We start from the raw sequence: 72,089 nt of genomic DNA, 5'->3' as shown, positions 1-72,089 counted from the left end.
GTCATCACGTACGTCATTGTAGAATCATGAAAAGGCATGTATCCAATATGCATGCGCGGGTTGATGTTTTAAGCATCAGCAATGTTATATATAGTCGTGAAATTATAAACGCCGTATAATTATTTTAAAAATAAATAAAATTTATTATTAAAAAATTAATTTTTTTTTTCATGTGGATCTCATATTAATTTATTTTTTTTAAAATGATTGCACGTCGCTTGTACAACCACAATTACAAATATCATTTTCTTTAAGCAAAAGAAGAAAAAGAAGTGATGATGTGAAATGCTGTATATATCTATCTATTATTTTATCTTATTATTAATAAGTGCCAATAGCTTAAGCTACAGTTTTTTCGTCTAATATTTTCATTTCCAATTTTACCCTTACTTTTATTCCAAAATTTCGATCGGTTTGCTTATATTTTTCTTTTGCTGACAAATGTTTTGGTCTTTTTATTTCCACCTCCGTGTTCCAATGTCTTCGTCACATCTATGAACTTATCACTTCTTCTTTGTTCTTGTTGCCTATCTGACATTCACACCCATTTCTCACAAACCTCTCTCTCTCTCTCTCTCTCTCTCTCTCTCTCTCTCTCTCTCTCTCTCTCTCTCTCTCTCTCTCTCTCTCTCTCTCTCTCTCTCTCTCTCTCTCTCTCTCTCTTATTCCTCTTCACCGCCACACCCTCGCCTCTAGCAAAGCAAAACAGAGACACCACCGCCTCCGTCAGTGAAGCACGGTCTCTCGCGTCGGATCTTTGACCCGTGGTTTGATCATCCATCCTCCTTTCCAACCTCAACCCCGCATGCCTCAGGTCTCAGCCCGACGAAGACGAAGATGGAGACAAAGGCAGAGAAATACCATCCTCCATCTGAATGAGAAATAGAGGTCGGTGAAGAAGAATACCGATGGATCTTCCCAAAGCTAAGTTTTTTTTCAAAATTTTTTTTCCAAACGACGAATGTTTGAATGATTACTTTACTGAACCATCAAAATTGGAAGATTTTGTTCAATGTTTTTGGGTTTTTTTTTTTTTTTGGTGTGATAGACATCCGTATGATTTTGATTCCTTCTGTTGGGGTTATTTTCTGTGAGAAAATGATCTATCGGGTCATATGCATATAAGCATATGTGGCTTTTATTCTGTTGATCTCTCTCTGCACTTTTTTAATTTATGTATTATTTTCTTTATGGATTTGATGATATGTTCTGTGATTTTTGTTTGCAGGGGAAGGAGAATATTACTCCGATTGGCTCAAAGATCACAATAATTTCAACTTCGTGCCTTGTTTTTTATGTATTTGTTTATCATAACCAATGTTTCATTTGTTTGCTTAGGAAAGCCTAATGGGTTTTTTATTACTCTGCTTGATTGAAGTGTTTGGTAGAGTTAAAAATTTCCTGAAATGTTTAATTTTAAATTGCTCTCACTGCCTTGTATCAGGATCACATGGGACAAGCTGGCGATGATTATAGTCATAGAAGTGCACCATGACGATAGCCTCGGATCGCTTTTATATATATGTGAATTTCTTCATCTCTATGAAATTTTTAATAACTCTTTAAAACTTTTTTCCAATGAAGAAAGATATATATGATAGTATTTGGTTTGGACGGAAAGTGGGCAAGTTGAGTGGAGTAGGTCGATCCATGATTAGAGCAGAGTCACGATCAAGTCGACATCTAACCTAACATTGGTGGAGCCCCATACAGAAACAATTCATCTGAACTTGGTGCAAAAATCAATGTTTGTGTATTTCCGTAGGACAAGACCTTCATAAAATTATTAAAAGAATTTTAAGCGGTGGACTTCAGACGGTAAAATAGTATTTCTCTTATATATGCATGCTTCTTTTGATTTTGTTTGTTTGGCATCTAGCCAACTGCCAACACCATTGATCTATATAATATTCTAATATAATATTTCTTGTCATCATGGTGCAAATATATCCTCATCTTTTTGAAGAATAAAATGGAGGAGGAGTTATATTATCTTGGACCCAAAACATTTTTTTTTTCTTTTTTAGTTTTGAGAGAAGCCAAATTAAAGCATGCAACCAAGACCTTACAAAATGGATACATAGAATTAATTACAAAATATTCAACTTGATCTATCTTTGATTTCCTCTATCTATAGATATATATACATGATACATATAATTATATTTTGGGGGACAGAGGAATTGCTACATACGGACCCTCAAAACCAATAATTGGAAGATACAAGAGAGCTCTTGTACGGTTATACCAATCATCAAACTTTAAGGTGATCTCAGGTGCCCAATATTAAGGCTATTTAATTTTGAAAACAATTAATACTATTTACTTGGAAGATAAGGCAGAACTATTTATAGAGAGAGAGAGGCTTTGCCAGCTGGTTCAAAGGACAGAGACATTAGGAAACATATATGTTAAGTTATTGATCACTAGATTGTGACCTTTAACAGCTTGTACAGTCGAAGATTTTAAAAAACTTCAAATGCATGGGGTCATGCATCCATATCTATATGATCTACTTCAATTAATGTGATTATTGTACTTTCACCCTTTGATTTAATTAGTTGGCATTTCTCTTCTACTTTTACTTTATTCAATATTTTGCTTGTTTTGAAAACACACATAATATCTGACCTCTTTTCTGAATGTGCACACCAAACTCGAAAAAGTAGGGTTTGTTTAGATATCAAGATTGAAAAAGACAAATGAAATAGTCGTGCCTTTATTACTTAGTTTAATAAATAACTCAAAATGATCATTTTGGATATATAGTATGTCAACTTTCTTTTCTATATACACATATTAAAATAGCTTGAATATCAAACTCCCAACAAATAATATTAAATTATTCAGGAAACTAATATTTATTGACTGTCTTGTAACAACTCCCAGAAACGGGTCACACTAAAACAAAAGAAATAGAATTTTAAAACATTTTAATTTTTTTTTTTTACATTTTAGATTCTCAACAAAATTTTATTTATAACTCATATATTAAGCAAAAACATTTAAATGAACTGTGTATTAATATCTAGATAACAAAAAACTTTTATAAACATTATTATTAAATTTTAAGTCATTATTAATGTATAAATTAAAAAAAAAAATTACAACATTCTAAATTTTATTTATTTATGTTTTTAATTCTTAATATAATTTTATACAAAATTCATATATGAATTGAAACAATTTAAATGAAGTATATGCTAATAGTTAAATAATGAAATTTTTTTATAAACATTATCATTAAATTTACAGAAAGGATGTGCATTGATGAACTTAAGCCGATCACCCTCAATCCACTTCTAAATGTTTATCCACACCTCCATGTAAAAATTATCATTTTAGAAAAAGTGTGTAGGAAAACAAAAAGGGATGGGGCCTGGGGATTATATTAATATTTAATTATAACGATTTGAAAATGCATTATTAATATAATGGTTTAGATGGTTCACTTTGACGTAATGGCGATTTAGGTGATTTGAATTTTAGAGCCTTGGAATCAATGACTTTTAATATTCAAATATTATTCTAAAAGGAGGCCAGGCCAGCAACCTTTGGCGGTACTGGCCTGTGGTAATGGACAATTGACAACGATGTGTCAAAAAAACCTACATATATAATATGCTGCTTGATGAAAATTATTCTAATGATAAACAAAAAAAATGATATAAATAATTTTACTATTTATAAGTAAGAAGTAATAAAGAATGAAAAGAACTAATTTGGTAATCTAATATAATTAAGGGCATATAGTTTAGAGATGTACTTTTGAATGACCCCTAACCCACCTAATCACAATTCACACAGGTCAGTAGAAGAGGGACATGGGGCTCCACTCTCCTTTGACAAAGTAAAAAGACTGTTCAATAGGCTTTGATAAATCCCTTTCTTAACAGAAATGCTTAGGTTCTTTTTTTCCAAAACGTGAGTATTGGTTTGGTCCTCAACCACTCCCCTCGCTCTCATAAAATAGAGACAACTAAAATAGTGGTCTACTGTTGGACAAAAAAGTGACCCATTTGGGTGTCTGTATTGTGACATTATGCATAACTACTATCTGGATTGCTTTCTATATATATATATAACTATAACTATTACAACTACCATTGTAAAAAACTAAACAAAATATCCATTTCGTTGTTGACTTGTTGTGGCATAAGCCATCTATTTCCCACCAGCGGTTGTCATGGGGAGGAAAATCGTGGCTAAATAACATATTTCTTGTAGTGTTTGTGCTAATCTACATTCGATAATTTTGGGCGTTTGTAACGATGGAGCCCATAAATAATTGAATTATATAATGATCGACAGCTTTGAATTCAAATTTACAAATTCTCAACACGAAATTAACACAATTCAAAACGAAAATTAGCGGATAAACGTCAAGGATCCTTATTAATGGTGAATAAAACTATTCTATTTCTTGGCGGTACAGGTGGAATCAGATAAGAACAATGGAGAAATCATCGTTTGAATAGTTGAAAACCCATTACGTGAATTTTTTAAAACTTTCATGATGCTCATCTAATCTCTATCGAATAAAAAAGTTTACAGGGAAAGTTGGTGCTAAGTCCCTTTCTCGAAAGCTCCCTCCTACCGACACATCTAAGAGCTCTCGCTCGGATTTGGTTTTGAGGAGACAAAGACCTATGTTCATTCAAAGAACAAAACAACAGTTAGTTCTTGATTATCAACTTACTATGGTTCAAATCTTTTTCTTCTAATATAATCAGATCCTAATAAAAACCATGAAAAATTAGTACCTGATTTGATCTTTGGAACCGAATCGTTTGTTGCAGGATTGCTTTTGGATTCAATGCACGACACCCCACCTGCACCATAAATTAAAAAGAATTAAATACGTAAGCAGTCGAAATAAAGAGATAAAATGATCGACATACTAACTTTATTCAATAATTAAATAAACTCTTCCATTTTATGTACACGTGTTATTGATTCCGGTACATGATTTGGCATATTCTCCCTCTCTTACATCTTCCCTGCCAACGTGCATGTATCATTCGACACATAGAGGTGCTGATAATTATTAGATGTGTCAACAACTTGAAGGAGCTTTCAAAGCATTTTCACGTGCTGGCTTAATTGACGAACCAAATTCAAAACGGTAGCTGGATTATCTTCTAAGTTCTCAAAGCATTCGCATTAGATTGACTATTTTAATTTTTAAAATTTGAAAAATATGTAATTTTTTATTTTTTAGCTAATCACTTAACTCTTAAAATTTATATTAAATTAACCATCACATTCTCTATAATAATAAAATATTATTATTTTTTAATTTTTAATTTTTTTTCTAATGTTCGATAACTTGCGATAATCATATTTATTTTCATATTCATAATCTAATAATCTATAATATAATAATTTTATATGTATATAGATGACAAAATCTCATATATAAATAAAAATTCCATATGTATAATCTATAATAATCACATATCTATAATATAATAATCTCAAAATACAACAAAATAATTTATTATTTTGTCTTACTAAATATCTTGTTGAACTTAAACAGTAGGGTTTTAACTTTTTTTTCACAACAAAAATACACATGCATGCCGGACCCTACCGAAATACTATTGAGAGCGATATGAGAGACTTCATTAGAAAAGAAAGGCTCCCTCATAATATTATTTATTGTTAATTACACAGTGCAAAGTGGGGCTAATCGACATCACCTCTATCCATGAGCAAATATTTTCTTAGATGCCTCACCATGCCAAAAAGTCAACAGAAAGACTCAAAAGTCTCCACAATATTTCACAGGGACGTGGATATGCGTGTGCAATTGTGCATAGAATATGTTGCGTGGGTTGGAATAATAATACGCTATTCTCGCACGTTTTTGGAGCCTATGAAAAAAAAAGGGGGCCGGCGACCAGGCAATAATTTAGAGAATAATTATTTATTAATATCGGTGGGTCTCGCTTGTTTGCACTGAATTCCAATTTTACATTTTGTGATTCCGAAATTAATTAATTAACTAATAAAAAAAACCCAATTAAAATATAAAATACTGAAGTAGTATTTTTGGCTTTGTCTGTGTCAAACGTATTGAATTTATCAAATCTAAGGCTTAATTATTATTATTTTAAAAAAAAGTAAATAACTAAAAAAAAAAATACTGAACCAACGCCACAAAAAACCATAAGACTTTTCATATGCCCCAGGCCATCTTATTTAAGTGATCACATGTTTTGCTCCGACCACGAGCTTTGTTTTTTTTTTTTTTTCTGAGGGAAATATACTACTATTAAAAAACTAAAAAAAATACAGTTAAGTACTATTACATTTGTTAGTTTTAAAAAATAAAGATAGACAATTTCAGAAAATATAATAAACGGGTAGCATAATGTATTAAATATGATCTTATATCATGTTCATAGTGTTGCAAGTAGAGCAGTTAATCTAACAATGTAACGGGTCGAAGACAGACTTAGTTGAGCATCCAAACAAGTCGTAATTCACAAAAAAAAAAAAAAAAAAAACCGAAAACCGTTTTAAGGACGGCTGGTTTTCATTTGGTGGGACAGAATCCACTTCTCAGCACAAAAATATTGCATGTGGGTTTCTCTTGTGTGTATTGTCACGTACACAAACCTCCCACATTCCTCTAACGAAATAAAAGTAGGAAAAATATAGTTGTAAGCACAATTGTGTACTGATCTGTACACCAATGTGATGTGATTGATCAAAAAGTAGATTTTATTGAAAACAATGTTAATTTAAATTTGAAGTATGAATGAATCAGTATTGGTACACAGATTAGTATGCGACTGTGCTTTCATATAACAAAACTCATAAAAGTATTCCCCATTGAGCCACCCCGACTTCTATCATTTCGCTCCTCACCTTCTCTTTCCTCTCACTTCTTTTCTCTACTTTTTTTTGCCCTATCTCATAGGGTTTTCATGTCCTGGTAGTTTTGTTACTCTCATGAACTCCTGGCCTAAAGCTCTGTACAAAGAGATTTTGGCCGTTGTCTTCTTTGGGTTTCTCTTTTTTGTTTTCTTTGAAGGGTTTTTTTGGTGGAAAACGGTGCGGATTCGACCTCCTGGGTTTTTTCAGCCGTACCCATGTCTGAGATCTTCGATTTCAGTGGTAAGCTCTCGATTGCCTTAGAAAAACATAAGCGATATACTTTAAATATTCTTCTAAATGACATAGTTAGTAGAGAATTCATCAAAATTAAGCCGTTAACCTCTGTCTCTCTCTGTTTTTTTCAACAAAAACGGTGGCCCTTTGTTTTAGACCAGACAACTCTGATCCGTAGAATTTTTACAGGTCTTCTATAGCTGTCAGGCGCCGCAGCTATGATACTACGTTGCTCTTCTGTAGTTGTCAGGCGCCGCAGCTATGATACTACGTTGCTCTTCTGTAGTTGTCAGGCGCCGCATAACTATGACACTACTTTGCTCTTCTGTAGATGTCAGGCACCGCAGCTATGATACTACATTGCTCTTGTCTGTTGTAGAGAAATAATTCACAAGAGATGAGTCGTCATAATTTTCTCTATAAAAGAATTATTCAGTTCATCTTCTTTCGCATCTCATCTTCTTCACTTTTCTGAAATTAGTCTGCATTCTTACTCTGCAATCTCTTTTTGCTTTCTCACTTTGCAATGACTCAGCAATCTTCTCATTACCACTACATGAGGTATTCTGCACCTCGTTCACCAGTTGTTTCTGCTTCTTCCGTAGGTGCTATTATGCAATCTAATAATGATCTGACTAATAAGTCAGATAATGAACTTATCTACGAGCTTGTGAGTCTCGGTACCCGATACTCATCAGCCATTGTCGCATATTCTCAGCGACTACAATCCAGGACTGGTGGGGTTGACAAACTCCACGAGAATATTGCTATCCTTCAGCGGCTTCTTATGGAGTCCAACATGAAGATGGAAGCACTAAAGCGAGATAACAGAGATTTAAAATCTTTGCTTAAATCTTCTTTTCGAGTGGCTACTCCTTTAGATAGGAAAGACATACAGATTTTTGAAGAGCAAGAGCGTTTAAAGATTGAGGCGAAAAGCCTCAAATTTCTGTAATTTTGCTTCGACATAATAAAATAATACTTCACAAATATTCATATTTGTATTTCTATCTTTTGTTAGATTTTCTATGTGTTCCATTTTATTTTTCCTTTAATAATGCACAATTTCTTACAAAACCGTGATATGAATCTGAAATACTAAATGTATTTAAGAGATGGTATTTTAGATCTAATAATTTTATTCATCTCCTCCATGAATGTTCTCTAAATCCCAATTGAAACTTGTCATTTTACAAATTTTTTAGTTACAATTCACTTGTAAAATTTTTGCTTGTTATTTGGAAAAATTCCAGTGGATCAAGATATCAACAATCATGATAGTGTTGCTGCTCTCCTGTTAAACATGTTGATTTACATGAATAACCTCAGTTGCTTCAGTATACTGAATAAGATGTACTTATTTCTTTTGTTCTTTATTTTAGGACATTTTGAACTTTTGCCATTTATTGTAGTAATAACATAATTAAAGATGAACTGATGACTACTGCATAATATGCATGGAATTCTACCTGCAGTGTACTAAAATGAAGTAATTTGCTATGTTATATGTAATCAATACATTTCCTAATCAATTTGTGCTATTATCTGCTTCTACAAATTATTGATATGCTTTAGTGTTCCCAGAAGAGCAAAAGCACATAGTGAAACAGCTTCTGAATTTCAGGTCAGTGATGGAGAATCCCTCATTTCTCATTAACTTCTAACCGACACTTACTTATCAAATGACACCTAGACAGAAAAATAAATCCATAACTCATTTTGTTGTTTATATCTGTGTAGTGTAATATTTTGTTGTTTATATGTTTATTATGAAGAGGAAGAAAATTGTTAAAATATAGATGAAATTCTGTCTATTTATAACTAAATTGAAAAATTTTTAAATTGTTACACTTAAGAAAAATATCGACTGGGCACACGTGCATCGCACGTGCTGCTTTACTAGTATATATATAAACGTGAATGCGCGTGTAACAGTATTTTTGTTTAATAGTTTTTCTTTTTTATTTTATCCCTATTTTGCGTCCGTTTCTACCGAGTTTTATAAACGCGAATGTGCGTGTAACAGTATTTTTATCTAATATTTTTTCTTTTATTTTATCCCTATTTTGTGTACGTTTCTACCGAGTTTAATGAAAATCTCTCCCCTTGATATTTCTCTCATCTTTCACCTAGAATCTTGTATACAGTAAAGAGCAATCTCAGTTGAGAAATGAAAGTAGTTTCAGTGGAGGATTCTTGAGGGAGGGAGCAAATCAACGGGGGAAGTTTCGGTAGAGGGCTGCAGACCACTCGTGGTGGCACTCACAGTGGCTATGGGCGGCGGCGCATGGTATGTATACAGATTTGGTGAGATTTGGGAGAGAGGAATTCTGAAAGGAAGAGAGAGAATGACTTGGAGTGGGAAAATCACTAATGGCGGCGTGTTCGTGGTAGTATCGACATGCGATGGCATCTGACTGAGGAAATGGGGCATGAGGGAGAAATCAGAGAGAGATAGAGATGCACGGGATGAGAAATCAGTCAAAAAATGAAAAATGGATGCACGTATAGATGCTTGTTATTTCGGTGAGTTATTTGAAAGCAGTCGGCAAAGGATAAAAGTGTCTTAATAAATATATTATAAATACTTGGACGATGCATAATGGATACCTTCATCGTGATATGTTTACAAATAAAATAATCAAATCAATAGTTTTAATGGCTTTTTTTCTTATTTTTTAAAATACATTATTAAAATTTATTTTTTTTATTTTCTATATTCATTTTTACAATATACTATATATTAATTTTTTTTGTATTATTTAAATATTATATTTTTTAAAATTTTTTTAATAAAAAATCAACAACGAAAGAGAAAATTTAATTTAAAATATTTATAATAATGAATACTTTCTGTACCTAAATACAAAATATGAATCAAATATAACAAAAAAGTTATATTTAAAAAAAATTCTTTATATTTTTTAAGAAATTATATTATAGAAGAGTGCTAAACTACACCCCATCTATTACTTTATTGGATTCATTTTTTTATTTCTCATTTTATCGAGTGGTAGGTCCAAGGCCTAGAGCCATTGGAATCATCTTCGTTTTTTGTTTTTTATTTTTTTAAAAAGAAAAAAATATTTACTCCAAATCTTATGTTCTTGACTTTGATTTTAATTCAACCTAAACGATGCATGCACACATTAATTATTTCTTGCACTTAATTCATTTCAACGTATATTATAAACTATGTGATTTTTTTTTTAAATAAAAAAAAATAAAATATTGATATCTTGTAATTGTATTCAAAGATTCATAAAGCAACCGGATATGACTACAAAAAAAAATTATGTACTATAATTGTAAAAACATGAGCATCTTATAGCCACGGTAAATCATTTTATCTCATCATTTTAAACGATCATTTCTTACATGATAAATATAACATAGCAATTGTTAAAATTACACAATTGCTAATATTCTTATTAATTTTAGCTGTCGAGTCTATCTAAAAGTAGAAGAAGATACTAGATGTATAGTGATTGTCATATTTGGACTGATAGCAAAAGAAATATTGAATTGTACAACTGTTGATCTCTTCGAACACACAAGCAAGGTAGAATCTTTAATGTATTATGCCTTTATATTTTTTCATTATTATAAGAGCACCTACTATATTTAGCAAAGATTGCAACTACAATTTCAAAAAATGAATAGATTATGTACTTGTGCGTAACAATGAATCAACATAGATAACTGCGTTAGAATAAATTCAATATACTCTCTACCCATCCTATAAATCAAATTACATAATAAGCACTCAAAATCTTTTATTCTTATACCTCTCACTGTTGTAATTATATACTTAAATAATTAAGATATTAAATTTTAGTTTAAATTTCTTTTTTTATCCTATCATTTATTATTTTATACTATTTTTTATTTTTTCTTTATATTTATTAACTGGGCATACGTGCAATACACGTTGCCCTTATTAGTATATTGAATTGTGCCAAACCAACTAATTGGGGGGGGGGGGGGGGGGGGGGGGGGGGGCGGCGCCGGGGACTGGACTTTGGAACTAGCACATGTGAGATCAGGATCAATAAGATTAGATGATCAGATGGATGGAGACCGAGATCTGAAGACTTGACCAAAAAAGTAGTAGTGTCAGAGTTGGATGCTTCCTGGAAACTGGTATCATCAGACCTTTTAAGGTTACTTTTGTAATTGTGGCAAGAATGCTCTTATATTTACAAATAAATTATAAAAATTAATTTTATAAATTAATGTGATTTTATTTAATAGATTATATTTTTTATAATAAAAATAAATTTATAATATGATAAATTATATTAAATTATATCAATTTATAAAATTATTTTTATATAACCTCTTATATTAATAATACATATAGTCTTTATTTAAGAACTACAATACAAGTTTAAATAATTTTATTTATAAAATTTTTTAAAATTATAAAAATATTTCTTCTAAAATAATATTTTTTTCTATTTAATAAAGAGACTATATATATAATCTCTAAATAAAAACTGTTAAATAAAATTTTTCATCTCTTTATAGTCAGAGTATTTACCTTTGCGGTAAATGTAAAGAGAGTTTGCAGAGGATTTGAAACGGACCGGGTCTTTTTAACATTTTGGAAAGTAAAAGAAAGTGTGCGCATTCCTTTAGCTTGCACCCACAACTCACAAGGTTTTTGGCCGCGTGTACGTTCCTCGAAACACAAGACGTGTGGTCCTACCCATACATCAGCTGCCTCTTGACTTCGCTGACTCGACTCAATATAAAAGGCCTCCATGGTTCTTCCGGAGTCTCCCAGTCCATCAGATTTTCTCTTATATTCTGTAATATTCTTCTTTTCTTTGCTTCGAAATTCATCTGCAACTTTGTCCGATACTTCTTGCATCCATCATGAAGGTATGAATCTCACACAAAACCCTTTTTGGCTCTCTTTAAATTAACTTTTATATGCATCCATGACTGATGACTAAAATTTATTGGGTTCCCGTTGATCGTGTGATGGGTGTGGTTTTTTTTTAATTTTTTTTTTCCCTTTTTGATGTATAATTCTCCGATATATTTCTATAGATTCTGTTTTAATAGATTTCTATCACGTTTTATTACAGAAAGTGATCTTGTCAGTGCAAGTGTTTGATGAAAAAGCTAAGCAAAAGGCCTTGATGGCAGTTTCTGGTCTTCAAGGTATAGAATTTTTTAAACTTTCTTGTAATTCTACTATGAATTCTTTGATTGGAAAGTCTCGATTCCTTGGCAATAACACCCAGATCGTAAAATTAAGGATGTCAAACTGACAAACAAGGAACTTAACTGGTCAATTCTATGTACTGTACTGTAGGTGTTGATTCAATCTCCATGGACATGAAGGACAAGAAATTGACGGTGATCGGGGATATCGATCCGGTTTGTATAGTAAGCAAGCTGAGGAAGCACTACCCCACAGAGATACTTTCTGTTGGGCCAGCAAAAGAGCCCGAGAAGAAGAAGGAAGAACCGAAGAAAGAAGAGCCTAAGAAAGATGAGAAAAAGAAGGACGATGTGGCAGAGCTTGTGAAGCTCTACCAAACCTATAATCCTTACATGACCCAACAATATTATGTGAGAAGCGTAGAGGAGGATCCTAACGGTTGTGTAATTTGTTAATTCTCGGATCTCATAAGAATTATATTAAACATTTAGAAAACGAAAAAAATAAAGAAGAAGAAGAAGAAGTCGGTCTCAGTGAATTTATGTCCGAAAGGAGGTTGATGTTCAAGAAATAGGGAGGGGTCTAATGTACAGTAGACCATGGTGAGTTGTTTGAAGTTTTGTTGGTGTTGCTTGGAAACTTTACATATTTTAGTACTCTCGAGTTTGTACATGTTTTGCATCAATGGAAGATTATTGAAGTACTATTGTAGTCGAGAGCTCTGTTTTACATCAATGGTGGGTCGACAGCTTTTGATTGAAGTAATTAATTAGTATTCAAATACTTATAATTCGCCAAGAAAAGAAAGAATTCTATCAAGTTCAACAACCACTAAATTAACTAGTTTTGTATCATTCCCCTTACCATTTTGTGCAAACGTGGTGAAGTTTCAGAGTCATAAGATTTCCCAAAGTTATGTGGCAGAGCAGCATAAAAGAAAATCCCTGTAGGGAGTAGACCACAGTAATTTTCTGAGAGCTCCCTGGTTTCCAGTTACATTCATCATGTCTTAATTCGGTGGAGACATGATGTTAAATAAATATAAACTTCATGTGCACATCACTTCCACCCACTGTCGTGCTAGGAATCACTGATGTCTCTTTCAACCAATTTTAAAAAACTCAGGTGTTTTAAGATAGTGATTCAGCCATACCATGCAAGAATTATATATATATATATATAATTGGATTAAATGAAATTTTAATTTACCATATCTGGCCCGTAGTACCAACTCGATCCAAATTAATTAAAGCAGAAAAGGAAAGCAGTCTAAAATGTCTCTTTTTGGGCATGTATATACGTTTTTTTCTTCTAATTAATTGATTTGTACATCTGTATACATGGTAAGTATATATAAAATAAGTGATAAATATATATATTTTAGAATTTTAATTTAAAAATTATCATATTAAAACTATCTATATCTTTTAAAGGTGTTTAAGAGATACATATTAATTTTTTGAATGAATTGAAATAAACTAATGATCTACTTTAGAAGAAAAGTATGTAGAAAACTTGTGCATCAGCGTAGAAGAAAAAATGAAATTGGTCTCCCTTTCAGGTGAGTTGATGGATCATTTGCAACGCATCATCCCTAATAAAATATGATTCAGTTTGTCTCGGGTGACTCTTGAGTCATATCTATGTGACCACGAAACATATAACGAGAAAGATAATGTATGTGACTGGTTGATTCCATCTTATCTATATCTATACATATACATATGCTTACGGTTTAGGAAAAATTTAGTTGCAAGCACAATTATGCACTAATATGTGCACCAATTTATTGTGATTGGTTAAAAAGTAGATTTTATTGAAAACAGTGCTAATTTTAAATATGAAAAAATCAGTATTGATATGCAGATTAGTACACGACTTTATTTGTATGTAGCAAAACTTTATGGCTTATAATCCAACTCGACTGACTTTATTCATTATCAAGTAGGAAAAGAAGGCTAAAAAACGAGGCCCGGGGGGGCAAATTGGCAAGGAAATCTAGAAAAGAAAGTATAACAACATCATTCTAACAATTCAGAAGGCATATCAATAAAGTGGAGACACAATATTAATTAATTCTAACAACTCCATCCTAAATCTGGAGAACTCAAGAGGCAAAATCAGCGTGTACAAACAGTTTTGCTAGCTAGTTGTAAGTTTGATGTGCAAACAAATTACTTGTTATAAAATTATTAACTTTGGATGGGCTAATTTTAGGTAGGGTAGGAGCTGGATGGTCTAGTTGTGAGAAGCTTTAGTCACAAATAGATCTTACAGAGGTAAATACATAAACTAACATAACTTGATCCAATATATTAGATTGTAAGAGAAGTTAAGATATGTACGATGACAAGCTGTGAGTCTTGGAGGTCTTGAGACGCAGTCCATGAGCTAGAAGTGATGGCGTGCTGTAGTTGTACTTGTAAATTGCGTCTACTTTGGATGGAATTTGACTACCACTATCCGCTGTTTTCGGTCAATGTACGCAAACACTTCGGTGTGGTTGATTTCAATAATTGAACATATAATATTATAGGGTAGAATGTATGACATATATGATTCTCATGATCAGTATGTACAACCTCCTTCATTAAATTAAAAGCTAATTTAGAAAGTGGATCAAGTTGAGTGCCAGCTTATACATACAAGTGTCTTGTATATATATATTTATCTCTCTCTCTCTCTCTCTCTCTCTCTCTCTCTCTCTCTATATATATATATATATAATTTACTTCCACCTCACATCAAGTACTCTGTTTACGAATCTTTATCACACTTGAATTATCGTGTGCATGACGAACATGCATATATATATATATATATGTATGTATCTATGAATGTATGTATGTTTGTGTGTGTGAGAAAGAGAGAGAATGTTAATGATGTTGAGAATTCGGAAATTCATATTTTTCACCATAGAAAATTATAAATATGATGCTAATTATTCACACGATAGTTTATTTTAAAGTAGTTTTCCACCTTGCTTTGAAGAATGAAAAGAGTGAAAATGTCTATTAATTATCAGTCTCTTTCATGGATTTGAAGATGGAAAAAGCTTGTATATCCCTTAAGTTTGACCGCTGGTCAAATATATATATTTTTTTATTTAGTGATTAAAAAAATAAGTTAAAATGTATTGGTGTATTTTTTATTTTTTAAAAATATTAAAAAAATAATTGCTGGCGGCATAGTAGCCTTGCCCTTCGAAGATATATATAAACATATACAGGTCATCAGGGCCAAGCAGCACGCGAGGGTACCCCGCCCGCTACAAAGCTCAATCATACCAATTTTGGCTTTTAGGTCCCTTTTGAACGTTGAGGACAGCCACCCATTCCATTGAATTCTTTAGGTATCTTCGATCGTGGTCAATACAATCAACCTGCACGACTCCTTATTAATTTTTTTAACTAGATAGAAATGATATTTTTACCGTGTTTAAATTTGCATATATTTATATATTTAAATAAATAAATCTAAAATCCATATTAAAAATAATTTTTTATGATAAATTATACTTTTTAAAAAAAAAATTAAGTATACAAAATTTAGACGTTTAAAACTATATATAGCATTACTGAATCTAAATAATGTCCCAATTAAATCGTTCCCGTAAGTGTCATGAGTGGGCGTACTACTTTCCAAGAAAATATTTTTAATTAATTAAAGTTAACGCTGTCCTGAAGGTTGTTTGGAAGAGGGGTAGAATAAAGTTATATGTGGATCGTCTTGCGAATATTCCGAGTTGATCATCTTGTGGAAGTGGGACAAAATTAAAATTGTTAGGATGAACATAAAAAATACAGGGAAATATTTTTTTACTTTTCTTTGTGTAAATTAAATTGATAATTTAGTAAAAATAAACTCTCAAATAGTATAAATAAAATCAAACAACCCCCAAGCAAGATACCAAAATCTTTATGTGGAAAATCCTCCAATGTGAAGAGAAAAATAATAGGATCAGGTCTAGTTAAAACTTCCATTATAAATAATAGAGGGGTTATAGATTGCTTTCTCTAGAATAATATCTAGAAGTTACCAGTACATCATATATATTTATATTCTTAGTTCAACACAAGATCGTTATCATACAAGTAGATATCAATGAAGGCGATAGTAAAGATCTAGTAAACAATCAGAAAGAATTCTCAACGATCATAATTAGTCAAAGTGAAGCTCTCACCATTAGGAATAACATATTGAAACTTGCTCAAGTTGGACCACAGATGATCCCTCAAAACTCTTATGGAAGCCAAAGTTGGACCACATATGATCCCTCAAAACTCTTACGGAAGTGTAAGAAATAGACAATTCTCTATCTTTTTCTTTTCTTTTCTCACTCTAGCACATGTGGCACACAGTACTTATAAACACTAACCCTACCTTTAAAATTACCAAATTGCCACTAAGTGACTTGAATGTATTTCTCTCACATAGAAGGACCCACCCAACAATCTCCCCCTCCCGACTAAGTGAGGGGCTCCACCAAGCATGCTTTTCCTCTACATACTTCAAGTTTTGCAGAAGCAATGATTTTGTCATCATATTTGACCCATTTTCATTAGTATGGATTTACTTAGTCTTTAACAAATTCATCTACAATGCATCATAAATCTAGTGATATCTCATGCCATTATGCTTGGATCTTGAATAGGAAGTTGAGTTCTTACTAAGATGGATAACACTAATGTCACAATAGAAAGTATAATTCTCTTCTTTCCAATTCTTCTAAGAACTTCTTTATCCATAGAGACTCCTTGCTAGCTTCAATGATGGCAATATACCAAGCCTATGTGGTAGCAAAGTAATACATTTTTGTAGTCTGGATCGTCGTGACACAACTCTCCCTAAATAAGTAATCAAGTACTCTAAAATAGACTTTTTGGAATTAATGTCACCAGTCATATCTACATTTATAAAACCATCAAGCATAGGCTTACTATTTCCAAATGATAAACGCACCCTAGAAGTACCTCTAAAACCTAGAAATCCATTTCATAGATGCCTAATGTTATTTGTCAGGAGTAGAGAGGAATCGACTAACAACTCTAACAACATGAGCGATATCAAGTCTTGTGCACACCATGACATACATTAAGTTATCCATAGCTTATTCATAAGACACATTTTGCATCTCTTCATTCTCTTTCTCAGTTGTAGGATTATGCTTTGAACTTAGTTTTAAATGACCTGCAAGTGGAGAACTCATTGGATTTGCCTTGCCCATGTTGAACCATCTGGTACCTTTTTTATATAACTCTCTTGAGATAGTCTCAACTTGGCATTCTTTTTGTCACGAGAGATCTTATATAAAAGATCAGTTTTGTGATCTTAAGTCTTTCATAGCAAAAGGCTTACTCAACTCTCTTTTCAATTCGTTGTATTTTTAGGATTACAACCAACTATCAACATGTCATTTGCATATAGCAAAAGAATAATAAAGTCACCATTAGTGAATTTTTTAACAAATACACAATGTTTAGAAGTAGTTTTGTCATACCTATGCTAAACCATAAAGGAATCAAATTTCTTATACCACTATCTAGATGCCTACTTGAGTCCATATAAGCTCTTTTTTAGTCAACACACAAGATTCTCTTTGGCCTTTGCTCTAAACTTCTCTGGTTACTCCATATATATTTCATCCTCCAAGTTATCATGGAGGAAAGTAGTCTTTACATCAAGCTATTCATTTTCTAAATTCACACTGATAGCTAAATCCAAGATAAATCTTATAGAAGACATTTTTATAACGGGTGGAAAAGTTTCTTCAAAATCAATGTCTTTCTTCTAACTAGACCCTTTCATAACCAATCGTGCCTTATACCTTGGTTGTGAGATGTTTGGCTCAATCTTTAATTTGAAAACTCATTTATCTTTCAATGCTCTTTTATATTTTGGTAGTTCTACCAACTTATAGGCATAATTCTTAGGCAAGGATTTTATCTATTCTTGCTTGGCTCTCAACCACTCATTTTTTAATCATGTTGCATAACCTCTTGTTAACATTCTGGCTATCCCTCATCTAAAATTAAAATATACTCAATAGCAGAAAACCCGATGGAAGGCCAACGCTTCCTAGTAGATCTTCTTAATTGATTTTCTACATGTGGTTTCAAAGGAGGTTGCTCTGCTTGTTATTCTGGTCTCATATCATCATTTCCAAGTTCACCACTTTCAATGGTATCGACCTATTCTTCAAATACATCTCTCCCATTTTCATCATTAAGAAGGAAAAACAAGATCCATACCAACAAGTTCTTCATTAAAAGATTCAGGGTTTTTACTCTGACTCACATCATTAATCAAAGAAAACAACATCTATACTTTTTTGAATTTTTTTCTTAACTGGATCCCACAATATGTAACCAAATTCTTCATGTGAATAATATAGGAAAATGCACTATTTGGACTTGCTATCAAGAAGCTTGAATATCCCATCTTTAGGAACATGAACTAAATATCTACAATAGAACACCCTTAAATGCACAAGAGAGATAATTTTACATGTCCAAACTCTATTAGGAATGTGACCATCCAAAGAAACATGAGGGAGAAAGTTTGACCAATACAACTATTGTCCTCATTGCCTCACCCCCAAAAGGAATTAGGTAACTTTGTATGAGAGAGCATACACTTCTTTCTTTTACACATTGTTCTTTCATTCTCTCTGCCACACCATTTTGTTGTAGTGTCTTAGGAACTATTTTCTTAAGATTAATTCCATAACTTCTACAATACTCTTCAAATGGTAATCTGTACTCCCTTCTTTCCTAGAGCAATCATCAATAAAAGTAACATGAAAAAGTTCACCACCAAGAAATTTGGCATTCATAATGCAAACATCTGTGTGAAATAAGTGAAAAAACAAAACCTTTCCATATGGAGAGAATTTATGAAAATAAGATATTCGTTGCTTTCCCATAAGATAATGAGTAAAATGCATTAGTTGTGTATCTTTGATATTGGATAAGAGCTGCTTCTTTGCAAGAATTTGAAATCATTCTTAGTAATCTGACCAAGTCTCTTATGTCATACCTTAGTAGAGATTTCATTCTTAACAACAATAATATCTCTATTGATCAACCTTACATCTGTCTTGTAAATAGTGTTACTCTTCCTTCCCATGGCTAGAAGAAGAGAACCCTTACTAAGTTTTCAATTTCCACCTCCAAGGTGATTATAGTAGCCTTCATTTAGTTTTTCAATTGAAATCAAATTAAAACGTGCATTAGGACATGCTTGACATCTTTGAGAAGCAATTTTCACTCAATGATGGTTTCTAATTGCACATCTCCTATATCTATAATTTTACACTTTACTTCATTTTCCATCTTAACTAGACTAAAGTTATTATTCGTATAGAAAGAGAAGAAATCTCTGCTTGGGGTAGTATAAAAAGATGACATTGTATCAATTGCCCAAGTAGAATCCTAATAAACGAGATTAACATGAGCATCATCGCAAACAAAGAACAAATCAGTATCAAATGCAACTACTGCAGTTTCTTTTTTTTCTTTATGCTCTTCACCTTTTTCTTTCAGATGTTTCTTTTTAATGATTTATTTTTTCAATTTTGGTTATGTTTAAATAAAATTGAAATTGAAAAAAATATTTTTTTAATCCCAACACAAAATCCTAAATCTGACTCTACTTCGACAAGTCAAAGTCAGAATCGGATTGAAGGCTTTGTGAATTGGAGTTAGAGTCGAAGTTGGAGGATGGATTCGACCTCCGACAAAAGTCAAAGTCAAAGTCAGAGGTAGGGCACTCCGATTCCAACATTGTTGATGCACAGCCCTATACCCAAGCTTACCATAGCAAAAATATTTGATTTTTTTTCCTGAAGTGGACCTTCTTCTTGACTTGTCATGATTGTTATCACCAATAAGATTTTTAGTTTTACTCCTCCATTGTTTTTCTGCAACAACTGCCTTTGAATGAGAAGAAAAATCATACTTTTTCCTTATGCCTCTTCAATGAACATGCTATCTTTCACCATACTCATAGTCATCACACCATTGGTGGCTGAATTATTGAAAGACACAATCAAATTTTTCCAACTGTCTGGAAAGGAACTCAACAAAAGTAAAGCTGAAACCTTATCATTCAAGACAAACATCAAGGTAGACAACTCATTCAACAATTCTTGAAAATTATCCAAATTCTTTGCAATGCTTTGTCCATATCTATACTTTAATTCACAAGCCTTCTTATCATAAAGGCTTTTTTGTTTCTGCAGTCTTTCACTTATAAAGACTTTCTAATTTTATCCAGAGATTGTAAGCATCTACTTCTTTGGTTTCATGATGGAAGACACTTTGATTAACCCATTTTCTGATATAATCGACAACTTTCCAATTCAATTTCTTCCATTCCTCGTCAATTTTCTTTTGTGGTTTGACACTAGCCAAATCAATAAGGTTTAAATAACTTTTTGCAATAAAGAACATTCTCTATTCTTGTCTACCAAATTGAGTTTGAATAAGTGAGTTTAATCATGCTACCAGATGAATTATCCATTTAATCCACATAGATAATTAGCAAAAAAATAAATACTTTAACCACAAAAAGATTACATAAAAATAATGTGACTTTTTGGCTGTAGCATTGCTCTTAGCAAAATAATCAACCTAACTTTGGTACCACATTGTTAGGGTGAACACAAAAAACACAACAAAATATTTTCTATACTTCTTTGTGCAAATTAAATTGGGAATATAGCAAAAAAACTTACAAACATAATAAAGAAAATCAAGCAAGACACATAGATTTTTACGTGAAAAACCCTCCAAAGTGAAGGAAAAAATCACAGGACCGATTAAAACTTTCACTATCAATAAAAAAAAGGCGTAACAGATTGTTTTCTTTAGAGCAATGTCTAGAGGCTACTTGTACATCATGAATATCTATATTCTTGATTCAACACAATCATCATCATACAAGTGGGTATCAACCAGGGTGATAAGAAAGATCTTACCAATTGGGCATTTTTCGGTAAACAACCAGAGATGAATCTCAATGATTAGCAATAGTAAAAAAGAAGCTCTCAACATCAGGAATAAAATACTAAAATTTTGTCAAATCAGACCACATATGGTCCTTTAAACTTTGATGGAAATGTGAGAAAAGAAAATTCCTACTCTTTCATACATACAACTGAGTCTCTCTCTTTTCTTTCTTCTTTTTTTTCCGTACTCTAACACACAAGACACAGTTATATACACAAACCCTACCTTTAAAATTATAAAATTGCGACTACGTGGCGTAAATGGGTTTCCCTCACAATATGGAGGGACCCACACATAATAAAATATTTTAGGGCTCATTTGGACACTTGGAGTATTTCAGGATTCTATGAATAGTAGTGAAATAGTTTAAGTTAAGATATTTTATTGAGTTTTAGAAATGATAGAAAAAAATTAAATAAAAATATTATAACGTTAAAAACTTGTTTGAATATAATTTTTTAATATTATTTTTGTTTAAAAATTTGTATAAGTTGTATTAATTTTTTGTATTTTGTCTTGAAGTTTATAGAGTCTTATTGGTTTTTGTATTTGGATAATATTATGTAATCCTTAGATGAAAAAATTGAATATTTGAAATTAAAAAATATTTTGTATTTGAATAATATTTGGGAATGAAATTACGAATTTTTTTAAGAATTATATGTATATTTGTGTCTAAACATCCCCTGAAACATATCATATATGTTTAAAGAAGCTAATCAAGTTGTGGATTGGTTGGCCAAGACTGAAGTGAGTGGTAGTGGTGAACTCAGAAGTTTTATGCTGTGTACGTAGTGGTTACCACGAGATCAGGCTAGAGGTATTACAGTGATGCTACGATCATGGGTCGATAGTCCCTTTTTTTTTTTTTTTTTTGCAATAGTTATAGTTAGCTTTGCAAAAATTTAATTTCATTACTTAGTCAAATGCCAATGCCTAGTTAAATTTTGACTAACTTGAATAAAAGTGATCTGCATTGAACTAGTCAAAATTTAAATACTCCACTTTTAAGTTACAGTAAAGTCATTTCTTTTTCTACATTTTGACAGTTACTATTCATCTCCAAAACAATATTTTATTCTAAAAATATTATGTTAGATAATTAGTTTGAGAAAAAATTATTTGAAAAATAATAATTTTAAGAAAAATTCTAAACATAAGCCCACACATCTCACTTTTTTTTTTCTTTTACCAAATGTTTGGTACATGGATAATGAGTAGATAAATTCAATTAAATTAAGAAGATTAAACCCAAAAAACATTTATACAAAATTAAAAAAAAAATGTGTGGTGTGTGGGCTTGTGTAGCAAAGCTCAATTTTAAATAAAAATTAAATTCTTAATTTATATATTGAGTGTATTTACAAAATATAAATTTTTTTTTATTAAAATATATAATATTATATTATTATTTTGACTTTGAGATAGATAGTCGAATATGGACTAGTTTCTTCAATGGCTTTGGCTTAAGCCAAAATCCCAACTTTTATCTAAATTTTGGACTTGGCAATAGCTAGACCATTACCAATGCTCTAATGCCTCAAATTTATAACGGGTTTAGTCCTACCAGAAATATGGATGTACCACTTATTCACAAATTTCTCAAGACAATTTTATGGCAAGTATTCTTAACAATACTCATCTAGAATTCAAATACATAATGTAAGCTCAATGAAAATCACCACTAGATGTACGAAGACATTTAAAATACTACACAGATTTCATGATACTTTATGCCATATAGATGTCAATATGCCACATAGACATCATGGATACCACAATTGCATCAATATACCACGCAATTATCAACGTCATATGTAGATAGATAAAATATATTACTCGACTTCCAAAAGAATTATATCAGGATTTTTTGTACACAACCAGCAAGTAAGGCTCACAAAATTTATACAATTCCCTATAGGCATATCCAAAATAGCATAAAAAATGTGCATAAACAAATATTTTGAATCCAATATACACAATCTTAAATTAGCAACATTTTTAAAATTTTGTAAAACCTATTAAGAAGTTACTTACTCGTTTGCTCACCAAAAGTTGACACTTTTGACATACCAAATAATCACTCGAAGCCGATATCAAAACCCACAAAGAAATTACAATCCTTCTCAATTTAATAGTATTTCCATAACTTTGTTTTTGTTTGATCTCAAACAGAAACTTCATTGATTATAAACAATTACAAATGAATATCAATCCAAACAATTTGTGAAATAAAAGTTGGGTAAAACTCCCATAAAAAATTAGTATCATCAATATTACATACATATCTAGCAAGTGAATGAGCTGCACTGTTGCCCATCCTCCCCACTTGTTGTATTTGGCATTTTGGGAAAATCCTCATCAACTCATGAATATCTTTGATAATATTACCCAACAATGACTTGGATATTCTCGTACCTTTAATAGCTTGGATCAGTAGAAGAGAGTTACTTTCAATAATAAGATCTTGCAAACCCATATGTATACCCAACTGCAGCCCTCTTAACAGTGCTTAAAGTTCAATGCCTACAAGCTAATAGACGATATTTTCTTCTTTACTTGCTGTCATTAACACTTCCCCTTGACTATTTTGAAGTATAGTACTGACACTTACACACTATTGATTATGGAACGTAGCACCAAAAACATTCATTTTCATCTTATTTATTGGAAGGGGCTTCCACTTGCAGACACTCTAGATATTGCTCACAAGTTCCTTCTTAGAAATTCTAAAGGTCTTCTGCACAGAAAGAGCATGGTTGATCACATAGTCAGTTTGTAGGAGCTTATTTTTAAATATCAACTGATTTCTCCTAAACCAAAAGCCCCAAGCAAAAATAAAGAATGTTTCTAAAGTCTCTCCATTGTCACTTCCTTGGAGTTTGTAGTATCAACAAAATCAAGTTAGTTTTAATGCTTCTTAAAGCTGAGAAATATCTAGTCCAACATTTTCTCATACTTGGATAATGAACTAATGCATGTGATATGTCTTCTACTGCTCTAGAACTGGAATTTGACATCCTCAAATACCTTTCTCTTCTTCAGATTTGAATTAGTAGGCCGCCCATTCACATGCTCTCTAAGCAAACACCTTTACTTTTTTACGAAGGTTCATTCTCCAAATGTCCTTCTATATGTGATTTTGACTTCTAGCATTTGAACACTCCCCTTCCCTTATTTTCTTGTCTAGTTCTTGAAACAATCTATGAGCACTCCTTATACTGAAATTCCCATCCTTCTTATGTGCCCAAATATATGTACCTTCATGCTCTTCAGCCCTAATCATTATTTTTAGGACTTCAGTAGCTACCGTTAGTGGAAAATAATTTCTAACTTTATACACATCCCGCCATTTTGTTTGGTAGTCTATCAATTCTTCCCCCTTTGCTTCCTTATCCACAATCTCATCCTCAGTTGTAGAATATTGTAACTTCTTGAAACTTGGAACTCAGTTGTCATTCTAGATTTGAATTGTTTTCCCTTTCCCCACTCTCCATTTACACCCTTGGTCTAACTTCTCTTTAACTTCCCATATTTCCTTCCATAAATAGGATGGATTTCTCCCCATGCTCAATTGAAAAGATTTTCCATGAGGAAAATATCTTGCTTCGAAAAATCTGTGTAGCAAAGAATCTCTATTTTGCATTAATCTCCATATTTGTTTAGCAAGTAATGTTTCATTGAATATTTTGAGATCCCTAAATCTCATCCCACCAGCTTGTTTAGGAGTGCACATTCTCTTCCAACTCATCCAAATGGATCTTACTTTCCTTTCTTCTTTGTTCCCACCAAAATTTGGTCATCATCTGTTCTAAGTCCTTACAGAAAATATCAGGTAGTTTGAAGCAACTCATTGAATATGTTAGGATTGATAGTGCCATTGCTTTAATAGGGATTTCCCTACCCCCGTGTGATATTAGCTTCTCCTTCCTGCTTTAGAGTTGCTTCCACACCCTATTCTTAATGTCAGAGAAAACTTTATACCTAGATATTCCCATCAAATGTGGTAAACCTAGGTACTTATCATATTGCTATAATTCTTGCACCCGTCCAAAAAGAGAGGATTTCATTCTGCTTATTAAAAGTCACATTTTTGCTAAAAACCATAGCTGTTTTTTCTCTATTCACCTTCTAACCAGACATCTTCTCATATTTCTCTAATATACTTTACATAGATTCATTTTCTTCCAAGTTAGCCTAATAGAACAATACGCTGCCATCTGCAAATAGCAGGTGATTCACCTTTGGAGCCTTTTTACATATCTTTATATCACTAATCTTCTTTTCCCTTGTAGCTTTTTGTAATAGGGTAATAAGACCTTCAATACATAAGAGAAACAAGTAGGGAGATAGAGGGTCTCCCTGTCTCAATTCTCTAGAAGGAATAACAAGTCCCATAGGTCCGCCATTAATTAAAACCGAACAAGAAACTATTTTAACATGCATTACAAGCTGAACCCATCTTGCATGAAGGCCCATCTTTAGCATTTTTTGTTCCAAGTAACTCCATTATATTTTATCATGGGCTTTACTCATATTCAATTTTAAAGACATACAGCCTTTTTTCCCCTCTCTCTTGTGCCTCAAATAATGAATCATCTCATAAACAATCAAAATATTATCAATGATTAATCTACCAGGAACAAAAGTTGATTGTGATGTAGATATGACTTCAGGAAACACTATCTTAAGCCTATTAGTGAATACTTAAGAAATTAATTTGTAAATAATATTGCAAAGACTAATAGGCCCATATTCCGTCACTGTCTCAAGTTTATTTTTTATTTTTTTTGGAATCGTGTGATGAAGGTATAATTTAGTGAACTAGTAAACATACCACTATTCAGAACTTTTAAGACTGCGCAAGTGACTGAGTTCCCAACTATATGCCAGCATCTTTGGAAGAAAACAGGTGCCATGCCATCAAAACTAGGCGCTTTATGAGGGTACATTTATTGTAGAGCTTCATATACCTCTGCCTTAGTGAAATATGCAGTGAGGTGCCTATTCATATCTCCTATAATTCTCCCATTCAATTCATTCAGACATCTCCTATCACCTACTTGTGGGAAGAGGCAGTGAATAAATCCTGATGGTATTGCAAAATGAGCTCATCTCATTCCTCTCCATCCCTCCAACACTCTTCTCCATCCCTAAGACTGCCAATCTTATTCCTCTTCCTTCTATAAGAGGCTTTATTATGACAAGGTTTAGTATTTTGATCCCTTGATTTCAGCCATAAAGCTTTCAACCTATGTCTCTATAAAATCTCATCTCTTTCCAGCCAGCTTTGTAATTCATTCCTTGCTTCTTGATGTTCCTTCCCTTTCAGGTATAAAGGATCACTAATCTGTAAATGTTTCATATGATTTCTAACTTGTTGTATCTTAGTATGTATCCTTCCAAAAGACTGTCTATTCCACCTCATTAACTGTAGATTACATACTAAGATATTTCTTTGCATTTCCTTCATATTTGTATATCTAAAGCTTTTCCTCTAGTAGTTTGTAATGACTTACTCACAATCAGTTGCTTCAGTCTACATTGCTTCAAATCTAAACAGTTTTCTGTCCTTTCTCTTATATCTTATTCCTTCCTAATGCAAAATAATAGGCATACGGTCAAAATAGAGTGTTGTACCATGTTGCACTATGGCCTCTGGGAACATTTCAACCATTTCTTATTAGACCAAAATCTATCCAACCTCTCACAAATAATATTATTCACTTCTCTACTACCACACCAAGTGTATTTTACCCCATCATAACCTATATCAATCAAATTACAATCATCCACAACTCTTCTAAAATCCTCCATGTTTTTCAGGTCTTGCCGTACCATTACATTTCTCATATCTACTCAATACCTTATTAAAATCACCAGATATCACCCAAGCTAGTTTACCCTCACCTTTAAGTGATCTGAATAAACTCTAGGTTTCAACCCTTTTTTATGTTTTAGGGTGTCCAGAAATACCTGTCAGTTGCCACTCTCTTCCTACACCTCCACCCTTGCATCAATATGGCTCTTGAGAAAATTTTTTATAGCTAGAGGCACCTCTTTTTTCAACATTAGGGTTAAACCCACACTACTTCCTTCACTCTCTACAACAAAACAACAATCACAACCTAACTGAAATTTTATTCTTTACATTTTTATTGACTTCAATTTTGTTTCTATAAAAAACAAAATTTTGCGAGCTTCCTTCTTAACTAAGTCTCGAAGGGAACGAATTCTATGTGGGTTCCCAAGCCCGCGGGAATTACAGCCTATTATTTTCATGGCGTTGTGCTCTAGAACATACCAATCCACTCTCCTCTGTTTTGGAGATTTCTACTTGGAGACTGCACTCAGTTCCTTCCAATCAAGGTCCTTCCTCTCTGAGATTGTACTTTATTCCCTTGATCCTCCTGCACCATGTCTTCCTTTTCGTAGCCATTTTCTTCAAGTAGATGAAGTGTTCTGCTTCACTAGATTGATTATTGGGCCTTCATCAGGGGCCCCCATCACCTACTCTTTTTGGGCTTTGAGTGAGTCCAAGCCCAGATCCTCCTGTGGCCTAGTTCCTCCATTATTTGATAACGGTTGATACTAATTGACTCCCCTATAGGCTTACTAACTTCTATCTCAGCATTTTGAACGATCTTATCTCTTGCAGAACGAGATCCATCTTGATTCACACCTGCAATCTTGCATCGCAAACCATTTTGATGAAACCTTTAATAATTAAGGATTCAAGAACTTACTAATTAACAACTTTAGATATAGCCTTTACTATTATTGGTTTTCTTGCCAAATGCCCACTGCTCCATATAGTACCTACACAACTACCAAAGTCTCATTTTTAGCATTTCTCAAAATAACCCATCTAATATTTTCAACCTAAAATATGTCTTTTTGCTGCTATCTACGTATAGAAATACCATGAATCTAGTTTTAAGGTTACATTTTGTCTCCTCATTAATGACTGAAACCAATAACTAAATCCTTAAAATATATATATATATATATACACACTTAGACCACTTCCAGACAATATGTTGTCAACTAATTTCTAAAAAAATGAGTGAGATCATCATTTATCTTGATTTTCTCGCTGCCCAACACGTAGTGAATCTGATGTCTAATTCCTTCAACCTTTTAGAGATAACAATGGTTGACGTAGAAATCATGTGCGAAACATTTTGCCATCGATTAGTTTTTACTAATAATAAAAATGGAGAGAGAGAGAGAGAGAGAGAGAGAGAGAGAGAGAGAGTTCCTAGTACAAAGTTTCAATTTGAGAGTTTTTTTTATAACGGTTCAGAGGAGATAATGAGAGAAAGAATCTGTATGTGTGTGTGTGTGTGTGTGTGTGAAATATGGGTGGAGAGGAGAGAAAATGAGATAGAGGATCCGTGTGTGTGTGGAGTACTGGGCAACATGAGAAGTTACAGAATAGAAGAAAAAGGGAGAGAGGGAGAGAAAAGTGGGGATTTTTTTTAAAACAATGTGCACCTGGGTGTTACCTTCATGTACTTGGTTATTTGATTGAAGACGCTCTAAATTATGAGATTTGCTTGTTGGATTTATGGAGCCTTGGTTTATTCTTACAACGGTCCGATTTGATAACTTGACTCGACAATGATTCATTATAATTATTGATAGATTTTTGGCCCAAATCTTGTGAGATCCATGAAAAGTTTTTGACCTAGTTTGTGACCTGAGAATCGTTAAATAGAAAGTTTACTCAAAATTTGTGAGACAGGTCGCTCAACCGAAGTTTAAATAAAGAGTTTGCTCGATACTCACTTGACATGTTGCTTGAGCAAACATAGACAGAGAGTTTGTTAGAGACTTACTTAACACCTCGCTCGAACGAATAATGCGATAATTGAAGAATTAGAACTTCCATCATGTAATCTTATATATATATAAATATTTATTATGAACAGCATGACCATCTAGAATAGTATATTTCACCCCCAAAGTATATATTGTCATTTCAAAATAATAAAATCATTTGTAGTTTTGTGAACGTAGGGACACTGCTGAAGGTACTGTCAAACCATACAAACCTTCGCGTCATGTGATTGATTTGTTTCTTTTACTTTACTAATTTCTTGCATCGTTGTTCACAGCAATGCCCAAATTACATACGTACCACTCTCTCGTAATTATTGGCATGAATGATTTTAGTAATAATTTATGCAAATTCCAAATAGAGAAATTTTATATAGTTTCTTTGTAAAAAATGGATACTACCATAAAAAGTGTAAAAAAATCAATTATATTTCAGTAAGACCCGGTTTATATTTTATAAAAAATTTATTTATTTAAGAATTTTACCAAAATAACATCACCGGATTTCGTCCCTAATTAAACAAAATAAAACAAGTCATTATCTTGATTGATTTGACTTGTATTATATATAGCATTAATATTTCAATTATTTCGATTATATTTTTTAACGAAAATTATAGAAATTCTTGACTGGTAAAGTTAATAGTACTACAGTAACAGCTAGAATTCTCGAACTATCCCAGCTCACGTACGTACAAGTTGATTTTGGGATATCTTTTTGTGGAGCCTTTAAACCATGTTGCTAGCTAGCTATATATTATTATAAGGACATATATATTTGAATACCTAATTCCTATTTATTTCTTGAAGCTCTTAACACCAGATTACAACTGATCAAATCGTACAAATTCAGTTTGACAGTCACCAACCATGCATAACGCACCACGTACTTAATTATTAATTAAGAAAGTCTAGTACTTGTAATTTCAAATTCATGATTATTCAAAGTGCGCTTTTATCAATTAACAAAGATTAACGTAACAGACATGCATATCGATCGATCGATCGACGCTAACTTTCGATCGAACTCTAATTAAGGAGCATCATCAGGCTGCCTCAGCTTCTCATACAGCTTCCTCGAAACCTTTCGATTGATGATCAAGAGCTAAATGTCAGTCATGTTCACTTGATATATAGCTAGAAACGATTTCGCCCAAAAAAAGAAAAACATATTAATGCTGAATATTTGGACGTACGTACCTTGTGCAAGGATGGTGAGTAGCGAGCACCACCTGCATAAATTGGTTGATAATTTGGCATGCATTTTTCAGGAGAAGGAGATAGAGTTGGTTTTATAGATATTGGAGATTGACGAAGATATGCGGAAATTGGTGAATGCAGTATCGGAGAATGGTTATATGAAGATAACGGAGTATTATAATACGAAGAAAGTACTGGAGAGGCCATGGAAGTTTGCTTTTGAAAATGAGAAGCCGATGCTGCTGCAGGATCAGATAATATTGACCCTGACGAAGGTGTCATATTTTTAAACCTGTTGCAGAGATCATAGATGACACAGCTAGTAGAGTCATGATTAATACATATAAACAACATTAAAGATTATTCGATATAAGTTAAGTGATCATAACTAAGCCAAAATTATATGAATAGTTAATATATGTAGTAAATGAAAGCAGTAGCCATTACTTGTGATCATTAACATACTCATGATCGGTCTCATCCAGAATTTCCTCCTGCATAAGTAGAAACTAAAAAGCATCAAGCATAATTAATGATAGGATGCATGCATACATTAATTAATTGTAATATGCACTTAATTAAAACCATAAAAATTAAGTACTGTTGGACCTGTAACAGCTCCTCCAGGACATCCTCCAGCGTTATGATACCGATGACCTCTTCATCTAAATTAGGAAGAGATTCCCAATCCTCATAATTTAAAATGTTCCCATCTCCTCGTTCCCATATTTTCTTTGGTTGTGGGCTTAGTTTATTCCCGAGCTTGGCATTGGCATCATCTAATGTGGGAATTTGAATTCCAGTACTACTCATGTGATGATCAGTACTCCAGTTTGTGTTTTCAGCGATATTAAGTCGATGCTCATTCTGACCCAATTGGTGATCATCTGTTCTTGAAAACAAGAAGAGTTAAGCTCCAGGCTATTATTTTCTTAAATTCCCACGACATATATATATATATATATGCCTAGCTAGCTAGATCAGAGGAATGATACATGTCTTTCATTTAAGGAGAAAAACATCGATTGATCTCACCTTTTGTCACTGCATGTCTATGCTTTATATTTAAATTGATGATGTTAGGTTTGGCTTCTTTTTCTGAACTCTCCGGCCTATCTGCTTTCTTACCTTTTATGACAAGAGCCATGTGACTGTGACCCTTCTGAAACTCATTAAGTAAATCGTAGAGAGGTAAACACTGATTTATCCTGTCACCATTTCGAAATTTAATCACAAAATAACTTTATGCCAGTATCACTACTCATCATGACATATACAATATTGTCACAAACAAGTCACAGAAGAACTATAAAGCTGATTCATAGCCTGCATTGAAAACAGTACTCATCGCCAATATTCTGAAATGATTAGCTAGCTGAGTTGATGCATGATATAACATTATGAATGTTTTTTGAGTCCAAAAAACTTTTGAAACGGAAAATCAAACAGAAAAGCTACAAACCTAGGTATTTTCCTGATAATAAGATCTCGGATGGGGGTTTCATCTTCGGGACGGAAGTTGATCAGATCTTTTACCTAAAATAGAGCCATGGAGAGGAATAGATTCTAGTTACATAACACATTAAACATATATGGGTAAACGTATATACATCATGCATACATGTGAGTAATATAGATATAGTTGGTGCTCACCAAAATAAGGCCAACGATATTTGTGGGGCTTTTAGAGTAGATGGGCACACGACTATGTCCTTTGCTCAATATTAGTCCCATCGTTTGCCTAGCTAGGTAAATAATAAATCGGCTTAAGTTGGAAATTGATATAATTACTGTATGGATAGGAAAGAAATTAAAAGGGCATACTCATCAAGTTTCGAATCTATGTCAAGCGAAAATATTCCAGAGATGGGCGTCATGGCATCTTTGGCACTTTTCTGTGTCATATCCAAAGCTCCAGTAATTATGGTAGTTTCATCATATGTTAACTCACCACCTTTTCCTGCCTAAAATTAATAAAATAAATGAGCTTTGCATCACTTATTTAGCTTAGCTGTTGAATATTGAACAAATACCTCACGAAATGAAATCTGCAAGTGAAAGGAATTAATTGCATGGATATCATAAACTAACCAGAATTCCATGCATGTCAACCAATATTTTAAGCTCTGCCCGACGTAGAAGTACAAAATGTCCTTTACCAAGTAGCCAATCCAACAGCTGTATGCGACATGATCAGTAAGAAGCCTTTACGTATTCTAGCTAGTTTAATTTCTAAACAAACAATCCCTTTAATTTTGGGAATCTATTCCTTGCATCTGTTTAATTATAATCTTCATTAATTCATTTTCTTTGAATAATATAAAGATGCAAAATTACCTTACTAATGGGGTAAGATAATGGAAAGAAGACCAAGACAAGCAACCGAATGAGGAAAGAGAGTTTTGCACCAACATTTAGTCCATACCTTGAACACACCGATTGTGGAATAATCTGAAAAAAAATAAGATAATGGATCATCGGTCGTCTCAAAAAGTTAAATCGATAAAAGTATATGAATTTAGTGATCATGATCATTTAGTTCATATTCTAGAAGCATAAACAGCCAATCCAAATTCCAAAAGAGATGGCATTAATCTATCAAAAGGATGGGATCGGAGGAACAGATAAATAAATCATCTTCATAACACAATCATATGGATATCCGTCTATATATATGAATTTACCTCGCCGAAAGCAAGTATGAGTGTGACTGATATCAGTATGGCAGCCCAAGCAGGAAGAAGTGAATCGATGAAAATGGGAAGGGCCTTGTTTAACATGTACGTACGTAGTTCAAATTAGTAGGTTTAGATATATAATATGAAATCGATCAAGCAAACTATATGACAAGTGAAAAGTGTATATATATATATCTTAATTAGCTATATACCTCCATTGCCATGGCATTGCTTATGAGTAAGGTACAGAGGACTAAGTGATGGTTCTTGACGATTGGGAGAATTTTCTCTGCTACCAACAAGGTATAGACCATCAAGATATAATTAGATAATAATATTTCAAGCTTATTCGGAAAACGAACCATCATTAATGGAGTAATTAATTAGTGAAAAAGGAAGCTAATTAATGACCTGCATTCTTCCTGTCTTGGGGCTGACCAGCCTTGGCAAGGACCTCAAGATCAACCAGGCTAAGGGACATGAGTCCTAGGGTGAGGCCTGACATGAGTCCGGCAAATGAAACAAGAACCACACATATGATTAGATACACCCAGAACATTGGCTCACAACATGGAACATCGTTTGCTGCCATTTCTCTCTCTCTCTTTTTCTGTTTTAGATAAACAAACACACTAATTTTAACAGAGAAAGCTAGCTCGCTAGTTTCAATGAAGACACGGTTAAAGAGACCAGTCGGGTCTGGATAAAGAGCAGGAGTTTTATGTTTGGATATAAATAGAGGGAAAAAGGGGGAGTTAAACCGACCCTGGCGTCACACCAGATGAACCCCAACAAAATTGCCACGTTTTCTGTGGCCGTAGCGAAAACCAGTAAGCAAGCATGCTTGAGCAAGAGGAGATCAAATTTATGAACTTAATCATGTTACCTGTAAGATGACATTGAAATACATATATAAGTAATCAAAGCTGCAAATAATTCATCGTTTTATTGGCTACAACTTGTTCAGCTTTTTTGTATGGAACCTGGTTCTGTTTGTGTGTAGTTTAGTTTGATGATCCGATAAGAATTCGTCGTGATTTTCTAATGGATGTTCAATATTGAGGCTTATTTTTTACCCTGCATGGATGGAGATAGCTTCATGAAGCGAGGTACAGACCTTCTGTGTTGTGAGACGTGGCTTTGACTTTTCTCCTGAATTGTATGCGAATCGGGATCAGCTCCCACTTGGAAGATCATGTTCGATCTAGGCCATCTATCCACTACGCCCAAAGGACAGGTTTGAAGCTGTTTTAATTATTTATAGCTAATAATTATATATATTGAACCACTTATATAAATTTCCCATTTAATTTAATGATGTTGCATTAAATTAATTACACTTTTGTGCAGTTCAACTCATACATTACACAAAGGGTTCTGGCTAGCTACTAGATCATTTAGCTTTGATAAACACAAATGATCCTTGTACGGATTTTAGGACTTGATCAAGTTAGAAAGAGAGATAGTGTGTTCTCGTTTGTTTAAAGGGTCTCTCTGTAGAATTGAGGGTAATTAGAATTATCAGGAATTTGTGAGTTGCTCAAGTGTTCTCAGAACATTTGAGAACACTCACTCCACTACCCAAAAGGAGTAAGAAGTAATATTGGTGAAAGAAAAGTGGCCTACTTTCTTGAGAAGGGGTAGTAAAGTTCATGTTGAGTTCTCTACTTAGAATTGAGTTTTTAATATGTTATCAACTTGGTAAACATGATCTCATGGTTGAAACAGACTCTATGCAGACCATTGTTAATTAGTTTAAATGATCTAATTCCCGACCACCATGGATATTGGCTATTCGATCTGTGAGATGATATTATGGAATATTTCTCTTCTTTCAAGACTTTTTCTAAACTTCCAAAAAAAAAAAATCAATTTTTTTTTTAAATTCTAAAAAAAAAAATATTTATATTATAACAATATTTTAACATTATAATATTTTTATTCAATTTTTTCTTTCTCTTTTTTCAAATCCTAATAAAATGTTTTAATTCAAACAATTTCACTAATCTTCATAAACCATTTCATGACTACTATTTACATATTTCTCATTTCATATTATTTCTCAAACGAGACCTTAGTCATGGTTTTAATTTAGATAAAATTGGATTGCCCATATTTAGAGAATGGTCTTTTTATATTGTTATTAATAATTTGTACTTTTAGTTTTGGAATTTCTTATAACCCCGTTCGGTTTGGCCACTGAGATAAAATATCAAAATTCTTATCTTATCTCATCTCATTATTATAATTTTTTTAAATTTTCATATAAAATATAATAAACTATTGAACTTTTTCAAATCTTAATTCAATTTTTTTTAATTTTAAAATAATAATAATATTAAAAAATAATATTTTAAACTTTTATTCAAAACCAAATATTCTCAACTCACTTTCTTGTACCTATGCAAAAAGAGGTGGCAAATATATCAAAAAAAAAAAGAAAAAGGAAGAGTGGTCATGATCCGATTAGGAAGCTACATGTTTACATGACTCTATTGGCCGGCCAGATAACCTTTGTATGCTTTTTTTGGAAAATGTCTGAAAAAAGTATATGAAGGATTTGGAGGAAGTCAGCATGGGTAATAGATAGATTGAGCTCAACTGATCTTGGACGGACGCTTCTAATTAGCTTTAATAATTGACTATATAATAATGGACGCAGGTGGAGCAGTAACTATTTTTTTTTTTTATGGTTATATTAATATATGTTAATATCCATGCTTCAGTGGAGCAGTTAAAACGGGAACATGCGCACTTAATTGTAGCTTACAATAAAGCGGTGTCGTTTTCCTGAATGGAATTATGCTTACAGCCATTGAATTAGCTCAAGCTACGTACGTACGCACGTCCTGCTTAAATTAATAATATAATATTGAATCATTGATGAAAGGTGGCGGGGCGGTAGTTTTTAGGGCAGGTTTGGTAAAATGAGATAAGGCTTAAAATTTTTATTTTAAATTTATATATAAAATATAATAAATAATTTTAATTTCTTTAAATTTCAATTTATTTTTTTAAATTTAAAAATAAAAATAATTTAAAAAATAATATTTTAAACTTTATTCTAAAATAAAAAATTCTCATTTCACTACATAAACTTATTCTTAATTATTAATAAAATGGCATGATCATGAAATTTGCATGAGCTTAGCTAGCTTTCCTACTTTAATTAAACCTGCGTATTTGGTAGCATCTGCCATCATCCAGTACCTCAAAATTAAATATATCTTATTTAAATTAATTATACATACGACAAGACCTCAAACCCGCGTATTTGGTAACGACAAATAGTCTGCAATGACGTACCATGGAGCTAGCTGGGGTTGCATCTTCATGAAGCAAAGATCATGATCGATCTAAGAAATATTATTGCCTCCACATCATCATGATCCGATCACGATCAGTGCGTACAACGTACTACATGCAATTTATAATAATAATAATAATATATTGGTATGATTAATGTTATCAGTTTTGGAGTAGTGCATTAATGTGTTGAAGCTGGACTCGATGATTTTATGGGCATTGGTTGGAAGTCTGTACATCCAATTAAATTGTGCAAGTACTGTCACTGTCAAGCGTTGATCTCTAGCTCTCACGTACAGTCCCATGCATGCACATGGATTAATGAGGCTCAGGATCATCCTAATTATTAACTTTGTATAAATGCAAGATATAATTCTTAATTAATTAATTTGTATATATCAGTGGTTGAAGTAATTAAATTAATTTCTTTCCTCTCAGATCATTGTATCATGTGTATATAAGATCTTATTAATGGTGCGCGCATGCTTGGGTGTGTGCATAAATTAACAAGGCTTGGTATTCAGGCAGGAGATCGACGCTAGCTAGCTGAGTGATGCGTGTTGTCAATACGTTACCTGTCATTATACATCATGTTCATGGAGCTAGCTGCTTGTATTAAGTGATCTGCAGTGTGCTCAATTAATTAGGTAAATCATGTAGGTGCTGTAATTTCATACATGCTCCCAAGTTTTAAGGGGATTATGTTTGTATATCCTCAATAATCAAATATTATAGGAGCTGATTGCTCTGTATACCTGGAATTAATATATAATCTTCATTTTGAGCTTCATGGATCAACGGTACCGCCTAATCCATCAAAAGATAAATTAAGAACCTCCGAGTATACTATATTACTATTAAATACTATATAAATTATTAAAGATTAGTGCTATTTAAAGGTTTTTGTACCGCATCATACCTATATAACATAATTTAATTTGTAATATTCAAATTTTAAAAAGAAAGTATTAGATTTCGTAAAAGTAAATCCACAAATTAATATATTTTCATATTATACGTTAGATAAATTTTATAATAAAAATAATTTTATAATCTAATGTATCATATCAAGTTAGATTATTTTAATAAATAAAAATTTTATGTACGGTTACTTTTACGTATTGTTTATACATTCTATTAATATACTTAATTATGATATTTTTTAATATAAAATAATTATTTTAACTAATTATATTAATGATACTTGTATAAAGAAATTACGTAAAAATAATGATATATAATATAACTCTTTTATAAAATTTTTTATGATTAAAACATTTATCTTCTTAAAATTATTACGTACGGAATCACGATGCCATGTCCCTCCCTGAGGATCGGAATGCCAATCGGCCCACAGGACATTGGGCCGTGAATAAATTCTCTTTCATCAGATCGACTCCATTTCTCATTTCAAAAATAAAATTCCCGCCATCACCGAAGAAAATCCCTCTAAAATTCTAAATCCCTCTTTTTGTATATATAAAAAAAAAAAAAAAGGTCGGGACAAAATCAGAACAGCCAACACCATGGAAGAGGTTGATCGATTGTTTGAGTGCTTCAAGTGCGGATTCTCTCCTCCACGTAAGCTCTCAATTCTTGCCCTTCCCCCCTTGTTTCTTGCGTTCTGAGAAAACGTAGGAAAACCGAAGCAAAATCTTGTTTAGTCCTTTGCTTGGTTGGATTTTTTATATTTAAAATCATAATTTCTTCACATTTCACAAAATTGGTGTATATATGATTCTGATAAACTTTTTCTCGTCCATTTTCAGAATCTGCATTTAGAGAAAGAAAAAGAAGAAAAAGTAAATTGAAGCATGGAAGTTCGCCTTCACCTTCTGGAATTCTATCTCCGGGATCGGCTGGAAAAATACACGAAATACCTACACATCTACAGCTCTCCATTGAGAAAGTATACATTCTGCATTGTTTTTATCTCGTTCTTTATTATTCTCAGTATTACTATCTGTTGTTGTTGTTAATATGGGTAATAGTTAAGAAAAAATTACAGTTACCATTCTTAATGCAACAAGTGTTGAGTTTGTGAAGCCTGGTTTATTGTTGTGGTGGCCCGACTTGATGACCCGACCTGACAATAGTTTATTACGCTTTTTTGAGTAGATTTTTAATTAGGCTTGTGCCATGTTCGCTTCAGCTTGGGCTGATACCCTGGAAAAGATTTTGGCACTGTTTTTTAGTTAGTGAGATAGAAAGTCTGCTCGAGTCTTGCTCGACATGGGCTCGTGCGAAACCTCAGATAGAGAAATTGTTCGACAGTTGCTCAACTCAGTATTTGAGCAAAAACCAGACACAGAATTTACTTGATGCGCACTCGACATTCTGCTCGAGTAAATATCATAGAAAAGTAAAAATTAAGATTTCCGCTGTGTAACCTTATAAATATACTTATTATGAACAATGTGACCGCAATGAACAGTCATATTTAGTTTCAAAGTATATTTTGAGATTCCTCAATACAATAAAATCCTCTATAGCTATGTGGATGTAGACATATAGCCGAACCCCATAAATTTGTGTAGTGATTGATTGTTTAATTATTTCTCATTTACTTTAGCTTGATTGTTCATCGTTTTTCACAATAGAAAGTGCTGCCCTTTCTTTTATAGTCTTTGGTTGAAAACCCGTTCTCTGATGTTTGTTCCATTGCTCGTGATCACTAAATCACATTTTGTTATCGCTTCAGTCTGATTCACCATCAGTTAGAAAAAACAGAAGGAAGCAGTTCTCTCCGATCGTATTCTACGGGTCTCCACATGGTGTTCCCCCAAAGAGACCATCCAGCTTGTTGCAATTATTACATCAAATACGTGTCGATCTCACTGAACAGAATAAATTTAGCTTGAGGTACTCGTGTGATCCTAGTTCTGGTTTCTTTGTACTGTAAATTTTATACTATGACTTGAATAATGTTCTTTGCTTATTTAGGAAGGAAATATGGGCTACATTTCCGAGGCAGGATGAAGCAATAAAGTTTGCCAAAGGGCATGAGCATGTTCATGTTTTTAGTTATCAAGACCACTTTAACGGTCAAAGAAGGTTTCTTGTCTCAACGTACAAATATTTTTGGCAAAGGTTGTCATTGCTATGTTTTGTTTTTTCCCATAATAATCTACCTAGTAACTATTTGGGGTTCTTACCTTCTTGGTGTTTACTGCCGTTCTTATAAATTTCAGGTATAAAAACATGGATTCCAAATTTCGGCATCATTATGAAGTGATTCAAGAGGTAACAACCTCTTGATGTTTGTTTATTGAATTCATAGCTATAGAAACAGGCATGCACATGTACTCATGGTAGGAAACAGTGTGAGTGAGACTGTGAGTACATCTGCCATGATGTCTTACAGTTCGAAATTATTCTGCTTCCAGGGTTTACCGTGCCACCTTTACTTCGATTTGGAGTTCAATAGGAGAGTGAACATAGACAATAATGAAGATGAAATGATTGATCTCTTGTTGTCAATCATTTTCAAAGCCTTCCATGAAAAATACTCCATTCAAGGAAACCTGGACTGGATAGTTGAGCTTGATTCCTCCACTGAGGGTAAGCTTTTCTCGAACATGCATGCCACAGTCCCTAATTATCCATGTGATGTTCTTCATTTATGTTTATAGTGAAATTTGGTGAGCAACGTTATAATATATTGCTTTGTATGGTGAATTGTAGCTTGCTAGTGTCAAATTTGAGTTGTGCTCGTGCTGAACTAAAATGCAACTTGGTGCCATGTTCTGATATGTTCTTCCTTTTGATTGGATATGATGATAACTAAATTTTTTGGTCTAAATGGAGTCATGTTAACCATGAAAAACATTGTAACCGGTGGGTTCTGAATAACGTTTGATGTTCAACAAGTTGAAACTCGCCACGGTATATAATATATTTATTATAAAATGCATTGACAAAACATTTTATCATAATTTGTAGATGATGCTACTAGTGGTTCTTTTATGCAGAAAAGTTTTCTCGTCACTTAATCATCCGCATACCAAAGGCTGCTTTCAAGGACAACTCACATGCAGGTGCATTTGTTGCTGAGGTATGCCTCAGTGCAAAAGCATATCAACTTTTTATAATAATAGCAGTTGTTGGAGATGAATTATAGTTAACATGACTTATCAAAAATATATATATATATATATATAGTTAATGTGAAATATAGTTGTGTAGTTTTACCATGCAGTCCTTTTGTGAGCCTGCTAGAATGGAATCTGCTTGAATTACTAGAATGTTTTGTTATTTTCTTTTGTAGAATTATCAACTGTTGTCACTATATGATGACATATTATCAGATATGCTCTCGGATTCTAATTGAGAGGCAAAGTGATGGAAGATTTGATAAACTGTTTGTGAAAAAAGATTCAAGCTCCACTACATCCTCAAGCCAACTTTTTGTTGACACTGCTGTTTATTCTAGAAATCGTTGCTTTCGTTTAGCCCTATCTTCAAAGGCCGGGAAGAGTTCTGTGCTTTTACCTACAGGGCGGTTCAAATGTAAGGACATGGTATGGAACTCTTCTTCCTCTAGAGTACTATTCTGTATTAGAATTTAAAACTAAGGAATGTATTTTATAATTACATAAACCAACGCCAGGACCTATTCAGATGCTCCTCTCATTAGCAATAGTGCTCCTTGTATAGCTCTAAGAAAAGCTTGTCACTGTACATGTGAGTGGTGTCTAGTTTTATTCCCCCTTAAATAAAAAGCAGAATATGGTGCCCCATTTCTAAATTTCATTGCCTTGGAAGAGCTGTATGAGCACGCGATGTGTGGGATCACAGCACACTAACAAAATCAAGTTCGTTATGTTCAAGTCAACATCTTGCATTAATCTCTGTTGGTTTTCTGGAATCATTATTCATTGCAGTTAGCATGTGATAATTTATCTTTAATGTTGTTAAATAGCTGTGTGAGGAAGACATGTTCATGGCATCCTTGATCTGCAATATGGATATCGATTGCGAGAAGCTTCTAGTCTGCAAAATGGAGTTAGATTGTGTGAAGACCCTACACTTTGGTACAGAGGTAGTTTTGGGCTCTGATCTTTTTATGCCATCAAACTACATCGTGAGATATTAGAAATGTTCCTTGATGCCTCCCAAAACGTTTTCATAGCTCATGGGTATGTGGGAGAAATCTTAGTCTTCTGCTAGGATTATGGGAGAAACCATTTTTGGTATGTACAGTAGGGGCTTCTAAGTCTAGTGTTGAAATTTGATCTATTCAACAATTGAATATCTTATGCAGGTAAATCATAATTTTGCCACGAATTGTGTTGCCTCGCAAGAATTTCCATTGAGTGCTTGCACAAGTGATCTTACAACAACATACTTCCTGGGAAAGTCGCCATTTCCGGCACTTGACAAATTTGTTGAATCCATCGCCTCCATTGGCAATGTATCAGGTGTTACCAGCGTTCAATTTTATGCTTAGACCAATGTAAAAGAGCTTTATTTTTATTCATTTTTATTGTATTGTTCTGAGTATTATTTTCCTTGCCCTAGGCCTGAGCTGCAATAGGAACTTTACATCTGGCTGTGATATCATTTAATATGATATACCTGTAGATATTAATATGCTTGAGATTTCTTTTCTGGTGTCAACTCTCTCCAAATTCACCCTTTTAACTAATAAATCGAGTTTAATATATATATATATTTATATATGGCCTAACTCCTAAAGCCCTTCAAGTTATGTATTATACTTTTAGTTGTATTATTATATCAGCATCATTGAAGGAATGAGACTAAAAAAAAAATGGAAAAAGAATAAGAATTATTGGTTCAGCTTTTAGAAGCTCTTTTGGTTGGTTGAAAAGTTACACAATTTTGTTAGTGCCCAGGTAAATAAAATAAATATATGAACTTAAAATTTTACCTTTTTCCGATTTTCTTCTCTATGATACAGTGAGAAATTATATAAGTGCAGAGTGCTGTTTCTTCATTTTTCATTTTTCTAATCTCCTTGTTCATATATTTTTTTTATGTAATTCTAGGAAAAATCCGAAGCTGGTATTGGTTTTCAGAATATGGACTGATGGTCTACAGCATGTCTAGAAATAGATACTGTGAACGAATTGGTCGACAGCATAAAAGCAATCATGGTAAATTTATTCACCCATGTATCTGCTAGCTTCAAATTCTCTTACTGTTTGTACTTTATTCACAAATAAAGTTTGGGTATTTATATGGTTTTGTTTGAAGCCGCATCTTTTATCGTTATTGGTCTTGGATCCACATGGATCAAACCCCATAGAAGCTCTTCTTCTTGGTGATCCATATCATCCATTTGCCAGAATACTTCATTTCTTAGAGCTAATGCTCGAGGCTAGAGGCTAATGTGCATCGATATGTTGTTGCTTCAGTGATGTACATTGTTGACCTGAGAAGGGCTGTATATTATCAGAAATGTCATGATCCTGACTGCAGAGGTGCATAAGAATAACCTTTTAGAACTTGGCAATTTTAAAATCCTCACAATTTCGACTGAACACATTCAACAAAGCTTCCTGATGCAGGTTACCGGTCTCCTCTGCGATTGATCCCAGATGACATCACTCCTGATCCTTCATTGTTCTTTGACTCTAATCATACAGCGAATCATGGTGGCCCAACATTAAATAACCCTGACCATCAATTTCTTGATAATGACGAGAAAAATGTCTTGCTTCACAATGATGAAAACTTTATAGACAGCTTCAGCAAAGATTCTTGGTGGCTTGAAGCCTCTAGAGTTGCAGAGGATATCGAAAATAAGAAAAATTCTAAACTCAGCAACATGGTTAGTATATTGATGATGCTTAAAATAGAATATCTGTTTTTACTTTTGGGTTGCACTAGGTAAAGAACCCCTTACCCCACCCGAGCTATGCCTGTACTGTGTTCTACAAATTACTTTTATAACTGGATATAGAAACGCATGGTATCTTTAAACAGTTGTTTAACTGCTAGGCTAATAAGTCTTGATGAGATTGCAGCCGGCCACTTCAATTCATTTGGTTGTCTTCTTTAAATTGGTAAAATGTGCGTCTGATCTGAAGTAGTCTGCCCTTAACCAATACATGATTGTCTATTAAGATGCTTTCCTTTCCGTTTCAATCAGGGAGATAAAACTACTTTAACATGAGGTAACCAAAATAACAATAATAACAACAGCAAAAATAAATTAGTAATAACACTAACAATAGTAAGAAAGTAAATTGTGTTCTTGTTGTTAAGAGTTCAAGAATAGGACTCCCGCCCTCCCATTCTCTCTCTGCTCTGGAGAAAACCCAGGAACCTCATTTTTCAGACTTTAGTGAATGGTGAGTTGAGCTTCTTTACATATAAGATATATGTATGCATGTTTTGATAAACACATTTTAGTCCGTTTAGGTCACAATGGTTGGTCAACAATATTGACACTGGCCTTGAGTTTGTGATTTGAAATAGATATTTTTCTCATCTGATGATCAGACAGTTTCAAAACTGTAGCACTTTGAATGATTGTCAGAAATGAACTGCTCAGAGCTTGCAATAATGTGAACCCTAGAATCTTTCCACCTCCAATTTTCTTGTTAACTTATTGATGTTGAATTTTACAAGCAGGAGACGATTGATGATGAAGATGATGAGTGGTGGATGGCTGTAGAAAGGACTGCATCCCAGGCTGAATTAAACCTCTTCAACTAAAATGGGGTTGAAGCAGTTGGTTGATGTGTAATACAGTCATAAGTTGTGCAAGTGTCCCACATTTCTTTTGAAAAAGAGTGTAGTTTGATATTTAAAAATTAATTTTTTTATGTGGATCTCATATTTATTTACTTTTTTCAAAAAGAGTGTGTGGTGCTTGCATAACTCATGATTGCAAATATCATCTCTTTTGGTTGATAAACATTACTATGGTCTTGATGGAAGATACATTATGCGGTTTCCTTACTCTGGAAGCAATAGTTTTGGTGACTTATGGGGATTGCCTTGCAATTTGAATTGCCGCCAATGTTGGGGTTCCATGATGCAAGACATAAACACCAACTAACGTGGCAGCAGCATGTGATTGTTTTCTGGTAGATCCTGTGAAGTGGAAAGTTGTGATCTCCAGCCAAGCACTATCAGGATCAGCTCATGAGCACCATTTTCAACGGCTAAATTATCGCGTCAACAAACCATTTGATTTGTTTCCCGATTTTCTGATTTACTTCCCGTTTTTTCGATTGTTTCTTTTTCTTGATCAATAATTTTCCTATTATATATTAATCACCATTTTAATAAAGGTATTTGGCTTGGTTTTCCACAGTAAGAGAAATGTGTGGTAATTGCGTTTGCTACTAGTTTGTGGTGAACTTTGCAACACTATCTTTTTTTCTTCCTAGTTTGTGGTGAACTTGCAAGAAGCGGTCGGTACAGATCATTTGAGTATTAGTTGCAATTAGAACAATCAGATTGTTAAAAAGGGGGAAAGCACAAATGTAATCCATATATGAATTTCTATGATAAATTGATCTGGTGAAAATATTCCCGTTTCTTTCAAGTATAAATTAAATGAATGGTGGTTTAGTGAGTTCTTTGAAATGCTTTGAAGGCATTCCACGAAAATCGGGTTGTGGTTTGTAGTGATTCTACTTTGGGTATGATAATATTTTATTTTTACAAGAGGAGAAGAGTATTGTTATGTATAATTGTGGAATGTATGAATGGTGTAATCGTTTTAACAAAAAATGTGATTTATTATTATTATTATTTTTATTTTTTTATATAAGTTGAGTATTTATTCACTTTTTATTTAGATTCTATTTATAGAACTTGATTCACTAAATGGAATACGTTCAAAAAAATAATAATAATGTAACCATTGTCGAACGAAAAATTCTATATACTACACTATTATTTAACTTGTATCTCACTAAATAAAAATTGGTACATTTACTATTATTATTATATTTTTTTTTATCAATAATAAATATGTCAAATTATATACAATTAGATATAAATAAAATGTAGAATGGTGAATAGCATTTCTTGTCGAATATAATCAATTCTTGGTCCTCGCCTCCTCACTTCCCACCCGCCTCTACCTTTCCTCCTCTCCTAAGTCCTCCCGACGCCAAAACTTCCCCCCGATTCTCTGAATCTCATCAATGGCTTCCACACCCAACCCAGCCAAAACTGAGGACCCCAACACAAATGATACGAATGCCAATTACCTGACAACCGCCACCTTCACATCCCCAATCTTCATCTCCTCAGAGTCTTTGCACTCCCTCATCTCTCACCAAAATCTAATACACCACTTCCATGCCTGTCTCCCTACAGTCTCATCTTCCCTCCAAACTCCAATTCGCCAAAGCTATGATGTTTCACCGTCTTCCTCTCTCCTTCTCATGCCCTCTTGGTCCTCTTCCCCCCTTTTCCCATACTTAGGCGTGAAGCTCGTGACCTACTTTCCACAAAACTCCGCGCTAAATTTGCCTGGAGTGCACGCAAGTTATGTGCTATTCAGCTCGGTAACTGGTCAACCTCTGGCCTCCATGGATGGCACTGTATTGACCCTTTACAGAACTTCATGTGTCTCAGGCCTGGCCTCAAAGATTTTGGCCAGAAATGATAGTGAAATCCTTGTGATGATTGGAGCGGGTGCTTTGGCACCCCATTTGATCAAAGCCCATCTTTCGGCTAGACCCAGTTTGAGAAGGGTGATAATTTGGAATAGAACAGTGGAGAAGGCGCGCAAATTGGCCGTTGAAATGCGAGAAAGTGTTGGTTTCGATGGGGTGAGTTTTGAGAGTAATGGATGTTTGGAGGAGATTGTTGGATTGGGAGATATCGTGAGCTGCGCAACGAATTCAGAGACGCCGCTTGTGAAGGGCGAAAGGTTGAAGGCAGGGGCGCATTTGGATTTGGTTGGGTCGTTCAAGCATTCAATGAGGGAGTGCGACGACGAGGCAATCAGAAGAGGAAGAGTGTTTGTGGATAATGAGGCCGCGCTGGTTGAAGCAGGGGAATTGGTGGGTGCTTTTGAGAGAGAGGTGATTGGAAAGGGAGAAATTGGAGGGAATTTAGTGGAGTTGATAAAGGGAGAGAAAGTTGGCAGGAGAAATTCGGATGAGATAACTGTTTTTAAGTCTGTTGGTTCTGCAATTGTGGACATTCTTGCTGCACAATTGGTGTATGAGACTTACAAATCATGAATTGCATACTTTATGCAATGGGGAAATCAATCATAATCTTGATTTTCTTGCAATGGTCATCTCTTTATGTGCCAATCATTCTCCACATTACGTGTGCCTTCTTTCATATCTCCCCGACTTTGTCCACATTAGGATTTCAACACTGGGATTTGTAACTTCTTTTCTCAGTAGTGTTATTATCTGGTTAAAAAATAAGAATGTACGGATAATGTTATTGCGATGCATATGAATTCTATTAAAAACTACAATGAATCTTTTGGTAAACCATGCTGAATTATTCTTGAACAAAGATCCCTCGTTCAAGATGAGCTGAACAAATAAATGCATTGCAATTGACAGAACTAGTCTCAGAATCAATAGAGTTCCATACAAGTTCTTTCCCCTTCTCTCTTTTTTTTTTTTTTTTTTTTTTTTTCAAATGAAAAAATGTTTGTAAGAAAAGAAACTGCCGTAAATGGCGTGGTGATAAAATACATTGTACTCGTGAGAAAAAATGGGGAAAGCTGGAGTGAACGAGGACGACGTATGCTTCTGCAGAAGCTGGACTCTTAAGAACGGTAGATAAGGCATGGATGCGTAAGAAGCAGGAGCAGGTTGGAAAAGAATTATAGCCCATGGTATACCTTGCAAACAAAAATTACATGAGCTGTGGTGACTACTCAAGGATTTTTCTTTTTCATTCGTCCTCGACCTTCTCTCTCTATTCAAATCTTGTGTCTGCGCAGGGTACAATCACGAACCAGAATCACACTGGAACATGGTATTAGACAACATTAGCATTCATTCTGATGAGATTTTTTCATCTGTTGCGGCTTTTGGTGGATCCTTGGGAAGAGGAGATCATTAAGCTGTCTATCAGCACTGTACTCTGAAGTGGCCTGCAAAGACAGCTAGACAATATTACTTTCCAAGAAGGTTATTTTGTTGCAGCATATAAAGTTCAAACAAACCCAAAAAGAAGGTAAGGACGGACGGAAAATGAATGTTGTGAGGTTGCTGCAAGCGAATGTAACAAGGTTTTTTCTGATAGGTAAGCAAAAGTAAAAGGTATGACTCCGTATAGATAGAGGCAACAGTGCAAGGAATGTGGCATGATGGTTCTTAAGGGTGCGGCAAAACTGGTTCTGGTTAAAGTGTGCCACACCAAAAACCTGAGAGAATACTTTCTATACAAAATTACAAGAGCGAGCAAATATGATTAGATGATTATGACAATTACCCGGTCATCAATAGCTAATAGTCTGATAGTGAGAGAAGGGCATCCCATACAACTGATGCATTACTATGGACTGAACATGCAGTCTCACCCCTTATGAGAGGAGAAGGTGCCAATTAGTTAGAGGACCATTGACCACTTCAAAAGAACATTAATACATTTCTGGTTTCGAAACTACTGAGCTGTCTTTGGGAACATCAGATAAAGTAGTGCACTATACCAGCTAAAAATTGGAAGGATTCAAGCTCTGATTTTGGGCATAGCTGTTCTCTCGTATAAAACCAAACATACCAAAATACATATAAAACGCAATACCTGCGAATTAAATGCAAACCGCAAAGTTTGAACTTGTGTTCCTGAGCAAACCTTTAAGTCAAACCCAAGGGAATCGACACCAATAAGTGCTGCCTCCTGCAATGATTGCAACGAAGAGTAATCATCCACGGCAGCAACTAAAGAAAAACTCAACATATCACATAAGATGGCAGCATAGATGCAATACACATGAAAGAAGCTGCAGAATGGACTTTTCACAAATGGTATTATTGTTTCCCTCAATACATACATGCAACGGTGTGAACTAAATGTATAATTCATACCTTCTTCTACTTCTATTAGAAATTTTTTTCATCCATTTCATACCAAACCAGCATTTAAGATGCCAACAACACAACACTTAAAAACTTTACTGGTTAGCAGAGAATGTGATCAAGTGTCAAGTATGGAGGACATACAAGTACTTGTACAGATTGTTTGGCCACATAACAAATTGATCCAGGAACTAAATTCACAAGTTTTTACAAGTTACCTCCACTTGAATGCCCTTACATCTCCAACAAAGAGATTTGAGCGCCAGTGCAGTCTTATCTCCACCAGCTTTCACACGAGATATAATTTTGGCTGCTGAGTGTGCAATGGCATCAGGTTGAGCGTTCACAAAGTCTTCTACTTCAACAACAGTCTATGGATGAGTAAAACAAAACAATTATATTATAGCAACTAAAAGTCTGTATAACAAGCAGAAAGAGGTTCAACCTACATATGATTTTTCACATCATAATGAATTCATGTTACATTAGCAAATTAGTATTTCGGGGTCAACCTGTGATCAAAAAGTAACTAAGATCAAACAATTTGTGTTCTTCAATGCACGCCAAGCATATCATTTTCAGTTCATACAGAAATGGACCAGCAACTATAATGTTAAAAAAAAAAAAAAAAAAAAAAAAAAAAAACTAAAGGCCATCAAACATACCGGATGTCCATATGAGGAGAACAATTGAATCCTAATCATCTCCAGCCTGTAAAATGAAGTCCCATTCACAGAAATTTCATCCTTCTCTGTCTCATCTGCCCAGACTGAACTATCCTCAGATGATCCTGATTCACGTCTATGACCATTAATCATGCCAAGATCTTCTATTTTGTCGCCTAGATTTTTTTCAACCTGATTTATGTCAGCATTACTGGACTGATGATCAGATAGATTCTTTTGGATGATAGATTGTTCCTCAATAAAGGCAGGTCTTAGAAGGCCTTGGATGGCAAGACTAGCAGAAGGCTGGTCCATCCAGTCAATAGGAGCGTCTGAAGCAACCTAAGCAACGAAAAATAAGATAAAAAAGGAAAAAGTTCACATTGTTCCATGAGTCATTTTAAAATGGGACTACAATTGGGCATAACCGCATGTAACAATTATGCCTGTGATTATGCTATGATGGAAAACAATTTAATTTCAGGCCATCTTCTGAAATTACTTGCAAACTACTTGATCGCATAACTAAACATTTAAAGTAAATTGTCACCTCAGCAAGCTTTTTGGCAAAATGCATTGGATGAGAGGAACGCATCGTCTCCAACTTTGCCCAGTCTGCAAGTGTCTCATCAGAATCATCCTCACCATCTTCATCCTCAAGAACGGCAACCCAGTCCTACAAACAAGAATCTAATACATAATGGAAGATGTTTGACAGCTATAATTTACAGTCAGTGCATAGCTAAATATGACTTGATCAATTAAATTCAAGCAAAAAGAATACAAATCAGACCGTATCATAATCATCATCTTCATCATTATCTTCCTCCTCAGCATCCTCTTCATTGTCGTCATCTTCAACATCGCTATCTTCATCTTCAATTTCCTCAATTCCAAAATCAATTTCTGATGGTCCTTCTAACTCCATCTCACTTAGGATTTCCATAGTATCCAAACCTATGATGACTTGCTGCACTTTTTGTAAACCACAAAAGCCCAGAACAAACTCTTAAACGAGAAATGGCATTCAATTCAACAATTGTCTCAAATTATGATCTAGAGAGGAATGTGAAGTGCAAATAGCAGCACATGAAGGTAATGTAACAAATGAAAAAATGTTGTGCAAACCTAGAGTCTTTGGCTATATGCCACAAAGGCTACCAAAATAACCACTCAAAGGAGTCAATTAATGTCAACACTGCAGAGTCATGAAGAGAGCAAAAACATGATTGTCTCTGATTCAATTAGCCAAATATGCTAGAGGGCACAACTAATGACAACAAATACTAAGTCTCCAACCAAAGTTATTCAAACCGGAAGGCTTTATTGAGAACAATAGAGTTCAAATTATAAATTCCATGACCCTAACTGAGTAATTAAGCAACATTTACATCTTTGTGTTTCACAAGCTGCTTTCCTTAGAGAGTTTTAAGACGAGCAGAGAGAAATAGTTAAAGTATTGGTTGAGATATCTATGTCAAGCTACCAAAGTTACAGACCGCCACCATAGGGTAAATTTGAATTTTCAAAGTACTAAGATGATCTATGAATTTTACATGGTAATTACCAAAGGTATATGTTTTTTTTTTATAAGTTACCAAAGGTATATGTCCACTACAGTTAATTAGAAACTTTTTCTCGTAAGTAGTTATTTAGAATATTTTAACTAAGAAATCTGGGTAGTCCTCAACTAGTGAAACGTAGAGGCAATAACAGTATCAATCCATGCACACATGCACATATGAACATACATGAGCGCATGCACGCGCGCATACATAGAGAGATGGGCAGATCATTTCCTTTTATGATGTGGAACCTCACTAAGGCAGGGCTCTTCGGACCCATCCCTAAGGAATAAACCTTGGATACACGACCTCATTTGACAAAATCATGTATCAAGTAATATTCAAGGGAACTACCAGTGTAAAACCGACCCAAGATGTTTGAGTCTACAGCTCACCCCGAACCCATCCTTTGACTTCTAGGCTGCACCCTAGCGGGTAGAGCAAGAGAGAGAGAGAGAGAGCAATGAAGGAAAACTAAAGAAAATAATGAGTCCCAAAAACAAGTTTTGGTACATCCTTAGCACGAAATTATGTTTGCACTTGTATTAATGCATATGTTCCTTCAAATATCTCAGCATGTTTGCAAGGAGACATTCCATACCACGAAGTTATTTTCCGAAGACAAGGATTGAAAAACATTGTCACCGTTGTTCACTTGAAAGTATATATCTGCAACACCAGAGCACATTGTCAATTGAATGACTATGCCAAGCCCGCTAGTATATATGTAATTGTGACGAGCAAACCTTCAAATGCTTGACTTACTTCCATGTTCATCGGTAACACAAGGCAAGTCAGGCAGTATAATATTCTCGTGAACTTCATCATTGATCAAACTGGAAAACATCAGTGTTGCTTTGCTGTTTACCTGAAAGCGACACACTAAACCAACTGAAAATTAGAGAGAACAACAATCAGAGTTTTCAGACCGTCAGGACGCAACCACAAGAGATACCATAATGGCATAATTTAGAAAGACTTCTATTTTTCTAACTATAGCTACAAATCATATTTTCAGATGTGAAATTAACAACTTATTTTCTCAAAATAACCTCACAACCATCACAAACATAAATGCCAGTTAAACAGCTCTAGCATCAGCGGTCTGAAGATTTTTAAGGGTGCAAGAGGTCATGTTAATTACATGTTAAGGATATAATATAAATAATTAAATCTACCTCTTCCTATCAGGTTAAGCTTTTGGGACAAGTGGAGATTTCACATGATATTAGAGCATGCATACCAAATAGGTTATGCAATTTATCTATATACACAAATGCACAATGTATATAAGTGAAAAAAGACTGTATGCGTCAAATAATTTGTCATTGAATTTGTTTCCGCTGCCAGCAAGTGACTGCTACTTAATACCTCAATTATTGTCCTAGCAGTTTCTGCAGCAGTAAGTTTAGCATCGTCACTATTTTCTGATGTTGAGTCAGCAATTTCCTCAGATGGATGATACTGCGACCTACCGTTCTGCTTTTTAGGATCCCAAGCTGAGTCCAATTTCTCCACAGATGCTTGAATTCTATTTTTTACGAGACTGTTCCTTGTTCTCAAGGGCATACCTTCTAATCTTTGAGTTCTATTCCTGTATATCAATCTTAACGTGCATTAATATTCCTTTCTGGGGTTAAAGACTTGTCAGTATCAACACAAGATAGATAAACATTCTGATGTTTGAAAAAAAGTGACTAAGAATCATTCCATGACCTAAATGTAACTCCTTTTATCTTATAAACTACGAAACGCTGGAAAATGCATTTTGGCAGGGCGCTTTTGAGAAACTAATTAAAAAAGTATCACTGAAAATGGAAACGAAGATGAGTAGTTTACACTATGTATATAATGCTTCTCATAGGCAATTCCAAACATAATTCCCAGGGAAAAATATTTTACCCCAACCGACCATATTTGTTTTCCTTGCTTAATATTTAGACCGAGTTACTGAAGCCAGAGGAATAACTTATTCAAAGGTCTCAATTTTAAGTAAAGATTAACAATTACTTCAGATTTTTCCCGGAAGTTCAAAGAACAACCCTATTCATTCATTAGCTAACCAATTCAAGTAGCTCTACAATATTAAGAAGGGTAGAAGATTGTGTTTAATACCACGGCACATTAAAACCGCAAGAGTGAGAGAGTCGGCAAGAGGTGACGTGGGTTCCATGAACATCCTCCGAGCTCCACATTGAACGACAATCTACAATTAAGAAAGAAAATGTTAACAAAGATAAGCAATGACACGTGCTCCGTTCGGACGCCAACAAAATGCAGGAAAAGGGGAAGGAGACTGAACACTCATTTTCTATATATATATATATATATATATATATTTCTTTTCTTCAATTTGGAAGCTGTAAGAGCATATAATATTTTAATGTGAAACTTTTTCAGAATCGAGAGAGAGAGAGTTACAGGGAAAGGCGGTGGAAGAGAAGACATTTGAGCCGGCGGGGAATCTGACAGCCATGGCTGATTCGATCATCATCGTCATCATCTCTCTCCTTCTATATCTCTCCCTCTTGTTTATGCAAGTTTGGGATCCACACGCATCGTCCGTCTGTCTCAGAGCGCAGCCTGCAAGGATGAGGTACGCTCTTAGATTGTGTGGTATGGATTTCCGGCAATGACCCTTATTCTAATTTCCTAGGATTGGACAGGTGGTATGATCTAATTGGTCTGTTCTACAATGCATGTGCTTTATTAACTGAAATGTCCTTATATATTAGCCCGAAAGGTGGACTCGGATTTTGGACAGGCCAGACTGCTTTCACTGTACGGACCTCTGTTTCTTCCTGTCACGCCACGGGAAATCTGAATTAGAAATTGAATTCTGATTTGTATTTTCTTACTATTTACGTATGTATGCTGATCAATATCTATTTATATGCTTCTTGATCTACTATGTAAGCGGGCCAATACAATTATGGGCTTTATTAATCCAATATTTATTTACAATATATTTCTTTACTAAAAGGCTCAATTCACATAATTTGGTCCATCCCGGCCCATTGAACCACAATAAATATATGATGCCCTAATCTCACGTCTCAGACGCCATGTCTGACTCTTGTTGTCCTAGCTGCCGCCACCATCATGATACGTGACAATTCCTCCCCCTTTCAAAACACCTTGCCCATAAGGCATGGGAAGGCCGCCATGAGAGAATGAAATTCTTTCCAAATTGCATTTTTAGCTGTATGGCCTTGCCATCATACTAACAACTCCACTAATGCTTGGTTGTGGTGCTTATGGAGTTGCCTGTGAAGAACATCAGCTAGTTTTAGTTTAATAACCCCTACTGCGTCAACTAGGGCTTTACTGTCTAGACCCCAAGGAAGGTTGACCACGGCTAAGCTGCCCATGTGCTGGCCATGGTGCCCACACACCTTGCAATCAGCCCCTAAGCAAGCCAAGGCCCTGTATGGCTCGGCCAGCAAGCACTCATGGCCAGCACGCACAGCCAGCACGCATAGGCCATGCGCACGCCCAGCCATAGGCCAGGCCATGAGCATGCCTAGCACCTGTGCACGCCCAACACGCAGGCACAACCTAGGGCCACGCCAAGCCATGTAGCATGCAGCCCTACCACAGGCCGCAAGCCATGCAGACCAGGCCAGTATGCACAGGCTCATGCTCATACCCAGCGAGGCTAATGGACCTCGGCTAGCATGCACCAACGGCCCCAGACCAAGCTAGGCAACTCACCATGCCACTGCCCAGACCAGGCCATGTGCATGCCCATGCACAGGCACATGCACCTGCATGGCACTAGCCATGCCAGCACCCAGGGCCACGCCTAGGCCATGCCACACAGCAGCAGACCCAGTCAATGGCACCACTCTAGCCAAGCCACCCAACCAGCCCTGGCCATGCCGTGCAGCACCAACTTCAAACCAGCTCAAGCCACACAGACCCAACCATGCTAAGGGCCACGTGGGGCTCATCCAAGCCGTTAAATTGCATCTAGGGTTTTACAAAAAATGCAACACTTAGACTTTGTAAGAGGGACTTTTTGCCAATTTTCATTATGAACTCTTGTGTGTTCTTGAGGAACTTTTGGTGCCAAGCACTTGGGCTCTAAGGGTGCAATCCATGAATCCCATAGAGAGAAAACTCTTCTTGCAATCCGTGAATAGAAAAGGTTCAAGTTATCCAATCCGTGTATTATTTCTTTTATCTTGCATTGTTTTCCATTTCCATTTTATATCACTATACTCCATTGTCATCTTCATTGCATTGCATTATTCTTCATAATATTTCCTTGTTCATCGTGGTCATGCATTGCTCATAACTTTCCTTGAGCTTTCCCACTTCCCAAACACTTTCCAATATCCTTTACACCAGACACGGCCAAACCCACTTCCCCCATCACCATTTCCATCTTCAAGCTTTTCCCCCTTCACAAACCCAAGCCGTCCACTCCCTTTCCCTTTTCCCATCCTAAACATTCCCCTTTTCCAAAGCCAAGTTGCCCCATTCAAATCGGGCAACCCTAGGACACCAACCCTAGCTGCCATCCCAAAAAGGCATCCAGACAACTTGACTTTCCAAAAGCCAAGTTGTCTTTTTACCATTTCGAGAAACCCTAGCCAAACACTTAGCCTCACTTCCGCCCACCTCACTAGCCCTATCACTTCGGCACAACCTCAAAGAACAAGCACAAACTGTGCCTTGAGTTCCCAATCGTCGCATGCATTAAACACTTAGACACTCCTTCATCATCCGAATATTCTCTTCTTCCTCCCAAACACAATACCTTCTTAACCCTAGGTATCCTTCATTGCCATCCAAGTGCAAGGCCAAGCAAGTGAACTAGGCATATTCGGTCACCACCTCTACAAGGCACGCTTGAGGACCCTAATGTTTAAGAACTAGACTGAGATTCTTAACATTTACACCGACGTATCGATATTAGTTTCAGCGCAAAATCGAGACTTCACCGACATGGGAGAAAGCTTTTTAGAACCAGCCGAAATTGATTGAATGTGGGAGAGAAACCGATCCCATCGGTCTCGACATGCATCGACGGGTCTTCGGTTTGCTGTCGGTGTCTCTGTGACGAATGGATGTTGCGAAGAAGTAGAACTGCGTCTCTATGAAGGATGTTTGCAAACGGTTTAGACGTGACATGAGGAAGAAGACGACGAGAGGAAAAAGAAGAATAAGAAGGGGGGGAGGGTTATTAAATCTATTTCAAAACGGTGTCGTTTGGCTTTAAACATATTTTAAGCCAAATGGTGCCATTCTATATGTTTTTTAAAAAATTCGGGCCTTAAAATGACAACGTTTCACTTGTTTAAGTGAAACAAATAAGTGAAACAGCTGCGTTTTATATACATATATTCGAAGAAATAAATAAATTAAATAAGATCGGTCAGTTCAACGATTTCCCAGGAGTTCGAATCGGCGCCAAATTGCTTATATTAGTTTTCTCAATTATTCTCTCACCCGCCGACTGATTCCATGCTTCAGTGACCAGTTTGATTGGTTGCTAATTAGTTTCGGTGGTTCTTGTACAACCCTAGCATCAACTGGAGGCAAATGAGGTAGAACCATCACAGCGAATCCCAACTTCCGTTTCAATTGAGACACATGGAAGATTGGGTGAATCTAAGTTGATTTGGGGGGGGGGGGGGGGGGGGGGGGGGGAGGGGTAGCTGGAGATGGTAAGCAACTTCTCCAATTTTTTGGGTCACTTGAAACGGTCCATAGAAACGTGGAGCTAGCTTGAGAGATCGCCGTTGTGATAAAGATATCTGACGGTACATCTGTAATCAAAGATAGACCCAATCACCTTCATTCAAAATATGCTCTGTCCTCCTTAGATCTGCAAACTTCTTCATATAACCTTGTGCATAGTGCAAGTTGTCCTTAAACAAAAGTAGCATCTTATCTCGAGTTAATAGTTGCTAATCTACATCTGCCACTTGAGTGGTGCCAGGCATATAAGATACCAACCGAGGTGGAGGAAAACCATACATATCCTTGAAATGGGTCATCTTAGTCGAGCTATACATTGAGGTATTGTACCATCACTTTGCTAATGAAATCCATTGCATCTAGTCCTTAGGATGATCTCCAACAAAGCATCTGAAATAATTTTTGAGGCTCTTATTAATAGCCTTTGACTACCCATCTGTTTGTAGATGGTACGCAATATTGTGACACAAATATACATTATGAATCTTAAAAAGTTCTCTGCAAAATTTTCTTGTAAAAATAAGATCTCGATCAGATACGGTAGATCTAGGAAATCCGTGTAATCTAAATGTAAGCTTCATGAACAATTGGGCAATAGTATTAACAGTATATGGATGTGATAATGAAATAAAAATGACTATATTTAGTCAATCTATCCCCTACTACCCAAATGACTATGTGACCCTTTGAAATTAATAGACCCTCAATGAAATCCATTGAGATGTCTATCCAAGGTTTAATAGGAATAGGAAGGGGTTGAAGCAACCCACTGGGCAAGGATTGCTCCAACTTAATTCTTTGGCAAACATCACAACTCCTAATGAACTTCTTAACAGCACCCTTAAGACTTGGCCAAAAGAAATTCCTCCTCACCTTGTAAAGGGTTTTATCAACTCTAGAATGTTCACTCCCAGCACTACTATGCATTAGATGTAGTAGTTTCCGAGTAAAGATGGAATCATTAGGTGTAAACAACCTTCCCTTGTGAAATAGCATATCTCCTTTAACAGCATAACTAGGAGATGACATCTGACCCTCAGTTACCTTCTTATACAGTTCTTGTGGATGAGAATCATTAGCATAGCTCTGTTTAAGTTCTGACAGCAAATTCACAATAGAAAATGAAATGAGGAATAAGGAAGTAGATTCTTCAAAATGTTTGGAAAGGATATCCGCCACTTTATTTTCTTGCCCTTTTTTGTACTCCATCACAAAATCATAGCCTAGCAATTTCGTGATTCACTTTTGCTACATAGGAGTACCCACCCTCTGCTCCAAAAGATACTTCAAACTCGTGGTCATTTTTTATGAGAAAAGATTGACCCAACAAATATGGCCTCCATCTTTGACTGCAGACACTAGGGCTAACAATTCCTTTTTGTAGGTAGATATGTTCAAAGTTCTACCCTTCAAGGTTTGGCTGAAAAAAGCCAAAGGTCTTGAATCTTGCATCAAAATTGCTCCAATACCTGTACTTTAAGCATCATATTTAATCATAAAATTTTTGGAAAAGTGAAGAAGAGCCAAAACTAGGGGTTTAGTAATTGCTTCTTTCAACTTTTCAAAGGTTAACTAGGCCTCTCCACTCCATACAAAATTGTTCTTCTTAAGTAGGGCAGTAAAAGGAGCAGCAATCCCACCATACCCCTTAATAAATTTCCTACAATACCCAGTTAAATCCAGAAAACCCCTCAAAGATTTAACTATTGTAGGTACTAGCTAGTCAACCATGGCCCGCAGCTTAGTAGGATCAACTTTAACCCCATTTGTAGAAATTAAATGGCCCAAATAATCAACCTCAATACACCCAAACCTGCATTTACTCATTTTTACAAACAACGTATTCTGCCACAATGTCTCCAGTGTAATCTGCAAGTGTTGAACATGTTCAACCTTATCTCTACTATACACCAAAATATCATCAAAGAATACCAAAATAAATTTTCTCAAATAGGGCTTAAAAATAATAATCATTAAAGACTAAAATATCGAGGAGACATTAGTCAAGCCGAAAGGCATGACTAAAAATTCATAGTGATCCTCATGGGTCTTAAAAGTCGTCTTCGAAATATCTTCTAATTTGATCCTGATCTAGTGATAACTAGATTGTAAATCCAGCTTAGAATAAATCTGTGACCCAAACAACTTGTTAAGCAACTCTTTGACAACTATAAGAGGAAACTTGTCATTTATTGTATCTTTATTCAAAGCCCTATAGTCTATACACATTTTCCAACTACCATCCGCCTTCCTCAATAATAAAACTGGAGAAGAGTATTGACTTTGACTTGTACGAATCACACCATTTTGCAATAGTTCCCTTACAATCTTTTCAATTTCTTCTTTATGAAAATAAAGGTATTTGTATGGTCTAACAGATGATGCCTTAGATTCAGGCTTCAAATGTATAACATGGTCATGAGACCTACTAAGGGTAACCCCTTTGGTTAAGCAAAAACATCTTTATACATAGATAGAAAAATTTAAATTACTTGAGGAATTTCAGCAGTTTCTGCTTGTTTCTCCATCCATTGCAATACTACCCTTTTTTTCTCCAAATCCTTCAACTTGAAAGTCGAAGCTTCCTCCACCCATGTTGACTGCTTCAAACCCTTTTGTTGACGTCGTGTTTCTTACGCCTAAGTGTTGGGCTCTCAGTAGTGCGAGTCTTTGTTTTCGTGGGCCTGTAATCACAGAAAATAGTTTGGTAGAGGGTGGCCCTATGGTGGCTAGAGAAGCTTCTGATGTCTAAGTCAGCAATGAGTCTCAAGATAATAGACAAAAGGGATGGGTAGCAAGAGAGTTCTTAGTCCATTCCCCCTCTACCTAATAGTTGAGGGTCCTTTTCTACCCTACCTTGAGGGTCAAGCGGCCATGCCCTGCGGCTTGGGCGGATGGGTGTCCTCCTGTAATCCCTTCTGCCATGCCTTATTTAATGCGGCGTGGCTCTCTAGGTGAAATAATTAATGCGGTGTGATCTCATGGTGAGTGCATTTAATGCAGTGTGATCCCTTGGTGCTACTTTAGAGTCTAGTCCTTTCCATCTGGCGTGCTTCCTTCCCTTTTTGTTGGTGTAGCCTTCCACGCCCCCTGAGTAGCTTCACATTTTCTAACCTAGAACCTCGTGTCTAGTTTACACGGGTCATGAGTTTTGGTCGGTTCACTGAGGGCTAGAGGGGCCTAGGCCTAGCTTTTTGGGCCCTTTAGGGTGGTAGGGGGGCAACCATAATGCCTGATCTGTGCCGATTCTCTTGCGCCTAAGGCCTTGGGAAAAATCCCCCCAACACCTTTAATACAATTATTTTCCAAAATAACCAAATTGCATGTTCAATTCTTCAAAATTTCACAATATATTGCCTAGTGTTTGCAACCATTGGACACCCAAAACAACATCACAGCCTGCCAATACTAAGATAAACGCATCTATGAAAAACAAAGTCCCTTGTATCCACATCGAAACTTTTCCACAACTTCCTTCACTAGCAATTTAATCACCATTTGCCACTGTAACATGCACTCTTTCCTTCATATTGACTATAAATTGCCCCTCCTTTATAATAGTTGGGGTTCACAAAATTGTGGGTGCTTCCTAGTGTCTATCAAAATTATTATCCACTGCATTCCAATTCTGCCCTTCACTCTCATGGTCTTAGGCCCTACTTCACCATTAATAGCATTAAGTGATATTTCTAACATTTTAATCTCATCTAAGTAATACAAATATTGACGAGGCATGTCTGTTTCTTTCTCAATCACCTCACTGCTACATGCATCAAAAAATTCATCAACACTTTCCTTAACCCAGAACAACTTAGGACTCTTGCACTTATGCCCAGGCACCAACTTCAAGTCATAGTAATAGCATATACTATTCTCCCTTCTATTTTTCATCCGAGCCTAGGAAATCTCTTGCACAGGCAAGCTCTTCCTGCTACTATCAACCCCAAAAACTGATGGATTCTTGGCAAATCCCCTTGCTACATAACTGCTATTATTGTGGTTTCTTTCTAATCTGAACATGTTCTTCTTGAATCTTAGCAAGATCATAACTTGCTAAAAGATTTGTAGGGTTGAACATCCTAACAGGTAATCTTATCTCATCTTTAAGGCCACTCAGAAAACAACTCAACTTATTATTTTCTGACAAACGCCTTAACTTGTTAGATAAAGCTTCAAACTTAGCTTTATAATCTTCCAAAGAGTCAGTTTGCCTCATTCTTGTCAATGCTTCGATTGGATTGTTATAGGGACTATGCCCAAACCTTAGTAACAAGGCTTTAACAAACACATCCCAATCTGTCAACAATCCCGAATCTTCAAAGTCTTGAACTAGATAATGGCTTGAATTTTCCTAATTGTTCTTGTTCATAATTTTGGTTATTGAGTTGGAGGAGAAGCAGATACATAAGACAAATTAACATGAAAATCAAAGCTCTAGCTCCCCCTGATTATTCAAGTACTTCAATTTCATTTCATTTCTCCCAAATTTCTATTTTTTTCACTGTCCTATGTGTTTTTGTGCATATGCTGAATTCTTTCATTTTTCACTTCTCTATTTGAATCTTTTTTTTTTTTTTTTGCCAATCTCTATTTCTTCCTCTTTGTGTTTGTGTGTGCCTTTATAGTTTACACATGAACATACAAGTAGAAAAACATTGCCTGAAGAATCGTGAGGGAGACATTAGAGAGATTCGGGCAAGATTTTGGATTTATCATCATATTGAACAAGATATGAATTATGTGTGTGGGTGTGTGCATGTGTGTGTGAGTTATATAAATTGAAGATATAATTGGTATTGAAAATTAGTCATATGATTTCATTAGAAAGTCTTTTTAATGAAATGTGTATCCTTATTCTATGAGTAGCAAGTTTGTTTGGTTTACATTTCTTTATTTTCAAAAGACATAGTTTTCTCTAGATTCTAGCTTTCAAAAGCAAGACATACATTGAATATATATATATATATATATATATGGCTAGTGATGATCATTTTCACCCTTTAAACTTTAACTATTTAAGTACCATAAAGATTTACTTTGCACTTTCTCAGGATTCTTACATTGACATACTCTCTGCCAATCATCATTTATAGAAAGGTCATATATATATATATATATATATATTTTATAGAAAGCAAAAAAGTAAAAAGCTACTGAAAACTAACTTCTTGATTATCTATACAACTACAAGCATCAATTCAAAATTTTACGTGTGATGACCCGCTTTTACGTGTATTTTTACTGAATGATTGTTTTTAATTTAATTAATATATTAGTTTATTTATTTTAAATTATTGTATTTTAAATTGGTTTTAATTTATTTGATGTTGTGTTTAATTTATTTAGTCATTTTATGATTTTTAAAATCGTTTTCAGCGGATCAGTTTTTGGATTCCGGAGTGAGGACTGGACCTCATTTCTCTTCTTTTCTCTTTTTCTTTTTCCCTTTTTCCTCTTCTTTTTCTTCTTTTCTTTCATTTCTTTCTTTTTCTTCTTCTTTTCTTCCCCGTTTTCTCTCTCCCCGCACAGCCCTCTTCTCCTTCCCCTTCCTGTCCTGCCTGTTTACCAGTCCAGTGCGCCGCCATCCGGCCATCGTGTAGTACACCACCCCCACCAAAATCTTCCCCTCCCACCAGAGATCAGCCCTACCAATTTTTAGAGTCATCCGACCAGCCGTTAGCCATCACGCACAGCTGGAAGTCATGGCACCAGCCTTGTTTTTCCTCTTTGTCACCGGTTGCTTTCTCAGCCCAGAACCGCCGCTCGCTGGTGGCGTGGCCTACACCACCCACCCAGTTTTCTTCCCCTTCCACCGGTGAACATCCCCACTAAGTTTCACCTCCATCTGAGCCACAGTTAGCCTCCACGAGTTCCTCCAAGCCACACAGATTTTCACTGATTTCGGCACCGTCGCACCACCTCCGGCCACCATCTCTTCACAGCTTCTTCCCCTACCTCTTGTCGTCCTAACCCACCCAATTCCGGCCTTGATCCGTTGCTAGAGTAGCTCCCACGAGATCAACTCCGTTCAGCCCCTTTAAGCTCCTCCACCGCCGTTTCCACCACCACCCACGGCCAAAACTCACTTCCTTTAGTTTCATAAACATCTCAAGACCATTACCTATCAATTTTGTGTCTTGGTTTGTCCCCGTTCGAAAGTGGATAATTTATTACCCACGACCACAGTGTAAAATACATTGTTACGTTGCTTTTCCTCCGCCGTTTGCAACGCCATGAGCTTTCAAAAAATACCGTATAGCGTTGTAAGTATTTTCCAAATTTCACTTTTAGATTTAAATATATTTTGCTCTTACAATAAATTATTAGACTGGTTGGTTGATTCCGGACTGAGTCTGAGGAGTTCGGGGGTCGGATGGATTGAGGACGGAGTTGTTTGGTTGATGTTGTTATTTGTTTAAGATATTTGTGCCTTGATGTTTGCTTTGTATAGTGCACGCATGTTCATGTTTAAAAAAGAAAAAATCGGATTTTCGTGTAGTTGCATGCATGTACATGTGTTGTAAAATGAAAACTGGACTTGTAAGCGAGAAATAATTTATGGTATATGTGAAAGGTTGGATTGACTGGTTTGAGTCAGAGGCGCGCGTAGGGATGGTGGTAAGCAGGGACGGTGGTAGAATCCCACCTGTGATTCCTGCCTATGGTGCACGTGTAGGGATGGTGGTAAGTAGGGACGGTGGTAGAATCCCGCCTATGGTGCACATGTAGGGATGGTGGTAAGCAGGGACAGTGGTAGAATCCCGCCTGTGATTCCCGCCTACGATGCACGCGTAGGGACGGTGATGAGCAGGGATGGTGGTAGAGTCCTGCCTGAGAGTCCCGCCTGCGATTCTTGCCTACAGTGCTCTGATGGTTTGGTTTTGCGCCAGTATCGGGGATAATGGCGAGGTTATGTTTTTGGGCTAAATGAGATTTTTGGCATGCGTGGAAATATGTGGTTTTTGTGGGACATGTGCATTTGCATTCATCCATGCATATTGTTGAGTTTATATGTTTTATCTTATGGCGTTTGGGTCTTACTTACCTGCGGCACCATTTTTGGTTCCGTAAATTTTGGTGCAGAGTTCGAGGAAGAGGAGGAGGCTGAGCCCGAGGCTGCCGGAGTTCTGAGTTGGAGTCTATGCTTTGTCGTTGGATTTGAATTATATTTGTGTTTTGTAATATTTTATTATGTATATTTTGAACAACTTTATATTAAACTAAGAAAAATTCTGGTACTTAGTTTATGACTTTGCTATCCACTGCGTGTCTCTTCGTGCACACTTGTTGCTTATACACACACTTGGCACTCGTCAATAGGATGGTGACCCGTGATGTCACCATCCGGACGTCACCATCCGGACGTCTCGACTTCCCCATGTTCGTGCGTGGGATTTGGGAGCGTCACATTATATATAGTATGGTAGAGTTAGTTTTATGCATCGTGTCCCTCATACTTCTTTGTGTGCAGCCATGCATTTCCTTAGCTAATGTTCTTCTTTTCTGTGACATCTCTTTTCGTTTCTTTGCTACTGTTTCCATCGTGTACTGCAACATGTTTTATCAACTTCAGCAAATGCATGCATCTCTTGAGTATTGTAGTGTATTCCATGTATGCTTTGGCTGCTGTCCTTGTGTCCTTCTTACTTGCATTTTATTTTATTGCATTGTATTCTGTAAGACTCCCCCTCAAGATGGGTATAAATATTAACAATTATCATCTTGGAAAATAAGAACTGAAATGTAGAATTTGGTAAAACTTTAGTGAAAATATCTGTCCATTAAAATTTTGAGAACACATGCATTAGTGTAATAATACCAGCCAAGACTTTTTCTCTAACAAAATGGCAATCTAGTTCTATATGCTTGGTTTTCTCATGAAAAATTGGATTCTTTATAATGTGGATGACTGCCAGTTATCACATAAGAGGGAACCAGATTGTGCATGATCAACATTAAAATCCTTTAGCAAACTGAGAAGTCACATGATCTCACAGCTTGTAGAAGCTAGTGCCTTATATTTAGCCTTAACTGAAGATCTAGAAACTGTTGCTTGTTTCTTAGATTTCCAGCTTATTAGTGAGTCTCCAAGAAATATACAAAAGCCTGTGACAGATCTCCTTGTCTCGGGGTAGACAGCCCAATCAGAATCACTATAGGCTCTTAGATGTAAAGCTAATTTGGATGATAAGAAAATACCTTGACCTATGGATCCTTTGGGGTACTTGAGAATCCTATAGGCTGAATGAAAATGGGATTGTGAGGGCCTGTCCATGAACTGACTTAGAACACTTACATCATAAGTGATGTTGGGTTTGGTGATGTTTAAATAAATTAACCTTCCAATGAGTCTTCTATAAACTGTAGGATCTTGGAGGATTTCTTCGGTGGTGTGGCTCAATTTATGATTCAGTTCAATAGGTGTAGAAACTGTCTTTGTGCCAAGTAGACATGAATCTTCTAATATCTCGAGGGTGTACTTCCTTTGACAAAGGTTGATTCCAAATGAGGACGTTGCAACTTCCAATCCTAGGAAATACTTGAGGGATCCAAGGTCTTTAGTTTTGAACTTGCTGTGAAGGTAAGATTTGAGTGAGTCAACTTCTTCTTACAAGTTACTTCCAACTATGATGTCATCTACATAGACTAAGAGTGCTATAAAACCATTGGGATTGACCTTAGTGAACAAATAGTAGTCAGATTTGCATTGATGAAATCCAATGGTAGTGAATGAATTTGAAAACTTTGAGAACCATTGCCTAGATGCTTGATGCAGTCCATAGAAAGACTTATTTAATTTGCATACCAGTTTCTCTCCCTTAATTTGCTCACTCTTGATGTGATAGCCTGGAGGTAATTGCATATAAATGTCCTTATCAAGGTCTTCATGTAGAAAGGTATTGTGAACATCCATTTGAGTGAGGGACTAGCTTTTAATGGTTGCTATGGCAAGGAAAAACTCGAACTATGATGAGCTTTGCAATTGGACTGAAGGTATCTTGGAAGTCAAAGCCTTCTTTTTGAGTGTAGCCTTTTGCCACAAGTCTGGCATTGTGCATTTCAAAGGATCTATCTAATTTTAGCTTGGTCTTATAAACATATTTGCAACCAATTGTAGTTTTGTTAGGGGGTAAGGTGGTGACAGTCCAGGTGTTGTTTTCTTCCAAAGCATGGAGTTAAGCTTTCATGGCATCTTGCCATTGCTTAAACTTAACAGCTTCATTATAGGATTAGGGTTCATGAAGTAATGAAAGTGAAACAGGAAATGATTGGTGAGAGAGAGAGATATGTTTGTAAGTGATGTAATCATGAAGGGATGGATTGTGGAGGAGGGAAGAAATGGTTGAGATGCTGCAACTTGGCAATGATATTGATTAAAAGAAACAGGTTGATTCCTATTTCTGGTGGACCTTCAAAGGAGGAAAGAGTCAGGATTAGGTGAGGGGGCATGTGAGGGAAGTGTGGGAGTAGTAGGTGAGGGAAGGGTGGAGGGGTCAGCTGGTGAGGAAGGTTCTTCAGATTGTGAGTAATTGAGAGTTTGAGAATTTTGATGAAAGGAAAAGATGTCATCTAGCGATGCAGGAGGTAGAACCAAATTATTTAGAAAGGATGACAGACCATTGTTTAAAGGAGAACCAGATTTGAAGGGGAAAATAGATTCATGAAAAATGACATTTTGAGAGATGAAGGTAGAGTAAGACTCGATGCCATACAGTTTATAACCTTTGACATTAGCAGGGTATCCTACGAAAATGCAAGGTTTAGCTTTATGTTCAAATTTGGTCTATTGTGTTTGAGAGTGTTAGCATAAGAGAGATAACCAAAGACTATAAGGTTTGAGTATGAAGGTGGTGATGAGAAAAGCATCTCATATGGGGATTTATTGGAGAGGGGAGGTGTGGGGATTCTGTTAATGATATAGGCTGCAGTTAAGACAGCATCTCCCCAAAATTTGATTGGTAATGATGCTTGAAAAAGAAGGGCTCGGGCAACATTCAAGATATATTGTTGTTTCCTCTCAACAACACTATTTTTTTTAGGGTTATACACACATCATGTTTGATGAATGATGCCATGTGTTTTGTAAAACTCAGTCATCACAAACTCAAGTCTATTGTCAGTTTTGATTTGCTTGATGTTTTTGTTTAATTGGGTTTGTATGAGATGGAAGAAAGATTGCAAGAGAGATCTTGTATCTGATTTTAATCTCATTAAGAAAATCTAAGTAACTCGAGAATAATCATAAAAAATGGTTAAAAAGTAATGAGATCCTTGAAGGGGAGCTTGGGAATATAGACCCTATATATCACAATGGATCAAATTAAAAGGAAATGAACTACTTGAAACATTTGAAGGGAATGAAATTTGTTACTGTTTAGCTAAATGAAAAACTGTACAATGAGATTTATCCTTGAACTTTATATTAGGTACATTGGAATGAATTGAATTCATTCTTTGAGGAGATGAATGTCCTAATCTAAAGTGTCATAGGTCAAAATCTTGATGTACAACAGCTTGGTTGACTCGAGTTAGACTAGATGGGCTTGAAGATGGGATGTTGGTGTTGGCAGGTGGTGAAGACAGTAAGTGATAGAGACCAGCATGGACTTTAGCAAGTTCAATCGTCATCCATGAAGAAAGGATTTGAATGAAACAAAGATCATTTAAGAAAAATAAACAAGTATCTGATCTTTGAGTGAGTTTATTGACTGAGATGAGATTGAAAGCAAATGAGGGAACACATAGGACATGAGTAAGAAGGAGAGAATCTGAGAGTTTAATAGTGTCGTCGTGTGTAACTTGAGCTTTTGTGCCATTTGGAATTTTTACAAAAGCTTGAATGCAGTAGGAAGAATTAGTAAAAAAATGAGGTAGAGCACACCATGTGATTAGTGGCTCTTGTGTCCATGATCCATGGTGTACTATCAAGGATGCTGATCTTGTGAAAGAGCAATGAGTTTGTCATGACTTGTGGCATTGAAAAGAGATTAGTTATGAGAGAGGGGTTGTGACATTGAAATGTAGTGATGAATACTTGCTAGGTTGGAGCGAGATATTGTTGGAGGAGAAGGTTCTGAGATAATTGTTGAGGGATGCACAGGTGGTGGTAGGAGTGGTTTATTGTTTTCTGAGGTCAGATGAGGGAATTGAGCTTTGATAAGTGCCACAAGGTGTTATATTTTTGCTTGAGAGAATGTTAACTGAGAAGTACTTAGAGCAGATGGTGTATGGCCTGAAGCAATAGTTTGATCCTCAATGGAACCACCAAGAGCAACCTAATTTGTAGAGAAAGTAGTAGCAACAGGATTTCCAAAACCACTTCCAAATTTAGATTTGGTGAATTTGAAAATGGGTGGAAAGCCTATTAGTTTGTAGCACTTCTCCTTAGTGTGTTCTATCTTTCCATAATGACCACAATCAAATCTATTTTCCACTTTTCTTTGAGAAGCTTTGATAAGCAAGTGAGGCAGATGATTATGTGGTAAGTAAAGCCATGTTTCTTGCTTGCCTTTGCCTCTCTTCTTGTAAAATAAGTGAGAAGGTTTTATCTAGAGAAGGCAAGGGGCTCAATAAGATAATTTATCCTCTGACAGCATCCTAGCTATTGTTTAAACCCATTAAAAATTTGAAAATATAGTCCTTTTGTTGAACTTCACCAATATTCTTTAAAGCATCACATGTACATAAACCATAAGAGCAACAATGGAGGGATCTATAGCTATGCAGTTCTTCCCAAATGGCATTAAGTTAGGTGAAGTAGTCACTTATAGAAAGATGCCCTTGATCTATTCCACTAAGTTTGTGTTGAAGGTGATATATCCTAGCATCATCAAGCTGTGCAAAATGCTCGAATTTATCCCATATCTGTTTAGCTAAGGTCATGAAAAACACATTAGAGGCTATGTCCTTCGAAACAAAATTTAAAATCCAAGCAAGTAGGATGTTATTGCACCGTAACTAAGATACATAAGATTGATCTACAAGGTCAGGAGTGGAGATGGTACCATCTAAGAAACCTGACTAGTTTTTTATTGAAATAGAGAGAAGGAAAGATCTGCTCCAAGAAATGTAGCTGTATCTAGTTAAAGATGATGAAACAATGATAGTGTTTGTATTGTCACTGTGATGCAAGAAAAATTGGCTGTTAAAATCTTCTCTAGAAGAAGAAGGGGAGGAAGAAGAGGAGGTCATAACTTAATGAAAAATGATAAGAAATTGAGAAGGTATTGCAGGAAATTAATCCTGCTCTAATACCATGTTAGAAATTGTTAAGAACAGAAAATGAAATGAAGAAGAAACAAATGAAACAGAAATTGATAGAGGTTTGAAGAAGTTTGATTCTCATTGATACTTTTGATCATACAAAGGTCATATATATATACACATTTTATAGAAAGCAAAAAAGTAAAAAGCTACTGGAAACTAACTTCTTGATTATCTACACAACTACAAGCATCAATTCAAAACTTTATGTACAGTATGGTAGAGTCAACTTTATGCATCGTGTCCCTCATACCTCTCTGTGGGCAGCCATGCATTTCCTCAGTTAATGTTCTTCTTTTCTGTGCCTTCTCTTTTCTTTTCTTTGCTGTTGCTACCATCGTGTACTGCAACATGCTTTATCAGCTTTAGCAACTGCATGCATCTCTTGAGTGTTGCAGTGTATTTCAGATATGCTTTGGCTGTAGCTGCTTGTATCCTTCTTGCTTGCATTTCATTTTGTTACATTGTATTTTGTAAGAAAATTGATAATTCATTCGAATTAATCTATTAAATTGTCATGCCGTTCTTAAAAAATATGAGAGATTTGTTTTCTTTTAAAAGATTAATTGTGATAGTCAATGTTAAAAACCATTATCTTTATAAGTTTAATATTGGGAATTCTTAAATAAAAAAAAAAAACGTGGCTCATATATGTTAAAAATACATAATAATTTACTAGATTGAATAGAAAAACTATCTTAAAAAAATATTGTATAATATGTGATGCGGTATATGTGATACCCTGTATTTACATGTATTTTAATTAAGTAAATTATTTTATTAATTAATATTATGGCCTTTCTTGTTTTAAATTTTAGATTATTTAAGTGGTATTATTTTATGACTTTTAACTGTGAAATTTAATTTAAAATGTTTTCTTGTTTTAAATATGGTTCATTATTTAAATTGCTCTGTATTCTAAATTATTTTATTTTAATTAGTCATTACATTCAAATTATTTTATTTAACTCGCCATTTTGGAATTTATTTTCGTTAGATCAGTTTTCATACCAAGATTGGAAAAGACTGGATCTAATTTCTTCACATTTTCTTTTTCTCCTTTTTTTTTTTTTTTTTTTTTCCTTTTTCCATTTTTTCTTCTTCCATTTCTTTCTTTTTCTTCTCCCTTTTTTCTCCCCTAACCCGCATGCGACCCCCATTCTTGTTCTCTTCTGTCCATTTCCTTTTCCTCCACCCAGCGCTGCCGTGAGTTACACCACCTCTCCCATTCTCTTCCATTTTGGCCAGTGACCTCACCCTTCCAATCTCATCGCCCCTCATGCCGCCATTAACCGCCACGCATGAATCCACGCATGAGCCACACACCCCTCCCATTTTCTTCCACTTCGTCCCAGCACCCGTCGCACCATCATTGGCCACCACCTCTTCACCACCGACCATTCAGCCTCCCAACTACTATTCCTTAGCCCCGATTTGCCACTATTGAAGCCCCTTAAGCTCCATCTTTGATTTAAGCTTTTTGGCTTTCGATCACTGCCCACGCCGCCACCCACGGCCAACCAGCACTACCATTAGTTTCACCAACACCCCTAAGCCATTTCCTAGTCATCCCAAACTTTCATTTGTCTCCGTTCAAAAGTTGGATTTTTGATACATACATCACTTGTTCATTTTGCACTATTACATTATTGTGCCGCCACCTGTTGCACCTCCTTGATTCTCCAAAAATTATATTATAGCTCTGTAAGTATTTTACAAAGAGTCTTTTGAGATTTAAACATATTTTTCACTAACAAATCTTTTGTGATCTAGTTGGTTGTGTCAAACGTAGAGTCAGAGGAGTTTGAGGGTCGGTTGGATTGGAGGATGAAGTTATTTGTGTGATTGGATTATGTTAGGATTTGTTGACTGTTGAATTTGTGTCATGTCATATATATTGCATAATTACACGCATGTTCATATTTATAAAGGAAAACTAGATTTTCGCATAATTGCATATATGTTCATCTGTATATTTAAAAATTGGATTTTCATGTGAGAATGATTTTGTGGTATGTTTGAAATGAATGGATTGAATGGTTTGAGAGAGAAGTACTGTAGGGATGGTGATAAGTAGAGAGAGTGACAGAATCCCACTTATGATTCTCGCCTACGGTGCATGTGGTAGGGATAGATGGTAAGCAAGGATGGTAGTAGTCATGCTTGCGATTCTCGTCTATAGTGGGAGCTATAGGGATGGTGGTAGTCCCGCCTATGATTTCCATTTGCGGTGCACGTGGTAGGGATGATGGTAGAGTTCCGCTTGTGACTCCCATTTACAGTGCTCTGATAGATTGAAAGAAAGAAAAAAGGAACTATAGGTATAGTGGTAAGTAAGGACAGTGGTAGAGTCCTGTCTGTAATTCTCGCCAGCGGTGCACGTGGTAAGGATGGTGGTAAGCAGAGATGGTGTAATCCCGCCTGCGATTCCCGCCTACAATAGGAGTTGTAGGGATGGTGGTAAGTAGGTATGGTAGTAATCTCGCTTATAATTTCTGCCTACGATGCATGCGGTATGGCTGGTGGTAAGTAGGGATGGTGGTAGAGTCCCGCCTGCGACTCTTGCTTATAGTATTAATTGAATATTTGGGTCATTTTTTGAAAAAATGGCAAGGCTTAGATAAATAGATTTATGTGGACCATTTTTCTAAAAAAATGGTGAATTTTTACTTGGGCCATTTTCTGGGAAGATGGCGATGGTTTATTTTAATGAAAATGATTTTGGGCTAAATGAGATTTTTGGAGTGTGTTGGAAAATAATCATTTTCTGAGAAAATGAAGTTTTGGATGAAGTTTTGGAGTGTTATGCATATTTCATCATATGCACGCATATTTATTATTGCATGAATGCATTTTTATCTCTTGGACTGTTTGGTCTATTACTTACTTGCAGTACCGTTTTATGGTACTGTACATTTTGATGCAAATGAGGGTGCAGAGCTAGAGGATGCGGCTTCGTTGGACGAGTGATCGATGATCACTTTCTCATGGGACAGGATTTATGTCCCACTTTTGGTTATTATATTTTGGTTTATATATGTTTTAATCGGATAACTGTAATATCTTTTGAAATGCTTATATTTAAATGAATGTATATTTAAAAATTCTAGTATTTAATTGACTGACTTTAACTTATCCATTGCGCCTTTTATCTTACACGTGTTACATGTGCACACACTTAATACTTATCGTTGAGGTGTGTGATCCTTATTGTCATTATCTTGATATCTCGATTCTCACATTTTTATATGTGAGAGTTAGAAACGTCACAGTATATATTGAGTTTTCTTATAGGTTTTTAATTTAAATATATTTTATTATTTAAAAAAGATAATGTGAATTCTATTTCATCAAATAGTGGTCGTGGATTACGTGGAGCCATCCAAACCTCTTGTGAAATTGGGGCAACATTAATTTAAAAAAGTTGTGTTAAAAATCGTGCCGGTCAATTTGTAATTTTATTGATTTTTTAGTGCCTATGATCATGGTAGGCCTCAAGCCTAAAACCTTTAACTTTGAATAAGATTTTAATAATTGTAACTAATAATAACATTACTGAAAGAAATT

The 72,089-nt window shown here is 35.1% G+C and overlaps 5 protein-coding genes and 1 long non-coding RNA gene across 12 annotated transcripts; 4 read left to right on the top strand and 2 right to left on the bottom strand.

Annotated features, from left to right (window-relative positions):
- Positions 1 to 346: 346 nt before the first annotated feature.
- LOC122311638 lies at positions 347 to 1,438 on the top strand. Its single transcript, XR_006242828.1, has 2 exons — positions 347 to 888; positions 1,229 to 1,438. It is a non-coding gene; the product is annotated as an uncharacterized LOC122311638 (long non-coding RNA).
- A 10,406-nt stretch (positions 1,439 to 11,844) lies between these two features.
- Positions 11,845 to 13,011, top strand: LOC122308966 (heavy metal-associated isoprenylated plant protein 39-like). The gene is made up of 3 exons (XM_043122257.1): positions 11,845 to 12,006; positions 12,216 to 12,291; positions 12,446 to 13,011. The coding sequence occupies exons 1-3, from the start codon at positions 12,001 to 12,003 to the stop codon at positions 12,748 to 12,750; spliced, it is 387 nt and encodes a 128-aa protein (XP_042978191.1). The 5' UTR covers positions 11,845 to 12,000; the 3' UTR covers positions 12,751 to 13,011.
- Positions 13,012 to 30,096: 17,085 nt separating this feature from the next.
- On the bottom strand, positions 30,097 to 33,618 carry LOC122310458 (DUF21 domain-containing protein At5g52790). The gene is made up of 13 exons (XM_043124332.1): positions 33,438 to 33,618; positions 33,239 to 33,315; positions 33,033 to 33,116; positions 32,686 to 32,799; positions 32,440 to 32,526; positions 32,173 to 32,312; positions 32,002 to 32,089; positions 31,811 to 31,884; positions 31,384 to 31,556; positions 30,958 to 31,256; positions 30,796 to 30,842; positions 30,349 to 30,640; positions 30,097 to 30,232 (listed from the first exon to the last, which is right to left on the bottom strand). The coding sequence occupies exons 1-13, from the start codon at positions 33,616 to 33,618 to the stop codon at positions 30,182 to 30,184; spliced, it is 1,707 nt and encodes a 568-aa protein (XP_042980266.1). The 3' UTR covers positions 30,097 to 30,181.
- A 4,146-nt stretch (positions 33,619 to 37,764) lies between these two features.
- LOC122309518 (DNA-directed primase/polymerase protein) lies at positions 37,765 to 44,976 on the top strand. Of its 7 annotated transcripts, XM_043123025.1 has the most exons (14): positions 37,765 to 37,913; positions 38,102 to 38,241; positions 39,034 to 39,194; positions 39,276 to 39,422; positions 39,524 to 39,575; positions 39,719 to 39,893; positions 40,304 to 40,386; positions 40,640 to 40,852; positions 41,254 to 41,373; positions 41,596 to 41,752; positions 42,344 to 42,451; positions 42,713 to 42,778; positions 42,866 to 43,128; positions 43,935 to 44,976. In XM_043123025.1, exons 1-14 carry the CDS (start codon positions 37,859 to 37,861, stop codon positions 44,016 to 44,018), a joined length of 1,824 nt encoding a protein of 607 aa, XP_042978959.1. In that variant the 5' UTR covers positions 37,765 to 37,858; the 3' UTR covers positions 44,019 to 44,976. The 7 variants fall into 7 exon arrangements, 4 of the variants coding, with proteins under 4 accessions (XP_042978959.1, XP_042978960.1, XP_042978962.1 ...); XR_006242448.1 differs by lacking the exon at positions 43,935 to 44,976 and having other exon boundaries at positions 42,644 to 42,778; positions 42,853 to 43,010; XR_006242449.1 differs by lacking the exon at positions 43,935 to 44,976 and having other exon boundaries at positions 42,644 to 42,778; positions 42,866 to 42,950.
- A 365-nt stretch (positions 44,977 to 45,341) lies between these two features.
- Positions 45,342 to 46,737, top strand: LOC122309517 (protein SAR DEFICIENT 4). The gene has a single exon (XM_043123024.1). The coding sequence runs from the start codon at positions 45,464 to 45,466 to the stop codon at positions 46,511 to 46,513; it is 1,050 nt and encodes a 349-aa protein (XP_042978958.1). The 5' UTR covers positions 45,342 to 45,463; the 3' UTR covers positions 46,514 to 46,737.
- Positions 46,738 to 46,901: 164 nt separating this feature from the next.
- Positions 46,902 to 53,202, bottom strand: LOC122309516 (uncharacterized protein At3g49140-like). The gene is made up of 11 exons (XM_043123023.1): positions 52,971 to 53,202; positions 52,665 to 52,755; positions 51,921 to 52,143; positions 51,315 to 51,417; positions 51,151 to 51,218; positions 49,778 to 49,954; positions 49,535 to 49,660; positions 48,985 to 49,326; positions 48,538 to 48,690; positions 48,045 to 48,140; positions 46,902 to 47,391 (listed from the first exon to the last, which is right to left on the bottom strand). Exons 1-11 carry the CDS (start codon positions 53,050 to 53,052, stop codon positions 47,287 to 47,289), a joined length of 1,566 nt encoding a protein of 521 aa, XP_042978957.1. The 5' UTR covers positions 53,053 to 53,202; the 3' UTR covers positions 46,902 to 47,286.
- Positions 53,203 to 72,089: the final 18,887 nt, after the last annotated feature.

The sequence above is a fragment of the Carya illinoinensis genome, chromosome 5 (genome assembly GCF_018687715.1).
Source record: "Carya illinoinensis cultivar Pawnee chromosome 5, C.illinoinensisPawnee_v1, whole genome shotgun sequence".
Lineage (NCBI taxonomy): Eukaryota > Viridiplantae > Streptophyta > Magnoliopsida > Fagales > Juglandaceae > Carya > Carya illinoinensis.
The sequence above is the reverse complement of the archived record's forward strand: the minus strand, read 5'-3'. Positions and strand labels throughout refer to the sequence as shown.

Bases quoted from the DNA above. Each gene is read 5' to 3' on its own strand.
- LOC122308966 (XM_043122257.1), top strand. The intron at 12,292-12,445 runs GTATAGAATTTT...ACTGTACTGTAG, and splicing joins GGCAGTTTCTGGTCTTCAAG to GTGTTGATTCAATCTCCATG.
- LOC122310458 (XM_043124332.1), bottom strand. From the start codon at position 33,618: ATGGCAGCAAACGATGTTCCATGTTGTGAGCCAATGTTCTGGGTGTAT. The intron at 33,316-33,437 runs GTCATTAATTAG...TGTTGGTAGCAG, and splicing joins CCAAGACAGGAAGAATGCAG to AGAAAATTCTCCCAATCGTC. The intron at 32,090-32,172 runs GTATGCCCTTTT...TTACCTAGCTAG, and splicing joins ATAGATTCGAAACTTGATGA to GCAAACGATGGGACTAATAT.
- LOC122309517 (XM_043123024.1), top strand. From the start codon at position 45,464: ATGGCTTCCACACCCAACCCAGCCAAAACTGAGGACCCCAACACAAAT.
- LOC122309516 (XM_043123023.1), bottom strand. From the start codon at position 53,052: ATGATGACGATGATGATCGAATCAGCCATGGCTGTCAGATTCCCCGCC. The intron at 51,219-51,314 runs GTAAGTCAAGCA...CTGGTGTTGCAG, and splicing joins TGTTACCGATGAACATGGAA to ATATATACTTTCAAGTGAAC. The intron at 48,691-48,984 runs GTATGTTTGATG...ACTCATCCATAG, and splicing joins TCTCCTCATATGGACATCCG to ACTGTTGTTGAAGTAGAAGA.
- LOC122309518 (XM_043123025.1), top strand. From the start codon at position 37,859: ATGGAAGAGGTTGATCGATTGTTTGAGTGCTTCAAGTGCGGATTCTCT. The intron at 37,914-38,101 runs GTAAGCTCTCAA...GTCCATTTTCAG, and splicing joins GTGCGGATTCTCTCCTCCAC to AATCTGCATTTAGAGAAAGA. The intron at 40,853-41,253 runs GTATGGAACTCT...GTTGTTAAATAG, and splicing joins GGTTCAAATGTAAGGACATG to CTGTGTGAGGAAGACATGTT.